Source organism: Benincasa hispida, chromosome 7 (genome assembly GCF_027475165.1).
Source record: "Benincasa hispida cultivar pf3 chromosome 7, pf3_genome.v1.1, whole genome shotgun sequence".
NCBI classification, from domain to species: domain Eukaryota; kingdom Viridiplantae; phylum Streptophyta; class Magnoliopsida; order Cucurbitales; family Cucurbitaceae; genus Benincasa; species Benincasa hispida.
In genome coordinates this window covers 32,246,658-32,318,746 of record NC_143484.1, presented here as the reverse complement: position 1 = coordinate 32,318,746, position 72,089 = coordinate 32,246,658, and the positions used below count along the sequence as shown (strand labels likewise).

At 33.4% G+C, this 72,089-nt stretch overlaps 3 protein-coding genes across 3 annotated transcripts; 2 read left to right on the top strand and 1 right to left on the bottom strand.

The window, feature by feature from the left end:
- Positions 1 to 23,785: 23,785 nt before the first annotated feature.
- Positions 23,786 to 29,183, top strand: EPC1 (Nucleotide-diphospho-sugar transferases superfamily protein). The gene is made up of 5 exons (XM_039037259.2): positions 23,786 to 24,321; positions 26,013 to 26,409; positions 27,274 to 27,437; positions 27,540 to 27,610; positions 28,476 to 29,183. The coding sequence occupies exons 1-5, from the start codon at positions 24,131 to 24,133 to the stop codon at positions 28,637 to 28,639; spliced, it is 987 nt and encodes a 328-aa protein (XP_038893187.1). The 5' UTR covers positions 23,786 to 24,130; the 3' UTR covers positions 28,640 to 29,183.
- A 547-nt stretch (positions 29,184 to 29,730) lies between these two features.
- LOC120081665 (Ribosomal protein L10 family protein) lies at positions 29,731 to 32,506 on the bottom strand. The gene is made up of 5 exons (XM_039036715.2): positions 31,904 to 32,506; positions 31,699 to 31,767; positions 30,660 to 30,758; positions 30,191 to 30,583; positions 29,731 to 30,065 (listed from the first exon to the last, which is right to left on the bottom strand). Exons 1-5 carry the CDS (start codon positions 32,159 to 32,161, stop codon positions 29,919 to 29,921), a joined length of 966 nt encoding a protein of 321 aa, XP_038892643.1. The 5' UTR covers positions 32,162 to 32,506; the 3' UTR covers positions 29,731 to 29,918.
- Positions 32,507 to 44,348: 11,842 nt separating this feature from the next.
- On the top strand, positions 44,349 to 47,526 carry SYP31 (syntaxin of plants 31). Its single transcript, XM_039035491.2, has 6 exons — positions 44,349 to 44,775; positions 45,551 to 45,801; positions 45,905 to 46,044; positions 46,150 to 46,188; positions 46,750 to 46,953; positions 47,170 to 47,526. The coding sequence occupies exons 1-6, from the start codon at positions 44,550 to 44,552 to the stop codon at positions 47,324 to 47,326; spliced, it is 1,017 nt and encodes a 338-aa protein (XP_038891419.1). The 5' UTR covers positions 44,349 to 44,549; the 3' UTR covers positions 47,327 to 47,526.
- The last annotated feature ends 24,563 nt before the right edge of the window (positions 47,527 to 72,089 follow it).

The window sequence follows — 72,089 nt, the reverse complement described above, 5'->3', positions numbered from 1 at the left end:
ACCATTCATGTATTAGACATGCGAGCGAGGATGCTCTATATAAAGAAGTTTGTATAAGACCAGACCACGAAATGTTTGGTCTCGTTATATAACCCCGTTCATGACAGAAACTTTCATTTCACTAAGATGACCAGCATGACCTTAATCCTGAGTGAGTTGGGAACTCCTGCCTATGAGGGCGGTCCTTTGATTTGCATGGGTGCGAATGGCCAGATGGCCGACTCAAACCTACCACTTTAGGATTCGTCTGATTGGGGAGCTGGGAACTCAGCTACACAAGACGAAATTCACTCTTTCTCCAATGTCGAAGTAAGTAGATATAATTAATATAATGTATTTGATACATTATTTTATAAAGTTTATTCGAGAGGATATAAATATTTGAATATGATTCAAATATTCATTATGTGAATTAGATTCATATAATTAATTTTAATATAAATGGGATTTATATTAAATGTCATGTATTTGTTGGGGTTGATGCCTTAAATCTCGTAGAATCCTGTAGTTTGTAAACATCTGTATGAACAAACAGTTTTGTGATTTATAATATGAGATGTTTTATTCACTTCAGTCTATGAAATATGAGATATTTTAGTTGCATTAACCACAAACCAATAAACTAAGATCACTGGTTATCATTGTAACTTAAGCATGTTTGTGGAGACATACAAGTGGAACGTGCTTTAAGTGATAACCTAAATGGTGTATAGTATATGGATAAAGGAGGAAAACCTTATCCTGGTGACGCTACGAGTGTGGCCCGTTTTGTAGGTGTTACAAGTGTTGTAAAATGCTACAAATAGTCTGTTCCTGACCATTCATGTATTAGACATGCGAGCGAGGATGCTCTATATAAAGAAGTTTGTATAAGACCAGACCACGAAATGTTTGGTCTCGTTATATAACCCCGTTCATGACAGAAACTTTCATTTCACTAAGATGACCAGCATGACCTTAATCCTGAGTGAGTTGGGAACTCCTGCCTATGAGGGCGGTCCTTTGATTTGCATGGGTGCGAATGGCCAGATGGCCGACTCAAACCTACCACTTTAGGATTCGTCTGATTGGGGAGCTGGGAACTCAGCTACACAAGACGAAATTCACTCTTTCTCCAATGTCGAAGTAAGTAGATATAATTAATATAATGTATTTGATACATTATTTTATAAAGTTTATTCGAGAGGATATAAATATTTGAATATGATTCAAATATTCATTATGTGAATTAGATTCATATAATTAATTTTAATATAAATGGGATTTATATTAAATGTCATGTATTTGTTGGGGTTGATGCCTTAAATCTCGTAGAATCCTGTAGTTTGTAAACATCTGTATGAACAAACAGTTTTGTGATTTATAATATGAGATGTTTTATTCACTTCAGTCTATGAAATATGAGATATTTTAGTTGCATTAACCACAAACCAATAAACTAAGATCACTGGTTATCATTGTAACTTAAGCATGTTTGTGGAGACATACAAGTGGAACGTGCTTTAAGTGATAACCTAAATGGTGTATAGTATATGGATAAAGGAGGAAAACCTTATCCTGGTGACGCTACGAGTGTGGCCCGTTTTGTAGGTGTTACAAGTGTTGTAAAATGCTACAAATAGTCTGTTCCTGACCATTCATGTATTAGACATGCGAGCGAGGATGCTCTATATAAAGGAGTTTGTATAAGACCAGACCACGAAATGTTTGGTCTCGTTATATAACCCCGTTCATGACAGAAACTTTCATTTCACTAAGATGACCAGCATGACCTTAATCCTGAGTGAGTTGGGAACTCCTGCCTATGAGGGCGGTCCTTTGATTTGCATGGGTGCGAATGGCCAGATGGCCGACTCAAACCTACCACTTTAGGATTCGTCTGATTGGGGAGCTGGGAACTCAGCTACACAAGACGAAATTCACTCTTTCTCCAATGTCAAAGTAAGTAGATATAATTAATATAATGTATTTGATACATTATTTTATAAAGTTTATTCGAGAGGATATAAATATTTGAATATGATTCAAATATTCATTATGTGAATTAGATTCATATAATTAATTTTAATATAAATGATTTATATTAAATGTCATGTATTTGTTGGGGTTGATGCCTTAAATCTCGTAGTCCTGTAGTTTGTAAACATCTGTATGAACAAACATGTTTTATTCACTTCAGTCTATGAAATATGAGATATTTTAGTTGCATTAACCACAAACCAATAAACTAAGATCACTGGTTATCATTGTAACTTAAGCATGTTTGTGGAGACATACAAGTGGAACGTGCTTTAAGTGATAACCTAAATGGTGTATAGTATATGGATAAAGGAGGAAAACCTTATCCTGGTGACGCTACGAGTGTGGCCCGTTTTGTAGGTGTTACAAGTGTTGTAAAATGCTACAAATAGTCTGTTCCTGACCATTCATGTATTAGACATGCGAGCGAGGATGCTCTATATAAAGGAGTTTGTATAAGACCAGACCACGAAATGTTTGGTCTCGTTATATAACCCCGTTCATGACAGAAACTTTCATTTCACTAAGATGACCAGCATGACCTTAATCCTGAGTGAGTTGGGAACTCCTGCCTATGAGGGCGGTCCTTTGATTTGCATGGGTGCGAATGGCCAGATGGCCGACTCAAACCTACCACTTTAGGATTCGTCTGATTGGGGAGCTGGGAACTCAGCTACACAAGACGAAATTCACTCTTTCTCCAATGTCGAAGTAAGTAGATATAATTAATATAATGTATTTGATACATTATTTTATAAAGTTTATTCGAGAGGATATAAATATTTGAATATGATTCAAATATTCATTATGTGAATTAGATTCATATAATTAATTTTAATATAAATGGGATTTATATTAAATGTCATGTATTTGTTGGGGTTGATGCCTTAAATCTCGTAGAATCCTGTAGTTTGTAAACATCTGTATGAACAAACAGTTTTGTGATTTATAATATGAGATGTTTTATTCACTTCAGTCTATGAAATATGAGATATTTTAGTTGCATTAACCACAAACCAATAAACTAAGATCACTGGTTATCATTGTAACTTAAGCATGTTTGTGGAGACATACAAGTGGAACGTGCTTTAAGTGATAACCTAAATGGTGTATAGTATATGGATAAAGGAGGAAAACCTTATCCTGGTGACGCTACGAGTGTGGCCCGTTTTGTAGGTGTTACAAGTGTTGTAAAATGCTACAAATAGTCTGTTCCTGACCATTCATGTATTAGACATGCGAGCGAGGATGCTCTATATAAAGGAGTTTGTATAAGACCAGACCACGAAATGTTTGGTCTCGTTATATAACCCCGTTCATGACAGAAACTTTCATTTCACTAAGATGACCAGCATGACCTTAATCCTGAGTGAGTTGGGAACTCCTGCCTATGAGGGCGGTCCTTTGATTTGCATGGGTGTGAATGGCCAGATGGCCGACTCAAACCTACCACTTTAGGATTCGTCTGATTGGGGAGCTGGGAACTCAGCTACACAAGACGAAATTCACTCTTTCTCCAATGTCGAAGTAAGTAGATATAATTAATATAATGTATTTGATACATTATTTTATAAAGTTTATTCGAGAGGATATAAATATTTGAATATGATTCAAATATTCATTATGTGAATTAGATTCATATAATTAATTTTAATATAAATGGGATTTATATTAAATGTCATGTATTTGTTGGGGTTGATGCCTTAAATCTCGTAGAATCCTGTAGTTTGTAAACATCTGTATGAACAAACAGTTTTGTGATTTATAATATGAGATGTTTTATTCACTTCAGTCTATGAAATATGAGATATTTTAGTTGCATTAACCACAAACCAATAAACTAAGATCACTGGTTATCATTGTAACTTAAGCATGTTTGTTCCAAGTAGTTTGTAACACTATTGGATGCGGCCTGCTCTGTAGTTGTTCCAAGGATTTGCAAAGTGCTACAAACGAAGTGATCCTAATTTGTTCATGTTGGACATGAGGAGTGGGGGTGTCCTTGTGCAAAAGAGTTTGTACAAGATCAGACCACGAAATGAGTCGCTCTTACTTTATAACGTTGTTTACTGTTTAAGACTGACTCTTTCAAAGCGATGACCTAGGTAACTTGACCTTAATCCTGAGCTAACTATGAACTCCTATTTATTCAGGATTGCCCTTAGATTTGCATAGGTGAGGGTTGGCTCAACAGTGTCGGCTCAATAAGACTCTCATTTCAGAGGTAAGACTGGATAGATAGCTGGAGACATAGGGTGCAAGAGGGAATTCACTCCTACCCGCTTTAGGGATAGTAGAGAGGTTGTTCCCTTAAGTGCTGCTTCTAGGTCTTGGACAAAGGGCCCCGTCCTCACATTGGCTCGAGAGGGACTCGGTTTTGTTGATTGGATCTCAAAACAATTTTTCATTAGGGGATCAGTGGGGACTTAAGAAACAAGAGATAATTTGGGGGGTAAAACAGAGATTTGATCCAACTGTTATTATGAAGGGTTGACTTACTAATCATGGTTATATCGATTGGACATAATATATCTACAGTGAGGGGAGTTCAACTATGGACTTTAGTGGAGTGACCCATTTGTTAACGAATGGGGGTTAGATCGGTCTAATGAGTTTAGTCGATTAATCTCGGATCATTGGAGCCCATGATCTATAGGTCCATGAGGTCCACCTACTAGCTCGAAAATGGATTAGCTCTAGAGTAGCGTGATAAGTTAATTTGAAATGTTCAAATTAGAATCAAACGAAATTGGAGAAAATATATTTAAATATGATTTAAATATTGAAGATAAATTTGTATAAAAATTAATTTAATATTAGATATTAAATTTATTAGAATTGTTTAAATTGTTTAAATAATTATTTATTAATTTTATTAGAAAATTAATTTATGAAATTAATTTTAAAATTAATAAATTTTGATTTTATAAATAAAATATGATTTTAAAATCAAAATAGCTTTTGGAAATAGAATATTACACAAAATTGAAAATTGAGTTTTTAAAGTTCATCTTCAACTAGCTCACAATGAAACCCACCTCTTCCTTCATTAAACTTCAAGCATAAGCTGCATCTTATGCAGCAACTCTTTGTATGATAGTCTGCAATATATTGAAGAGGTTGGAGTGGTGGGAATGTGATACAACCGAATGAATTTTTCTGAAAAATTCGGATGAAGAAGATGTTATTCATTTTGGGTTGTTGCAGTGAGCTATCTCCATATTCCCTTTGATTCTAGTTTATTTTGAGTCCCACAACTCAATCTAGAACACCAAGAGAATAGTAGAGAAGATCTTGTGATGGTTTGCACAAGGATTTGGAGGATTTTATAGCTGGAAATCAAGATTTCAACAGTTCGGCCAAGGTATGTTCTTGAGACCCATTAAACTCTGCTTTAGCATGTTTCTTTTTAGCCAAAATAAATGAAATAAAGTGCTTATGGATCCTATTCTCTTCTACTGCATATTGCTATCGATCCAACAATTGATATCAGAGCATCAAATAAGCATTCAATTCGGATTAATTTTGGTTTGATAGGTGTTTTATATGAAAATATGAAACTACTGTATTGATTTGGTTTTCTGGGTTTTATCTTTTAATTTCTTTTGTTTGATGAGCTTTTATGTCTTCCCAAGAGTCTGTAATTTATTTGGAGTCATTAGAGTTGAAATTAAGTTGTAATTCGAAGAAACAAGCGAAGAGGTTGAGTTGCAGATTCCAGACGATCAACCTCTGTTCATATTGTCGTTGAGCTTCAGTAGTTAAGCGATCGTTTAGCTTCATTCGTTAGAAAATGTGAAGAAAAAGCTAAAGATCGTGTAGCTTCAGCCATTGATCGTTTAGGTGTTGTGCACTCGAATACCGTCTACCTCGAGAGCTAAGCGATGCATTGTATTGCTATACGATAGCACTACACAATCGTGTAGCTTCGAGCGTGAGCTAAGCGATGAGGCGAAGAGCTATGCGATAGCACTAAGTGATCGCTTAAACGATAATTCACCTTTGATCGGGAGATAAGCGATGCGTTGAGTTGCTATACGATAGCACTAAGCGGTCGTTTACCTCTATGCAGTATCTAAACAATGCGTTGAAATGTTAAGCGATAGCCTTAAGCGATCGTTTACTTATGCGCGGCAGCTAAGTGATCCGTTGAAATGCTAAGTGATAGCATTAAGTGATCGTTTACCTAAGAGCGACAACTGGGCGATGCGTCGAGAGTTATGCGATAGCCCTAGGCGATCGCTTACCTCGAGCACGTGCTAAACAATCGTATAGCAAATTGTCCGTGTTAAACGATGGAGCTATGCAATAGTGTTTGACACTAAGCAATCATGTAGTGTTCTTCGGCACTAAACGATTATACTATACGATAGAAGGAAAACTCTAACAATCGTGTAGCTTTACTAAGTGATATACGTTGGTTGCTAAACGATCAAGCAAACGCATGATCATTGTTGTCGATGCTAAATGATCAGACTTAACGAAATGTTGGGCGAGAGCAAGAGAAGTCGGTTTGGCCGGTTCTCTTGAGGTCTGGTCTGGTTCAGCCTCAAATGGGTTTTGGCTGGTTCGATTCAGACTATGTTGGTCCAGTTTAGATGGTTCGAGTCCGGTTCAAGCGGTTTCGGAGCTGTTCGAGCGGTGTTAAAGCTGTTTTTGTAATAGTTAGGCTTTTGTTTGCTTGTTTTTACCAAAACTAAAACCATATCAGTTCGTGTTTAATTATTTATGCATTAGATGTACGTTATAATTAAATAAATCTTGTATGTACATATAGTATGCCATTTAGATTTAAAATCCCACCGTAGGAAACATGCAACATGCATTGAAAGTATGTTACAATTTGTTGTAATATATAGTATGCATGTTAGGGTTTCTTGTATTTAATATAAGTGTTATATTAGATATTGAATACAAGTATGTTGTGGATGTTTAGCATGTCTAAAGTTTTATAAGTTGTTATAAAATTGGATTAGACATTTAAAATCCATAACGAAGAACAAATGCATGCTCACGTAGGCTAACAACTTGTTTTAATAGTTAAAATAGGTCATTAAACTTATAAAACTAAGGTTACAAACTCAACTGGTATATAATCCTGTCGAAGGCTGGGGGTATTTAAGTTGATGGTCTACAAAACACCTCCTACCTGGGGATTATGGCCGAATAATTGAGCGTTGGTAACCAATTTTATGAGTATTTGTGAGCAATGTGAGGTAATAAAAGGGTTTATCACCTAGACATCGTAGGTTTAAGTCCAATTTTGAATAAAACGCATAGACTTAGGGTTGTTTTTATTTAGCTGGAAAAGAACCTAAGTATAAGTTTATCCAAAAATTAGAACACTTCAATGGTAGTGAATAACCTCTATATGATAGAGTTATTAGAAAACTTCAGCGATAGATTAATAACCTATATGGTATGTTATTCTTAGCTCTCGCATCCCTAAAAGTTCACAATCTGGATTTAAGCAATACCTCATGTCACCCTGGTAGTGACCTCCCTACGGAGAGTATTTTTTAGCTTAAATTTAGACTCTGGTGAATAAGAGGAAGTTGTTCGAACAGAAATCAAGTCAAGTGTATGATTTCAACTGCCACGTCTCCATATAGTTCACACCGTGAGATTCATATGACACTTCCTGTCACCTTGAAAGTGACCTCCCTATGGAGAGTGGATGTATGAGTCAATATCAAGGTTAATGGTTGAAGTAGTTCATAGTAAGTGGATGAAGGAAATGTGTCAACATATCCTATGGTCTCCTCCATTAGTCTGAACCATGAGATTTCTATGTTGCGCTTGTTGGTTAGCTTTAAGCGGCCCTTTGCTAGTCTTTAATGATGGCTATCCCTACGTAGGGTTGTAACATAGGATTCGAAATAACCCAGACTTCAATAAAATGAATAGGGTTTTATAGTTCCGTCTTGGGTATTGTCTTCTATTCGGAGGCATACTCATATCGTTCTATAAAATCCGAAAATGGCAAGTCTACACTTACAGAATTATTAAGTGTTAATAATGTCTGATCGAAAGCAATACCTAAATGACTATTGGAATATGAGTTATTCTGGAGATAGTATTTAGACAAGAATGTCTTGTTGTAGTATCATTGCAAAAGAATAATCTTGGGTACATTTTTAAAATTGCTAAAACATGATTGGATATATAAATTCAGAATGACAAGTTCAATAATACAAGTGTTGGCATCGGATAAACTTATCAAGAATAATGATGTGAATTTGAAATCAAATTTGAACACGATACTTGTGATAGACGATTTGCAGTTCGTCTTAACTGAGGATAGTCCTCCCATTCCTAGCTCTAATACAAACCGAAATGTTCGAGATATGTATGACACATGGGTCAGGGCTAATGATTAAGCTCGTGCTTATATCCTTGCCAGCTTATCTAATGTATTGACAAAGAAATATGAGGATATGAGTACTACCAAAGAGATTATAGAATCTCTGCAAGGGATGGTTGGATAACTGTCTTCCACCCTGAGGTATGATACCATCAAATACATTTACAACAGTCACATGAAAGTTGGGACCAATGTTCGTGAACATGTCCTGGACATGATGATCCACTTTAATGTGGCAGAAGTAAACAATGTCGTCATGGATGAGAGAAGTCAAGTTGGTTTTATTCTAGAATCTCTTCCGAAGAGTTTTCTGAAATTCTGAATGCATTAATGAATAAAATTGAATACAACTGGACTACTCTGCTGAATGAGCTACAGGCTTACCAGACAATGTTGAGAACAAAGAATTTGGTGTCAGAAGTAAATGTTACTAACTTTCGAGAAGAGGGGAATGTCCTCCAAGCCTGATGTTGCCTCCTCTTCAAAGAGTAAAAGTATTCTTGTGAAGAAAGGCAAAGGGAAAGGGAAGAAGATACCTAATGGAAAGAAAAGAAAAGATATCGTTGCAAAGGAAAATGTTTCCACTGCAATGAAGAAGGGCACTGGAGGAGACATTGCCCTCAGTATCTTGCCGAAAAGAGAGCCGAGAAAGGTAGCCATACTAACTTGTCCCTGAGACTCTCAGCAAATCCAGTGGGAGAAGTTGCTACTTGTTTTTAACTGTTAAATCTTGTAAAGAACAAATTGTATATATTTTTATAATAAATGAAGTGTTCATTTTCAAAAATTATGTTTGTTCAAGCAACCTCTGCTAAGAATCAAATTGTCAAAAGCCATTTGCAAATATTCAAATATTTAATGGCTAGATCAAAGTATAGATAGTTTAAAGATTTCTAGATCTGACTGTTAACAAAGAGTTGTTGAGACAGGTCAGATGCATCTTGCTCAAAGAGTTGAGAGTACCTCAATGTAGTGGGAGGAAAGTGTGCTTCCTGGAAATTAATTGAGAATAAGATGCATCCCCATATAGTTTTATTTAAAAGCCTATTGTATACTAACAATGTTTACAATGATTCTCTCGGCTAAAGTGTTTGAGAATTACCTAGTCGGACTCGAATACTAGATAACCAAGGGCAAATGGGAGAAATATAGGGTATAGAGATACCGAATGATAAAAGTGTTGGGATTGGTGTCCTAATTCTCCCAGAGTCTCGTTGTTTGTAAAGATACACATTTTTTAATAAATAAAATAATTGTTATTTAATTCCAGCATTTACTCATATCCAATAAACAAAGCTTCATGGTTATTTTATGTGAACTTAAGCATGTATATGTGATATACAAGTGGATCATACCTTAAGTGATAACCTAAATAGGTCGTAGTATAAGGATTAAGGTGGGATACCTGATCCTGGCGACACTACGGATACGACCCACTTTGTAGAGGTTTGCAAGTGTTGTAAACTACTATAGATGGTAGATTTTGACCATTCATGTGGAGACATGCGAGTAGGGGTGTCCTATACAAAAAGTTTGTATAAGACCCGAACCACGAGATGATTAGACTCTGTATATAACGGCGTTGATACTAAAGACTTGCATCTACCCTAAACGACCATAGGTGACACGACTTCAATCCTGAGTGTTTTGGGAACTCCTGTCTTTGAGGGCGGTTCTTTGATTAGTATGGGTGAGAATGGCCAGATTGTCAACTCAAAATGTCTACCTTTTTGGGGACTTGTCTAATTTGAAAGCTGGGAACACAATCCACAAGATGGAATTCACTCTTTTCCTGACACAGGGATAAGTAGAGAGATTGCTCCCTTAAAGGCTGATTCTGGGGCTTGAACATAGTGGCCACAGCTTCTCTTTGGAAGAGATGACTCAATAATAGTAGGACTATGACTTATGTTCATTAGAGTGCAGCTGTTGGTCTTTAGTGGAGTGCCTGGCAGTTAACGGATGGTTGATCCCATGACTAAAGAGTTTAGTCAGTAATTCACGTACCGTTGAAGCTTCGAGCTACAAGTCCATAAGGTCCCCTTGGTAGCTCAATGGATTCAGTTGAGGAACAATTCTTGGTGTTGATTTGAAATGTTCAAATTGACAAGAGGTAATTTGATTATATATGATATGATCGGTATGATGTATGAGATACATCTAGCGGAGGATTAATGTAAATGAAATTTACATTAAGTTACATGGAATAGAAAAAGAACTATGGTTTATATGTTTCATGAGATGAAATATTAAAATTATATGTTATAAATATAGTATGATAAGTTGGTTATCATTTATATTTATAATAATATTAATTATTGGATAATTAAATCTTTTTCTCTAACAACCAATTGAGTGGGAGGTTATTGGTGGTTCATGGTAACCGTGAGATAAAAAGAAAATTATTTTCCTAATTTTAGAAGGTTTTTTGTCAAAATTTATTTTGGAGATTTTTCTCAATCGGAATCTCACGGAAAGGAAGTTGTCAAGTAAATAAGATTTACTAAGCGACAACTTGTTTTAGTAAACGATCGTGTAGTGTTTTGTAAGCGCTAGACACGCAGCTAAATGATGAGTTAAATGATCGCTTAGCTTTTGCTAAATGATTGGGCATCGACCTATACGATAGGTTTCAGCCATCTCCCACTTGCCCAATCGTGTACACAATTGTTGTTTCCTCCTTATTCTGCCTCAACCAAGTCCAAACAGACCCACCCTCTGGATCCTCACACCGAGAATACCAAGGTTGCCTTCTTTATGGTGTCATACTCAATTCAACACCGTCAAGGTTCTGTGGAGGCCGTTCATGCTGTTGAGGTGTTCGTGATCAAGGCAATCGCTGAGGACGAGTGCGCAGTGTTCGTGCTGTGGAGCGGTCGGGTTGTTCGAGCATTCGAGGTTACTGTGTCAAGCGTTCGTGAGCAAAGAGCGTGGAGACGAGTCGACATATGTTCGTAGCATTTCTCCTTGTTCATTTGTACTTTCATGGTGTAATTTATGTATTGATTGCATAATCGTTTTTTTTCTGTGTACGACTATAATTTATAATGTTCATATATGATTGTAATTTGGAATGATCTATTCCGCTGCTCATGAAAATCCTCGTGATCGATTTCCTTCAATTGGTATCAGAACCAGGTTGTTCTGATATTTCAAATTACAACTCTGTTTTGAACTTCATTTGATAGTTGCGGTGGGTTTCTGCATTTGTATTTAATCATTAAGTGCATTTGTGGATGAGTTGATGAATGTTTCGGGTTTAATTGCCTTTTGTTAAAGCTTTCTGTAATTACAAAATGTTAATTTGTAAAGGCCCCTGTGTTTTTTGGTGTAATTAACCTTGCAATCGAGTCTGTAATTCATAGAGTTTGAGTTCGTCGAATCGCTCGTAATGAAGTTTCAAAGCATGGAGATGCGGTTCTCAACGAAGAAGAAGACCAATCGTTGCTCGTATCATGTAGCCTAAGGTAAACGATCGTTTAGTTTTTTCTAAATGATCATGTTGTATTTACTAAATGATCGTTTAGCTAATGCTAAGCGAATGGGTAAATCATTTACTCTATCGCATAGCGTTATTTACCCGATCGCGTAGGCACTGGAGGTAGACGATCATAGTGGGAGCATATGATATTCATCGTTTAGTAAAAGGCGGCAACTACACGATCATGTAGTTAGCAAGCCTCATTGCTTAGTTACTACCTACACGATCGCGCGTATACGATACGGAGACGCTAGCTAAACGATCGCTTCGGTGATGGTGCTTCACGGCATCATAATCGTTTAGACGATCGCGAAAGGTGAGCGTTGTGCGGAGCGCACTAAGCGATCATGTAGCTCTGGGAGCGTTGGTAAGCGATAGAGCAAAGCATTTGTTTTATCATGTAGATGATCGCAGGGAGTTTTATACACGATGGTTGGAGACGCAATGCTTTTCCCAAGCGGTTCAAGACCCGGTTCACCTGTTTGAGTTGATTAATCTTGGATCGTTGCAGCCCATAATCTGTAGGTCTATAAGGTCCCCCTACTAGCTCAAAAATGGATTAACTCTAGAGTAACATGATAAGTTAATTTGAAACGTTTAAATTAGAATCAAACGGAATTGGAGAAAATATATTTAAATATGATTTAAATATATGAAGATGAATTTGTGTAAAAATTAATTTAATATTGGATATTAAATTAATTAGAATTGTTTAAATAATTATTTATTAATTTTATTAGAAAATTAATTTATGAAATTAATTTTTAAAATTAATAAATTTTGATTTAGAAATAAAATATGATTCTAAAATCAAGATAGATTTTGAAAATAGAATATTACACAAAATTGAAAATTGAGTTTTTCAAGTTCATCTTCAACTAGCTCACAATGAAACCCACCTCTTCTTTCATTAAACTCCAAGCATGAGTTGCATCTCATGTAGCACATCTCTTTGCATGATAGTCTGCAATATATTGAAGAGATTGGAGTAGAGTGAATGTGATGCAACCGAATGAATTTTTCTAAAAAAATCGGATGAAGAAGATGTTCTTCATTTTGGGTTGTTACAGTGAGCTATCTCCATATTCCTTTTGATTCCAGCTTATTTTGAGTCTCACAATGCACCAAGAGAATAGTAAAGAAGATCTTATGGTGGTCTACTCAAGGATTTGGAGAATTTTGCAGCTGGAAATCAAGATTGCAATGGTTCAGCCAAGGTATGCTCTTGAAACCCATTAAACTCTGTTTTAGCATGTTTTTTCTGCCAAAATTAATGAATTAGAGTTTTTATGGATCCTGTTCTCTTCTACTACGTTCTGCTACTGATCAAACATACCCATAGTGGGACTATGACATATTGTTCATTAGAGGAATCAGTGGTACTTAAGGAGTTAGATGTAATTACAGGGGCAAAACAGTAAATTGGCCCAGTTGTACTTACGAACGTTTTTTGTAAAGGGTCATCATACTATTGATTGGTTATATCTGATGGACATAGAAATATATCTATAGTGTGAAGAAGGCAGTTACCGGTCTTTAGTAGAGTGCCCAACGGTTAACGGATGGTGGATTTCATGATTAAAGAGTTTAGTCAGTTATTCACGTATCGTTGGAGCTTCAAGCTATAGGTTCATAAGGTCCCCTTGGTAGCTCAATGATTCATGTTGAGAATCAGTTTTTGGTTTAGTTTGAAGTGTTTAAATTAACAAGAGGGAATTTGATTATATATGATATAATTAAATTGATTCAATTATATGTGATATAATTTATTGTATTTATTAGATACATTAATCGGAGGAATTAATATAAATATGATTTATATTAAATGAAATAAAGGAGAAAAAGAACTATGGTTTATATATTACATATGATGTAATATTAAAACTATAGGTTATAAATATAATATGATAAATTAGTTATTATATTTATTTATAAAAAAATTAATTATAAAATAATTGGTTATCTTTTTCTCCAATAACGGACTTAGTGGGAAGTTTTAATCAGTTTTTGATAACTGGTGAATAAAAATGAAAATCGTTTTCATTTTTTCATAATCCAACGCGCAAAAAGAAAAAGTTACACATAGCTTTGAGAGAGTACACGATCAATCGAGTAATTTGTACGTTAGTCACTCACTACTAAACGATCGAGTACCCAAGTCTATATGATAGACTTCCTCATTCTTCCACTTACTCGATCGTCTACTCGATTATTAAGATCCTCCTTCCCTCTACCAAATCCATACAGAGCCCACACCTCCTGGATTCTCACACCGAGAATACCAAGGTAGCCTCGTGGTAGTGTCGAGTTTGAATTCTAGGGTTAAGTATCGAGTTTAACTCGATTTTGATCGAGGATCTTATAGTTTGTGATGTTCACTGTTTTGCTTTCATTGTGTTCATGCTGTTGAACGATTTGTTGATTTCGATCGAGGAAACATAGTTCTTGAAGCATGCTTTAATTTAGACTTGATGCATAATTGTTTTGTGTTAGATTATAAATGTTGATGTTCTTTCATGATGCATTTGGAACGATCTGCTTCCACTCATTAGTTCTCTATGTTTAGAGTTCCTTTAATTGGTATCAGAGTCAGGTTCTTCTGATACTCCAAATTCCATTGATGTATTGAATCACATTTGCAGTCTTGGTGGGTTTTATGTTTCTACAATGTGTTTAAGTGTTAGATGTAGTTGTGCATGTGAATTGATGGATGTTACGGGATGATTGTCTCTAGTTTTAAAGCTTTCTTTACATTTCAAAGTTAATTTGTAAGGGTACCTGCATTTTTTGGGCATAATTAATTTGCTATCAAGTCTGTATTCAAAGTGTTTTGGTCTGTAAGAGTCGTTCGTGATGAAGCTTCAACATATGAGATGTTGTTCACTTCGAAGAAGGAGACCAAGGGTTGGTCGCATCATGTAGCCCAGGCTAAACGATCGTTTAGATTTGGCTACACAATCGTGTAGAAAAGTTCTACTCGATCGTGTAATATTTACCAAACGATTCATGGTTAATGCTACGCGATCGAGTAAAGAGTTTACTTGATCGTGTTGCATTGGCTACTCGATCGCATAAACGCTGAGGAAAATAATCGTCGAGTATATGATACTCGATACATGGTAGGCGCACGCACTAAACGATCGAGTAGGCCAACATGCCCATCGCATATTCACTGGCTACTCGATCACTCGGTATAGATATTCGACGCTTGCTCCTTGATCGTTTAGACGATCATGCTTCATCGCATAGTTATCGTCTACTCGATCGTTTAGGAACGCGTTACATGATGTGCGTTGCACAATCGCATGGCCTTCATGCTTCATCCCATAGTCAAAGGCACTCGATCCCTGCTACACAATCGTTTATACTCGTTCAGCGTTACTCGATGAACACAAACATCTGCTACATGATCAAGGAACGAGGCTTTGCCCGAGCGGTTCAAGACCCAGTTCGCCTATTTGAACCAGTTGACTCGGTAGGTTTTGTAATAGATAGTTTTATTTCCCCTTTTTTAGGCTAATTATCCTGGTTCATTAATTTTTTATGAATGTACATGTGATGTATGTTTAATTATATGTCATAAAGTATGCAATATAGTTTTAAAACCTACCATAGGTTATGTATTTATTCATGCATCATCTTTATATTATAAGAGTTATAATATAATGGTTTGCATGATTAAATTACTTTAAAGGATGCTCATGCATCATATAATATAAGAGTTATAATATATGCATGCATCATCTTTATATTATAAGTGTTACAGTATAAGTGTGAATGAAAGCATGTATGCTTGGTTCATTACAAGTTATATAAGAGTTATATATAGTAATGAATGAACATTGCATGAAGCATGTCACTTAGATTAATTTATAAAAGTTATAAATACCTAGTCTAGCTTGACAATGTAGATGTTTTTAGTTGTTTTATTTTTTATAAGAGTTATAATTAATGAAATTATAACTAAAAACAATAAGAAAGACATGTATGCACACTTAGGCTTTAATCATATTTTAAAAGAGTTTTAAAATTAGATTGAGATAGACCCAAGATCACGGTTCTAATGAGATTAGAAATCTAAGTTTAATCTTTTAATTCGATTTAATAGGATAAAATTAACTAATAAAAATTAAAAATGTACCAAATCTATCTATAAGAGACCTTTTGTCTAAGGTGGGTTCTGTCTAGGCTGGGGTATTTAAGCTGACGGAAACGGAACACCCCTACTTGGGAACCTACCTAGAAAGGTGAATTAGATAGATTTGTTGCATGCATGCAAATTTTATGACATTTTGTTAAAGTGTTTAGTATGACTTGAATCAAACTTGTTTAATTATCAAAAGCAAAAGTTGTTTTCTAGAAAATTAAATAGATAAAATCAGTAGTCGGGTTGTCTAAGTTAATGAATCCTTAGGTAAAACATTCAGTGGGAGGTACTTGGGGTATATGATACTTCATTTAAACCTCTACATGTTTCTCCCTAAAAGTTCACATCGTGAGATCTATCATCGACCTCATGGCACCATTGGAGTGTCCTCCCTAAAGGATGGTATTTGGGTAGGTCAATAACAAGGTGATGGAGAGAATGTTCATAGTAAGTGGGAGTGGGACATGTGATAACATATCCCACGGTCTCTCTCATTAGGTTGGATAACATTTTTGTGCATCCTCTCGAGGCACCCTGGGAGTGTTCCCCTAAAGGATGGTTGTATTTGCACACCTCTTTATCTAATCTCCTAAAAAGGATAAGGTTGCTTTAGTCTCTTTTCCTAATCTACTTTTTCCCAACGGTGGGTGCATTAGGGCGGGACTCTAAGGGCCTAAAATGAGGGGCTACACTTACGCGGAATTGTTAAGGTTGTTAACAAATTCTGGACCGAACAATGGTGACTGTTAAAGTCAGTTACAATAGTTGTTTATGTCTAATGGTTGAGAATGTTCCATCCCAGTGAAGGGACACTTGATCACCCCAACAGTGACTTTTGTCCTTCCTTGCTGGGGCATCATTGCAAAATAGATGTCATTTCACTTATGGTACAATAGAACTATTTTGCTAAAACCTAAAATTGGTGTTAAAAGTGGTAATGCAAATAGACTTATTAAGTTTGTTCTTGTTTTCAGAAACTTTTAATTCATGGCAACTGCTACTTTAGCTCTTTAGCCGCCAACAAACTGACTAACGATAACTATGCTAGTTGGAAGAAAACGATAAACACAATACTTATCATTGATGACCTTCGGTTCGTCCTTATGGAGAAGTTTCCTCCTATTCCAACTCATACGTTACTTGAAATGTTCAAGAGGCCTATGAGAAATGGACATGAGCGAACGAGAAGGCCCGAGCTTACATCTTGACCAGCCTGAATGGTTCAAATCAATTGCATATTAATTAGATTACTATACTATGATTAATTATAGATGTGATCTATAATTAAGAGAGAGAAATATTTGAATAATATTCAAATATTAAAGAGATGTATACATATAAATATGTGATAATTATATGTTAATTAATTCTATATTAAATATATTTAATATAATCATTTAATTGATTAATTAATGGTTAATTAATTAATTAATTTTTTAGAAGTAGAGATAAATAAACATGTGATGTTTATTTAATAATTAATTAATTATATATATTAAATTAGATTTAATATATAGGGTTATCGGACTAATTAATTAAATAAAAGTTATTTAATTAAATTAGAACTAGAATAGGAAAAGGAAAGTACTAGGAGAAGGGGATCACCCTCCTCTCTATAAATAGGTCTTTGTGGCCCATGTTTGTGACATAATTGAATTGAGAATTTTGAATCCTAGTCTCCTACTACTTCTCTCAAAATATCTCTTCTTTTCTCTTCTACTTCTTCTTTCTCTTCCAAGTCTTGGAGACTACACATCCAATTATTGAGACCCTAGAGAATAACAAGGTTTCACATACAGCGATGTCCCTTGATCATTAAAGAGACGTTCCGGAGAAACCGTGGAGGGAATCGTGAAGAATTTGGGAATCTACAAAGGTAAGGTTTACCTATTCCCCCTTTTCTTCTCTTAAATGCATGCTAATATTGATTGTTTATCCATTATGTTATAATTTTTCTATCGTAATTTGTTTATATAAAATTGAAAATAAAATTGCAAGGCAATCACACGCTTCCACTTGGGATTTGATCCCTTTAGGTCTTCCCTCCTACTTCTTGCTTGCAGACGACAGAGAACTTTAACTACTGGTTTCTTATGAAAATTTGAACTGTCTAAGCTCAAATTGTCTCTCCCGATTCTACCGATGGCTTCCCCTTTTATAGGCAATCTCTCAACAACTTGGTGATTTGACTGCATTAATTTCCATATCCTCGCCTGCCACTACTGGATTGCTCAAACGCCATCAGTCAAGTGTCCATACTTGCAAGTGGTGATTTGACATGAAATGTATGAGCCAACTATATCCTTCATGCGCCGAACAATCTGGGATGCATATCTCTTGCGTTGGCCTTCACTACAGCACTTAGTAAATTTCTCTGATTCCTACATTGAAACGCGTTAGTGAAGCAGCTTTTTACTAGAAATGATACTTTTATATGAGTTTACTACATATATAGAATTTCATGTGTTTTCCTTTATATTGAGTGTGTTTACATCACTAACGATCCTAATTACTCTAACTTTGAGGGAACAATAATTTGTATTTCTACAAAGTATCATTAATCTTCAACAGTTATCTTTCCTTTCGGTAGCCTGTTGAAGTGTACCTCTGGGATCCGAAAATCAGAGGGTTACACTTACGAGATGAATTAAGCTAGTTAATGAATCCTCGACCGAAATAACGATAGCTAAAAACTATAGGAATAAAGTTATTATGGTATTAGTGATTGGCAGAGATTGTCTCAATTTAGGGGACGATTAGTTGATCACCCTTCGGTGACTGTTGCTCTAAACATCTGAAGTATCGTTGCAAAAACTAAAATCAATAGTCTAATTAAGGTTCTATGATTACATGCGTTTTTGCTGAATTAATTGGATAATTATGTAATGAGTTAAGACAAATATAATTGATACAGTTAATTGGTTGTTATTTGTTTCAGCATGTCTTCCACAATCATTTCCTTACTTTCATTCAATTTTTTTATCAACACCTAATGGCTTCAATTGAATTTGGTTTTCACCTTATCCCTCTATTTTTAAACTCTTCATCTTTTCCAAAATTAGAATAACAAGTACATATTATTTTAAATTCTCCATAATTCATTAAGCCTCCATTGTTGCTCTCTCCAAACTTCAATTTTCTTCTTCTTCATTTTATACTTAAGAGAGAATTATGTATGGTGAGGATTGATTTATTGTGAGCACAAAATTTGTAAATTCACTTCAACCTGGATAATTGATTCGGGTGTCACTAATCATGTTTGTTCTTCTTTTCAAGGGATTAGATCATGGCGACAGCTGGAGGCTGGTGAGATGATGATGCAAGTAGACACTGGGCAAGTCATCTCAGTTGTGGCAGTGGGAGGACTCCAGTTAGCTTTACAGAATAGGTTTCTTATTTTAAATGATGTATATATTGTTCCTGAACTAAAAAGGAACCTTATTTCTGTAAAGTGTTTATTGCAATGTAAATATATTGTCTCTTTTGATATGAATAAAACGTTTATTCATAAAGATGGTATTTTTATTTGCACAACAAATCTGGAATCGAATTTATATATACTAAGACCATTAGCCATAATTCCCTACATAATACTGAATTGCTCAGAACTTTCGTAACTCAATCAAAACGTCGACGAATTTCTCCAAAAGAAAATGCCCAACTTTGGCATCTATGTTTAGGCACATCAATCTCAATAGGATTGAGAGATTGGTGAAGAATGGACTTCTAAGTAAGTTAGAAGAAAATTCTTTACCAGTATGCGAATCTTGCCTTGAGGGTAAGATGACTAAACGATCTTTTACTGGAAAAGGTTATAGAGTCAAGGAGCTTCTTGAGTTAGTACATTCTAACCTTTGTGGTCCTATGAATGTGCGAGCTCGAGGTGGCTATAAGTATTTTATCAGTTTTACTGATGATTACTCCAACTACGGGTATGTTATCTTATGCAACGGAAGTCTAATCCTTTGAAAAGTTCAAAGAGTTCAAGGCTGAAGTTGAAAACGCATTAGATAGACGGATTAAAACACTTCGATTGGATCGAAGTGGAGAGTTTTTGGACTCGACATTCTAGGACTATTTGATAGAACATAGAATCATTTCCCAACTCTCAGCGCCGGGTACACCTCAGCAGAATGGTGTAGCAGAGAGGAGAAATAGGATCTTGTTAGACATGGTTCTCTCGATGATGAGTTACGCTTCCTTACCGGACTCGTTTTGGGGGTTTCGTAGTGGAGACTGCGGTGCACATACTCAATTGTGTTCCCTCCAAGAGTGTTGCCAGAACACCTCTGGAGTTGTGGAACAGGCGTAAAGCTAGTTTATGTCACTTCCGCATTTGGGGTTACCCTGCACATATGCTTGAGGCTAATCCCAAGAAGTGTGTCTTTAATTTTTCCAAATATTTTATAAGGATTACTCTTGATCCATAAAAAGAATGGTTGTAACATTTGATCCTAATCCATGGAAAGGATTGAGTTTGCTCTTGGACTCACAAAAAGAGCGGTGTAGCGGTTGGGCTCAATCCATGGAAAGAGTCGATGAGATCTTTATTCAAAATCCCAAGAGGCACTCAGAAAAGTGGATGTAGATCTCTATCCCTATACTACTATAATTTTGTCATTAATGTGTCATTGTAGGTTATTACATGAAATTAATTGTAATATTTGTTCTTGAAGTTAATTGCTCATATTTGTTTACTTTGATTGATAGTTATTTAATCTGCATTTTTTTACCAATCTTATTATTGAAATTAAATTGGGTCCTTGAAATTATTAAAGTTAATTTATTAATCATTTTAATGTGAATATATATGTATAAAATTATTGTTTAAATTACTTATTAACAAAAGTGTATTAATTTGGTTAATTGGACTCACATTTAGGAAAAAGTTTTCATTAGTTTAATAAACCCTATTCACCCCCTCCCCCCTCCCCCCTCTAGAGTTGTCATATCGACCCTACACAAAGAAGCAATTAAGGCTGGAGCAATATTCCTAAGTTCACACCAACACACAATTAGCAAGTAGTCGGTCCTCAAGAGACCAAACTTACGGGTGGGAACTAATGTTGAGGAGTGGATTTTTCCTAACAGAATAAAGTTAAAAATCAAGATAATATGAGATTTGATCCTAGCTAGGGATTAGGATACTCATATCATAACCATAGTATGATTAAGATAAAATCCTAGATCAAATCCCTAATAAATAGATCATCATGGCTCTATATGGGGTAACTTGGACTTTTGACTTATTCTCTATTATCTAGTTATGGTATCAGAGCTATTTTTCTTTATTTTGTAGGTCCCTTCTTCCATGAATTATAAAGGGCTAGTTGCATAAATAGAATTCAAGCCCAAAATAATAGAATATGTAGTATAGGGATAAAATAATTTCATATATAGATCAAAAAATGATAAAAAAAAACTAAAAAAACTCATGCCTAGCCACAATTTTATTCACTTCTTCCCGGTTTTCTCAAATAAAAATTATCACTGATAGTAGCTATCAGTGATACCACTGATAACTGCTATCAGCTGCTATTGCTGATAGCTTCTATCAATTGCTATCGATGATAGTTGCTATCAGCGATAGCTTTCAATTTGAGAAAAATTAATACAATCTTGAAATATTAGTTTTTAATTTACTATCAATTATTAGTAGAATATTACTACTTAAGGCTATCAGTGGCTATCAATGATAGATTTATAAATAGTGATCAACTTTGAAAGAAGACCAACAATTTTGATTACCATAGTAGTTATCACTAAAAATCTTTTATCATGGCTATCATTGATAACAGCTATCAGTGATTATCACTAATAGACTTTCATCAATTAGAATCAACCTTGAAATATTAACACTTAAGGCTATCAATGATAGACTTTTATAACTGGTTATCACCTTTGAAAGAAACTTGATATATAGATATCACCTAAGTTTTATCATTAATATCACTCATATTGTGGTTATCAATGATAGTTTCTTTCACTGATAACATCACTAATAAGATGCTATCAGTGATAATTCTCTATCACCGATAACATGCTATCAGTAGTAGCTTCTATCACCGATAACGTGCTATTGGGTAGCTTTTATCATCGATAACATGCTATTAGTATTAGCTTCTATCACTAGTAACATGTTATCAGTAATAGCTTCTATCAATCATAACCATTAAACACCTTTTTTCCCCTTTCTTGTCCTTCCCAAACATTTATAAGTCCCTTTTCTTTTCGATGATAGCTTCTATCACTGATAAACATGCTATTAGTGATAACTTCTAGGCATTCCACTTACATTTTAGTTCGAGATTCAACTTTATTAATTAAATTGACTAAGTTGGCTATCAATGATAGATTTCTATAAGTGGCTATTAACTATGAAAATATAATCAATGCTAGAAAATATTAGTGGTTATCACTAATAGACTTTTATTTGCTATTTTTATTTATTATTTGTTATAATAATCAAACTTGATGATTGGCTTGTTGGTGTTAAATCACTTACGAATTGAGTACTTTCAAGTTCTGCGTACGGAACTTAGCTTCATAATTCTTGTGGAAAAAAAAGGAAGAAGAAAAAATTCAAATAAAGGAAATAAAAATTTTAAAAATATGAGAAGGAGAAGAAGCAAAAACTGATAAAATAAAAGAAAATTAAATAGAAAATAAGGAAGCAAAAACCGGACAAATGAAAGAAAAACTAAAATAAGAAAAAGAATGGGAAGAAGCAAAAAATTGGAGAAATAAAAGAAAATAAAATTAAAAAAAATAAGGGAAGAAGCAAAAATCGAAGAAAGGGAAGAAAATAAAAATAAAAAGGGATAAGCAAGAACCGAAGAAAAAAAAAAGGAATAAGCAAATACCGAAGAAAGAAAAGAAATTAAAAAAAAGAAAAAAAGAAGGAAAGGAAAGAAAATAAAAAATAAAATAAAGAAGCAAAAATTAGATAAAAGAAATAATAAAATTTAAAAAAAAAAAAAGAGAGAGAGAGGGAGAAGAAGCAAAAATTGAGAAATAAAATAAAATAAAAAATGAAAAAATGGAGGGAAGAAGTAAAAATTGAAGAAGAGAAAGAAAATAAAAAGACTAAAAAAATGTGTACAACAAAATAAAATAAGGGAGAGCGAAATTGGAATTTTAAAAAAAATCAAAAATTGATTAGTCAACTCATCCGTATTTATAAATATTTTAAAGATGTAACATATTTTTAAATTTTTTTTCTCTTATTCTACTATATAGTACAAATATTTAATTATAAATTCAATTGTAGGTGTCATGTAGGATAGGTGCATTACTCCTATCTCAAATTTTATAACAACACAATAGGCTAAAAAGAATCCTTCTGGAGATTATTCCGTCTTCCCAGCCTCCTCTTTAGAAAAAGGTTCACTATACTAATTAAGTTTTAAAAAATAACTTTTAGAAAATAATTAATTTTGAACTTAAAAATAAAAAAGAATGAAAGAACCATACCAATTAAGTTTTCACTATATATGTATCTTTTCCCTTAAAAAACATTAACTATTTTATCATCACCATTAATTAACTCATAGGCAAAATGTCAATGACTGTCTGGTGAGAGTATTAATAATAAAAAAAAAAATCGAGATTAAAGATATAAATTTAGAAATTTTTAACTGAATAGATTCAAAACATAATAACTAACCGTGTAACAATTAAAAACTTAACTAAGGATCAAAAATATCATTGTTAAAAGAAATTAAAAGGTATTTTTTTTGTAACATTTTGTACTTCCACCCAAAGTTAGATTAAATTCTCCCACATCCAAAAAAAATTCAATTAATTAATTAAAGAAATGAAATGAAAAATATATAATTATTACAATAAATGTTATGTTAATCTTCCTTATCAGTTATGAGTAACCATTTTAACCTAAATTATAACATACCCAAATTACAATTACAGTTCTTCATCCCAACATGTCTACTTTTTCCCTTCCGCCATGGAATTCCACGTCAACACCCGCCGTCTAAATTCCGCAACCGCCACTCTTCTTTCACTTTTTCCTGATCGGATTATCTATCCAGATCGGCCGACGCTGGCCGCGTCGCCGGAATGATTCATCGGGAATGAGTTCTGTGTGACTTTCGCCGCCGGAATGAGAGGGAGGTCTTTACGACGTCCGGTGATGATTCAACGGCTTTGGCAAGTCGCCGTCACGATCAAGATCAAGCTTCTTCTGTGTTGTTGCATTGGACTCGCCGTCATCCTCTTCACCGCCCGCGCCTCCGATCTCATGGGATGGACGTCTGACGACGGCGCTTCGGCGCTCCGATACTCTACGCCGCGGTTTGAATTCGAACCCCTTCTTTTTTCGTTCATGAATTTTGTGCTTTTCTTTGGTATGTGATCTTCACGTGAATTGGTTATGATTTCTGGATCTTTGCGTGTTTGTCTCTCATTGGATGAAAATCTAGAAATTATTTAGAATCCAATTTCGTAACCATTTTGTTGGTTGTTTTTTGTTTTTTAAAATTAAATCTATGAATACTATTTCTACCTCTAAATGATTTCTTTTGTTATCCACTTTTAATCCATGGTTTAAAAATTAAGCTAAATTTTGGGAACTAAAAAGAATTGTGGATAAAATAGACTTAATTTTCGAAAACTACCAAATGGAGCCTTAGTTCCCTTTTCTATGATAATAGTTTAAGCCCATTCGACAACCATTTTAGTCTCGTTTGGTAACATTTTTTAGTTCTTTTTTTAGTTTTAAAACGATTTTTTACCATGGTTTATATCTTTAGGAGTTTAATTTTTAATCAAAATTACAAAAAGAAAAAATTTAATTTTTAAAAATTACTTTTTTTTTTTTCAAAATTTGACTTGATTTTTTAAAATATTGGTAAAGTATAGATATCAAAGTTAGAAATTTAGTGGTAAAAAAAGTATTTATAGGCTTGATTTTCAAAAACGAAATAACTACACAGCCTGCATTTGTTGGTTTTAAGTACAAAACTTGAATTATTATCCAAATTACAAAAACGAAAAATAAATTTAGAAGATACTTGTTTTGCTTTTCAAATTTTGACTTGATTTTTAAATATATTAGTAAAAAGTAGATAACAAAACAAGAACTTTAGAGATGAAAGTGGTGTTTATAGATATAGTTTCCAAAAACTAAAAAGGTCAAACTGGAACTTGATTTTTTGTTTTTCTTTTTTTTTTTTTAAAAAAAAGTTATCTTGTTTCTCATAATCTTTTTTACAATAATTTTCATCTATCAAACCTCTGACAATTTCTATACATGGTTTAATGAGGAGTTTATAAGTAAGAATAGTGTTTATAAACTATCACGATATCTTATTATGACTATTGTACCATATAGTTCTAAAAAGATGGTCTAAACTTGTACTTATTTCTAAATAATTAGATTCACGTTTGTCACGTTTAAAACCACTTTAAACATACTTTTAGTTATTCAAAATCAATGTTGTTGTATGTAACTATCGTTTAAATGTGTAAGGATGTGTTTAAGAGTAATTATTAAAATTATTGTAAAAAAACACTCCAAAACATATCCTAAAAATTTGATAAAATCATATTTATCATGTCGAAATTATTTATTTTTTTAAAAAAAAATAAGCCTATTTCATCCACATTTCTTATAATAATTTGCATCTTTTTTAAATACAATAGTTGAATTCTTAGCCAAATTCTAAAACAAAGACAACAATTTGAAAGCTATTTTTTTTAGTTCTCAAAATTTGACTTTTTTTTAAAACTATTGGTGAAAAGTAGATAACAAAAGAAGAAATTTGAAGGTAGAAGTAAAAGTAGAGGGTCTATAAGCATAATTTTAAAAACAAAATGGTTACCAAACGGAACTTTAATGTTTGATTTTACATTTAATGTGATTTTTACATCACCGAAAATAATTTGAAATGATTAAAAGTACATTCAAAAACAAGTTTTTTTGAACAATTTGTAGGCATAGTTTATTGATGAGTTCTTTGTATTATATGAACATGGACTCATAGGAAACGTTATGCAATTCTAATGAACACATGGAAGCGTTATGATCTTTTAAAGAAGTCAATTTCTCACTACACAACATGTTTGGGAGTTGAGTCCATACATATTGTATGGAGTGAACCAGCTCCTCCTCCTGTTTCTTTGGTAAGTTTTCTGCAAGGGACGGCGAAGGCGAATTCCCGAGACGGTCGAGAAGCCGAGCTGAGATTTGAAATGAATGAAGAAGATAGTTTGAACAATAGGTTCAAGGAAATAAAGGGATTGAAAACAGAAGCCATATTTTCAGTAGATGATGATGTTATATTTGGTTGTTCTACTTTGGAGTTTGCTTTTAGTGTTTGGCAAAGTGCCCCTCAGACTATGGTTGGCTTTGTTCCTCGCATGCATTGGATTGATCGCTCGGTATGTTCTTGTCCTATCTCTCCATTCTTTTCTTTTGCATCACCTTCATCATGTTGTTTTGAGTTCAATTATAAATTTACCTTCCCTTTGATAATCATTTAGATTTTAAAGTAAATTTTAAGAAACTATTTTTTTAATTTTAAAAACTTTGTTTCGCTTTTTAAAAACAAATCTAACCAAGAAAATAGATGGAAATAGTATTTATAAGATTAGTTTTCAAAGACCAAAAACAAGATGGTTATCAAACAAGATCTTTAGGATCGTGACTTGGAAGTTTGTGTTAGTTTAGATCTTGAACCTTTTATAGCGTTTATAATCTTAATTTTCAAGAACAAAAAATCAAAATAAAAAACCATATGGTTATGAAACAAGGACTTGACTTTAAATTTTGTGTAAAATAGATCTATGACACGAATTTTGATATCAAATAGGTCAAAACATATTACATATGAAATTTAAAGTTTAAGGAAGTATTAGATCATTAGTAAAATTCAAAGGACTTACACTTTTTAATTTGAGTTTAAAGACCAAGTAAACACAAAGATACATAAAAGTTTGTTTTTATATATTTTTTGTAAAAGCTTTTTTCTAGACATTATTGTCAAAATAAAATAAAAAATAAAAAACCTTAAAACTTTGAAGTTTCTATTCTCCTCTGAAAATCAAATAATATATACTTAATTAAGTACTTGTGACATAAACAATATATACAAATCAATAGGGTGGCATGCATATAAAATACTTGTTAATTAAACCTATAGTGTAATAGAAAATTTCAAATATTAAAGTATGGAAATAAGGGTATATGTATATAAAAGTTGAAATATTTGGTTGATGATTGATGATTGATTATTAGTAATGCAGAAGGGAGAAATGGGGAGATTTAGATATGGAGGATGGTGGTCAGTTTGGTGGACTGGTACTTACAGCATGGTGCTTTCAAAAGCTGCATTTTTCCACTCTAAATATTTGAGTATTTACACTAACCATATGCCTTCTTCCATCAGAGATTATATTACCAAAAACAGGTTTTGTTTTATTAATTTTCATTTTGCAGCTTGCTTTTCCATTAATCTCTTTTATGTCACTTGGTAACTTTGTTGAGATGGTTTGGGATTTGAATTCTTTAGGAACTGTGAAGACATTGCAATGTCTTTTCTTGTTGCTAATGTTAGTGGTGCTCCACCCGTCTGGGTCCAAGGTATGAATTTATCACATTTTGAATAGAGCAATACTTGAATGAATTCTATGCTACATAATTTTTTTAAAATATGTTTCCCGGTTCCTCCTCCATTTCTTGCCTATTCGGAGAATCCTTGTGGGGAATGGGGAATTCTAGTTATGTGGAAAATTTGTGGTTAGATGACCCACTAAGTAAGGTTGCAAACGTAACCCATAATGTAGGCAAAAATATTTTTCTCGGATAAATTACACTTTTAATCTTCAAGTTTGGGATTTATGTATTAGAATAATACTTAAAAGTGCAACTTGGGATGCATCTAAGTACCATGGTCTCCCTTTCTCTACGCAACAAATTGAATTGTCGCGTGACCATTTTTAATTGGATACAGATCGGGCTGCACAATAGATGGGTTCGCTGGGCTGGGCCGCATCCAAGTTTTTTTTTTCTATAAAATATCATTCTCTTCCTCCACCTTCCCTTCGTTGGTGTAGCGTTTTCCCAGTTTCATCATCGATGGCCTTTTTTTTTTTTTTTTTTGGTCCTTTTTACCTTTTATTACTCTTCCATTTTCTTTTATTCTTTTTCTTTGTCATCTTGTTTTTTCTTTTCCATCTCCTTAACCATTTAACAGATTATGTTAGTAAAAGGACCGATAAAAAATCAAGCATTTTTCAAAAGTTGAATTCTTGATTGTTCAATTTTGAAACTTAGAGACTAATTTGACGAAAAACTAAAATTTTAGAAACCCGAAATTACAATTTTACCCATTATTCTTTTTCATGATATGCTTACAAACTATGATGGAAGTAGGTGGTTTAATTTTGTTGATTTGGTGATTGATATATATATAGTTTCATGAATGTAATTTTGTGTGGAAATGCAGGTAAGATATATGAAATAGGGTCGAGTGGAATTAGTAGCTTAGGAGGTCACAGTGAAAGAAGGAGCCAATGTTTGAATATATTTGTTGAAGAATATGGTGGAATTATGCCTTTGCTACCTTCAACTCTCAAGGCTGTTGATAGTCGTCAATTTTGGTCTTGGTAAAAAATCATCCATCCCAATTTTCATTACTAACTTTTACTTTTTACTTCTCTTTTTCTCTTTTCAATCAAGGAAGAACATTATCATTTAGTTTTTACTCTCACTTGGATGTACATTTTTCTTATTCACGGTTTTGTAGCTTTTTCCCTTTTCTGTTTTTTGGTAGTTTTTAATTTTTTATTCATCTTGTCTTCAAATTTTGAGTTTAGATATCATGCATTTAGGACTTGAATGTCATCTTTGTCCTTAGACTGTCGAAATACATATGATTAGATATTCATCATTGGCCTTAGAAGGTCTAAAATTGATCATATAAATATGATTCAAAAATTTTAAAGAGAGACTACATTTGATAAGAAATTATCAAATATAGTACCCGAAAGATTTCATCTTTCAAAACCAGCACCTTCTATCAAGATTTGAATAAAAAGTTGACTTTTTCATCTTATCGATTCTTTTTTGGACTTTCTTGATGAAATCTCACCCCAAATGAACATCGAGATTCTCCTAATTTTACCAAATACATAATCTTTCCAAATTTTATATCAAATAACATCTTTTCCAATTTTCTTCAAATTTATCTTTACCAAATCTTATATTAAAATTTCTATATGTTTCACACAATCTCCCTTTCAATTATGAATTTGCAAAATTTCAAATGAATTTTGAGAAATCAGCTTGTACGAAAATATTCAAAAAGATCTTGCTCAATTTACACCAATTTTCAAATTGATTTACAATTATCTTTTCAATGAAGGCGAGAAAAACTGCCAAGCCGAAAAAACTATTTTAAGAAATTTTTGAAAGGGTGCTCGTTTTAAAAGATTACGAATGTTATTTTTTGGCGATTTTCCAATTCAGTATAGGTAAGTTTTATGATCATAGTTGGTCTTTAGAAAAATTAAGCTTATTTCTTCCAGTTATAAACCATGTTGAAAACTGAGAAATATTTATTATTGTTTTTAGAATTTAACTAATTTCATCAATTAATATAAAAAAAAAATTGACGATTTGGGCAAAAGAAAACAAATCTGGAGTATTAAATCTATTCAAGGTTTTGTTGCATTCAGTTGCACTACTACACTGCTTAAAGATTGGAACAAAAATCTCAAAAAAATTTCAAAAATTAAATAAAGCATTGGTCCTTAACAAAAACCTAAATAACACGTCATTGTAACATTCAGCTGAAATAACTCCAAAAAAAAACATGATGAAAAAACACCCATTGTGAGTCTAAGAGATGCAAAACACAAAAGGTCCTATTATATCTCTAACATACAGATTAATCAAACAAGCTGAAACCCATGTCATCATCAGACTCCTCAGCTGGCTCTTCCTTCTTCTCCTCAACAGCTGCAGCAGCTGCTGGGGCAGCACCAGAATCAGCAGCAGCAGACACAGCCACAGCCACAGCAAATTTGCTGGGATCCTGTGCACGTAAAAGAGAGAAGCAATTGGTAATTTGTCAGCCCCAACAGCCAAAGCAAACTTAATAGATCCCTGTAACAACAATAGCAGCCAATCAATAGAACTCTACAAAATGGAGCAACGTACCTCAAGATACTCTTTAACTTTCTCAGCCTGAGGGAAGGAGTAGTCAGTAGCAACTGCAACAGCAAGAAGATTTTTGTACGCATTGATGAGCATGTGTGGTGCAGCAGCCAGAGTTGGGTATGAAATGGCCAATGAAAGGGATGTAACCATGGAAACACCCAAAGCAAACTTCTCAAGGAGATCATCCTCAGTCAGGTCAAGCACCTCAGGGCTAAAGACTGATCCATTGTCATAAACAGAGAGCACAACAAGACCATATGAGAATGGCCTAATTCCTAGCTTGGCAAGGAGAGCAGCCTCAGAAGATCCAACCTTATCACCCTTCTTAATGAGCTCCACAGGAGTGATAATTTCGACGGTACCCTTGTTAATCTTGGTTGGAATGTTAAGAACCTGTAAGGACAAGAATTCAAAAAGTCAGATTCCATTAATGGAGAAGGGTTACTGCTTTATAATCAAATTTACAAACCTGGAAGAAAGAGGTCTGAGATGGATCAAGCCCTGTGTTGCCTGGTGGGACAATGACATCAATGGGAGCAACCAAACCAACACGAGCAGGAGCTCCGACCTACAAAGTTCAAAAAACATAAGAATAAAGGGGGGGAGGGAACCTAAGCTTCTACGTAATGTCATAAAACAAACATCTCCTCTAGGAAGAAAATTCACCATTCCTAACTCATCGAAGATAAAGAACAATTGATAAAATGCAAAGATAAGATAATTGATTCTATGAAATGCTACTACCAACCCAAAACACTAATGTCACAAGAATGCTTATTCTAAAACAAGAACTTACGCTGCTACATTCACCTAAAAAACTACAAGAGTAAAACCAATACAACAAATAATAACGTGGTTGCAACTCTATGTCCGTAACTCCAATATCTACATGTGTTAAATTGATACAACAAATAATAACAGCCTCAAGACAAATAAGCATGAATACACATACAAGATACAGATACATACTGAAATGTTACGTCATTTCTACAAGAACAAATTCATTAAAATATACATTTTTCAAAATAAATAGCAGTTTTATACAATATCAAAAATTAAAGTCAATAGGTTTATGAATTAATGTGTTTAAAATATTGTGTTTAATGTATTTCATGATCGAAATTATTTATTCCTATCATAAAGTTGTGTCTATTTAATAGGCTTAACAATATGAATACATGACTAACTCATTGAACTCTGATTGACCATATACAACAAGTAGGCATATCTATTGTGTTACATTGTGAACAATTGTGAATTTGTTCATGTGAACTGACAGCAATAACATTTAAGTTTGAAGGAAATTCATGACAAAGAAACGATTACTGACAAGCTCTGATGTGAGAAATTCATCAGAGAGAGAATCATTCAACACTTAGCAAAATGATGCTTAAAATCTAAACATTAATGGGGTGAAACCAATAACGTATTATCTATATGGAAAATTAAGCCAGAGAGAAGCCAATATTATAAACACCAAAAGGAACAGCATAACATAAACTGAATACCTTGTATTTGGCCACCTCTTCACTGACTTCCTTCAAATCACCCTTGGTGAAGATCAAACCAACATTGCCCTATTACAGCCAAACACAGAAACTAAGTCAAAAGCTCCATTTGTGAAGAGAATTAAGAGGCAGGAACTAAAACAAAACGACGATCACATAGAAATGGAAATTTAAACCAAAGTATAAGACCCAAAACTTCACTTACCACAAGAAGGGGAAGAAGGTTGAGGTAAGCCTTGTTTCCAGTTTGCTCAGAGTGTATCCTCACAGAGCGCTTCATCATGGTGTTTTTCCCCATGAGCACAACGGAGTCACCACGGAGACCCTTCCTAATGTTCTGAAGCTGGTTGGATCCAACATTGTCGGCGGCCACAACCAAGACCTGGCTGTACTCATCGAGAAGCTGGCAGAGCTTGGAGTCGTAAGCGACCTTCTTTTCAGCCTTGGTGGGTTTCACAGCCATTGAAATGGGTTTCTGAAGAAAGTTCTAAGATACAAAAAAAAGGGGGGGTTATGGAAGAAAGAAAAAAGCAAAACCGAGGGCCAAGACGAAGCTGAGTGCTCTGCCAAGGCGGACAGCGAAGCTATGCCGTCTCTTTAACCTCTCTGTAATGCTAAGGAGCTTTTTTTAGGGTTTTGGACAACTCCTGGGGAGCTTAGCAGGCTGGTAGAAGATGAAAATGGCCGCCGGTTTGGTTTTTATAGGTAATTTGGGAGTTAGGGTTTCGATTTAACCTAGATCCGACGGTCAGTGTTTATTGTCTAGTGGGCCTTTTGAATTTGCTCGATAGCCCACTAAAACTGGCTTATAATCGAAAGCCTAAATATAAATGGGAATATTATAGATTTGATCCTTTTGGAAACTTATTTTTTGTCGTGTGAATACAAATATGAAAAATATAATATAATAATTAAAACATAAAATAATCAAAATCATGAAATTGGATAATATGAAAATTAGCAGAAGTAGAAATCTCACCAAGAACTTAATGGACATCAAGTATGAATAACTGCATAACACATGAACAACATGAATTGTGGCACATGGCCTTTGGGACACTAAGCAATGGGCACCTATTTTCATCTCAAATTCTTAAGATATTTTATTCCCTTTGAAAAACACACTGACATATTGGATTATTTTGATATCATTCTTTCAAGAAATATCCACTCAGGCGATTGTACCATATCCGTCCTGATTGTTTCAATCCATATAGTGGTCTCTCTAACTTTATTGAATACCATTCCCAGGAAGCTGCATGCAAAATAGCATGTCTACATACAGATGAAGGAAGCTTAGCTCTCATGAGTTAGGAAGCACAAATACTTCTAATTATACAGAGAATCGGTATCAGATACGGATACGTCCAGATACGTAGCAGATACGTGTCTGATACGTAATTTGGAGTATCTTTTTTTTTTTTTTTAATTTTAATTTTCAGATACACGGCTTCCAGATACGTGAAGAGGATAAGTGGATCAATTTTTTGTTTCAAATTTAAGCCCAACCCACAACCCGTTTTATTTTAGTGCACGTTTATGAGTGATTTTAAAATCATCAAAAATCAATTTCTTTTCATTTTTAAAATCACTCGAAACACAATTTTAATTACTCAAAATTAATTTAATTTTCAATTTTACACTTTTAAATGCAATTTTCATATATCAAAATTAGTTTTGAAGAATTAAATATGTTTCACGGTGATTTTGAAAATGACAAAAGTGATTTCAACAATTTTAAAATTACTTCCAAACATAAAAGTTCACTTAAATTGAGCAATCCAAAACAAAATAAATTAAAAATGATAAAACATTAAAAAAATCTTAAAAAAACTAGAAACGTAATTAAATCTTCATTCTTCCATTTTCTCTCACTATTTAAATCATGATTCACACTTTCTTCATCCTCAACTTCATTATTCAATCTTCATCTTCTACTTCTTTCCTACCGTCTACTCCAGCCACTCATCAATCAGTCGACGTTATTGGATTTTTTTTCAAGTTTTCACTCTCTTATTGAATCTATTATAATGTAACTTAAAATATGTATTATAGCAATTAATTAGACATTTTATATATGTGTGTGTGTGTGTGTATATGTATATATATAGATACATGTATATGTATATACATACATGTATCCGTATCATGTATCCATATCTGTATATGTGCTTCTTAGCTCATAAGTAATGGTCTTGCAATTAATTGCAAACATTTTATAAATGATTCTACTAAATCATTTTATGTATGAACATGAGCTACAAAACACTTATCTCAATTGACATACAATAATTATCAAAAGCTCAGGATGTAAATTCACCAGCATTATCAAAACGAATGGTTTTAATTGTATAATTGGGAAATTGTGCTCTTAACTTAATTATTTGAGCAAGTAATATTGCAAATGCAAGATTTCAACTGAATAATAAGCATACATGTGACATTCTGTTGGATGCAACTATTAATACCATAAAATATTTAAATGGTCCACGTGGTGGGTTAATGGGTCCACATATATCACCATGAATTCGTTCTAAAAATGCAAGTGATTCAGTCCCCCACTTTAAATGGTGATGGTATAATTATCAATTTTTCTTGAGAGCAAGCAGCACATGATAATTCATTAGATTGAAGAATCTTTTGGTTCTTCAATGGGTGTCCATTTGAACTTTCAATAACTCTCCTTATCATTATAGATCTCAGATGACCCGGTCATGCCAAATTGTAAATACGTCTGGATTCATAAACTTTAGGTTCATTGTTGCATGTGTTTCAATTACTCGTATATGAGTATAATACAATTCATAAGATAAAACAGGCAACTCTTCTAATATACATTTTTCATTTGAGATAGTGGATATGATATATGAATATTCCACATTATTCTTATCATCAGTCTCAATATGATAACAATTGTAACGTATATCTTTAAAACTTAGAAGATTTCTCTTTGATTGACTAGAGAACAATGCATTGTCAATTGTAAATCTTGTTCCTCTAAGCAAAATAATATTTTCTTTTCCAAAACCTTCGATCAAGTTTGCAGAACCTGATATTGTATTTACTTTTGCTTTCGGCATTGTCAATTTAGAAAATTATTTTTTATTTGTAAATATTTTATGTGTAGTTGCACTATCTGACATAAATCTTCTTTGTCATTTTTGAAACACCCAACATATGAAAATGATCCATTTTTTTCATTAAAAGAAAATAATCACAATAAGAAAAACAACACTTAAAATATACAAAAGTTACTAAAAAACATGAAGATAGATAAAAGAAAACAATATTAAGTCTAGATATTCTCAATGTCAAAATAAACATTTGATGTGCCACCAACTGTGCCAATTTTCTCTTCGAGAGATTCAAAAAAGTTCGTCACATCCAAATTTGTCATACAGGATGGGTCAAATATGTCATTATCTTGGTATGCAAAATTTTCTTCTACGTGTTTCTTTTTTTCCTTCAGAGAGGCTTGATAGAGGTTAATAAGTGTTCTGACGTATGACGATACGTGACCAATGCCTAGTCATTCTGCATTGGAAGCATTTGTTTTCAATACTCTTTGAACTTTTTGTGGAACTTTTCCTTTGTGATCATCATTTTGTGTGGTTCTTTTGTAATTTAAATGATTAAAACAACCACCACGAAAATAATAATTATTTTTTCCTCTGCCACAGTCACTGTGACCACAGTTATTATTAAAATTCACAGCATCCATTTCAAGGAATGGTGTTGTTCTGGTTGGTTGAGATTCATGATTCTTCATCAATAACTCGTTATTTTGTTCGGCCACGAGAAGACATGAAATTAATTCAGAATATTGTTTAAAACCTTTCTCTCGATTTTTCTCCTACAAGAGCATATTCGAGACATGAAATGTAGAAAGTGTCTAACATATCAGCATCAGTAATTTTCTGATGCATAACAACAATTTTGAACTGATTTTAAATAATGTGAAGTTGTAGTCACTTACCGATTTGAAATCTTGTAGCCTCAAGTGCATCCACTCGCAACGAGCTTTAGGCAGTATAACTATTTTTTTTATGATTATACCTCTCTTTTAAATTTTTTTCACAAGATATAAGGATCTTTTATTTTAAGATACTCCATTTTCAATCCTCGTTGATGTGATGATGAAGGAAAATCATAACTTTTTCTTTGTTCTGTCTGGATGTCATATTTCCTTCTTTAATAAGATTCATAGCATCCAGGTGGATTTCGGCATCAAGTATCCATGACAAATAATTATTGTTGTTAATATCAAGGGCGGCAAATTCTAATTTTGTGAGATTTTTCATGGCAACACTATCATAAAATATTGTACTTATATCAGAAATTTAATAGATATTGAATATGCAAAATAACATTAAATTTATTAATTATAACGAAGAGGGAAAACTGACATATCTTTAGGACCTACCTTTAGTGGGAAAAATGGCAGGAGCTCGTGTTGATAACGTGTTATGAAAATTGAGGAGCACAACGAGAATATAGATATGAAAAATATAATATAATAATATTTTTATATAATAATAATAAATAAATAAAAACTAAAATTAAAAAATAAAATAACCAAAATCATGAAATTAGATAATATGGAAATTGATGGAAGTGAAAATCTCACTAATATTTTTTGTGTTCTTAAGATCCACAAAATACCATTATTTATAGGCAAAGTGACAAGTAGGATGTGGACTTATGTGAACACCAAGCATCAATAACTACATGCCACATGGACAACATGAATAGTGACACATGACCTTAGAGACACTAAGCAATGAGTATCTATTTTCTATTATAATATTCATAATATTTTTATAATTGTCTAAATATTTGGATATTTTCATATATTATTTTCGAACAAAAATATCTCTTATGGTGGGTGATTGGAGAGAGAAAGTGCATTTATTATATAATTTTTCATATTTAGAAAGCTGGAGAGAGAAGATGCATTTATTATATTCTATTAATTGTTTGAGATTTCTTCCTATTTTCAATTAGAGAAAGAAAATGTATTTATGATTTTATTTTTTTATTTAACACAATTGACATATCCTAACGGATTCATGGTTATTTTAAATATATCCTAAACCCTTGTTTTAAATGTTTTACAAATGTTTTAACCAATATATGAAATATATCGCAATAAATAAATCAGAGATTGACTCAATGTTCAACATAAATCCCAGTATATATCGTAAATTTCTTTTATATTATAGTATATATAATCTCAATAAATCAAAATTTAACAACTCCCTATCAAAAATGTAGTTCAAACTTAATTTAACATTTTCAATATATCACGGTATACAAATCACTCAACGTTCAACATAAATTATAGTATATATCATAAATTATAGTTATATCACAATATATATCATAAATTCCATTTAATTAATAAAAATCCCGATAAATCTCATTTAAGCTTTAAATGTACTTATTATATATTCTTAATTAGTTGAGATTTGTTTCCATTTGAAATTAATGTGATTTTTTGTCCCTAAGTTTGACCAATATTTAACATAAATCCCAGTATATATCATAAATTTCTTTTAGTATATATAATCTCAGTAAATCAAAATTAACAACAAATTCCTAGTAGAAGTGTAATTCAAAATTAATTTAACAACTTCAATATACCACAGTATATCACAATATACCATAAATTTCATTTATATCACAATATATATCATACATTTCATATTTTCAAATAAACAAAGGTACATATGAATAAATATATCAAAGTATATATATATCCTTGTGTTTGAAGTCAATTTTTTGGGACTTTTTATTAATTAAATGAAATTTATGATATATATATATATATATATATATATTGTGATATAAATAGAATTTATGATATATAATATGATTTATGTTGAACGTTGAGTGATTTATATACTGTGATATATTGAAATTGTTAAAGAAATTTTCAATTACACCTCTATTAGGGGGATGTTATTGAATTTTGATTTGTTGGGATTATATATTGTTAGGTTGTATGTTTTAAAACTTGCAGTTTGTAGTGGTTAAACTTCTTCTATTGACAATAAAGTTGTTATTGAGATTTAGTTAATAAAGTAGTTATCGAACATGTAAACTGCATTCATAATAGTCTAAATCCAATAAACTAACGAACTTCTGGTTATAATATAAATACTTGAACTTTATGCAGAGACATAAAAGTGGATCAATTTTGAGTATATAGTCAAAATGGTCTATATGAATAAAGATACCTTGTCTTGGGGACACTATGGATGCGGCCTACTTTGTATATTACACAGACGACATGATCCAAAGTCGTTCATGTAGAGACATGTGAGTGGGGGCATCAAATACAAAAGATGTTTGCATAAGACCAAACCATGAAATAGTCACTTTTCTTTATAACATCGTTTACTGTTAAAACTGACTATTTCAATTCAATAACCAAAGATAACTCGATTAATCCTAAGCTAACTATGAACTCATGTTTATTCGGGATTATCCTTTAATCTACAATGGTGAGAGTGGCTCAACAACGTCGACTCAATAAGTCTCTCATTTTAGGGATAAGACTAGTAGATAGTTGGAGACATAGTCGTGCAAGATGGAATTCGCTCCTACCCGATTTTAAGATTAGTAGATAAGTTGATCCCTAAGTACTCACCTCACTCCTAGCCTTGAACAAGGGGTCCACCCTCTCTATGGCTGAGAGGAACCCAGTTTAGTGGTAAGACCACAAACATGAACCAGTGGAGACTTAAGAAGCAAAATGCATTACAGGGGATAAAATGGTAATTTTGACCTAGTTATAAATACGAACAACCTGTGAAGGATTGACTATCATGGTTAAATCAAGTGGACAAAAATATATCTATAATGAGGAGAGTGCAGCTATAGCTTTAGTGGAGTGGCCCGATAGTTAATGAATGTTGGCTAATTCAAATAAAAGATTTAGTCGATTAATCTCGGATAGTTGGAGCTCATGATTTGTAGGTCCATTAGGTCCCCTACTAGCTCATAAATAGACTAAACCTTAGAATAGTATGATGAGAAAATTTAGAACTTTCAAATTTGTCATTAAGGAAATTATTAATTATAAATGATATAATTGAATTTTTAATTATCAAATAAACAAAATTATAGAGATAAATAATATTTAAATTTGTTAAATATTTTACACATGAATAAGGATTCATGTTCGAGATTGGTATTATTTATTAATTTAATATTTGATATTAAACTAAAATTAATTAAATAAATTATTTAATTAATTTAGAATTAATTTTATTTAAAATTAATGAATTTTATTTAATACTAATTATTAGATTAATATTATTTGAAATTAGAAAATCATTTTGAAATTTGAAATTTGAAATAAATTGAATTTTGTGAAAATTCTATTGAAAATGATTTTTAGTTTAGAAAACGGGGTTTTCCCACTTCTTCCCCCTACAATTCGACTTCCATAGTGCATGTTTTGTGTCAAAATGAAGTGCAATCTAGTTGCATGTTTATTTTCTTCAAAAGAGGTTGAAATCACAGTCGAACAAGTTGATGCAATCTAAGATTTGAAGAGAGAAATATTCTCTCTCATGTTCTTGACTCCAAAACTATTTTTCTCTTTAAAAATCCCTATTTACTCTCATTTTGGATTTTACAATCCAATCTAAGGCCAGAGGATAGTAGAGAAGACTCTTGTGGTGGAGTACAAGGTGTTGAAGAGGAGAATTCAAAAGATTGGAGCCATCGAGGAATTCTACAAAGGTTGTACTCAAAATCCTAATTTCTAAAAAATATGAACATGCAAGCTAAATCACCAAAATTAGTGTAATTAGAATTTTTCTCATCAAATTGCTTCCGCTTTCATGTTCGTAACTCCATCATACATACTATAATATAAAATATAAATAACTCTTACAACACCAACCTAAATATAAAGTGTTAACTTCTTGATGAAATTGCGTCTAGCATGTGTTGAGCAAAATGAAGTTGAAGTAAAATGTCAACAATCAAAGCGCCAAAATACTGAACGGTCAAAATCTTGAATGCAAAATGACTTTTCAGTTCTTCCATAGAAAATGGATGTACCACATAATTTAAATTTGAAATCCTAGATATTTTAGCGTGACTAACTTATTTGGCACCCTAAACATCTGAAAATACAACTCATCTAATCATTTTGTGTAAGATGTAAGAGTTAACAAAATCTTAATAGCAACCACCAAAATAAGTACTTTTTAGGAGTTTAAAGACCATAATAGACGTTTTTAAAAGTTTAAAGACCAAACTAGAATAAAATTCTAAGTTCAGAGACCACCAACTTGGGAGCAAAACGAGGCAGCTTGGTGAATTCTCATTCGTACTCTGCCACAAACAAGACCGCTTGCTTCAAATTCATGAACTCTGCCTGCTTATTATACCTCGTGTCGATAGAAAAGTACTGCTTGTAGAATTGCTCCTTAAACTGGTTTCAGGTGACCGACCATTTGCTGGTGTCAATAAAATTCTCGGCCGATTTCCACCAAATCTTAGCATCATCCATGAACATAAATACTGCACACCGAAGCTTCTGGTTCTCCAGGCATTTCATATAGCAGAAAATAGTTTCAATGAAGAACATCCACATCTCTGCCTTTGTAGGGTCCGTCAGTGACCCATCAAAGGTACGAGGGCTGTACTTCCTGAAATCCCTCAAGTGTTTAGCTTCAAGGGACAAATTCTACACGTTTTGATTTTGTGGCTAGGTTGGTTGCACCTGTACTGGTGGTATCGGTTCTTGCTGGGTCTGATTTTGAGCTGCTTACTCCGCCACTGTGCTGCGGGTCAATTCTTGTATCCTCTCCATCAGGGATGATGTAACAGCTTCCCCAATTCGTGTTGCCATTGCCTTCTCATCAACTTGAGCCCCAAGTGGGTTTGGAGCTACCGGATCATTCTGACTTCCACTGACTCCATCCTTCTGTGCTCCTGACGCGGAAGGGTCTTAGACTTGTGGATCCTACACTTGGGGGTCCTAAACCCTTCCTTTAACCTTCCTTTTTACCTTGAGTTTAAATGTCATGACCTGACATGTACCCAAAATCAGCTCTCACTGGATCCCTTATCAAGAAAACATGTCTACTAAGGCATTTAATCAAACTATTCTCGTGCAATACATATTAAAAGCTTTTACTTGTAAAACATACCTGGCGATGACAAAGAATCCGTTAACGGGCCACAGGGACTATCTAGACCTACATAGTAAGTTAGTCTTCAAAACCTAAAACATGGGCTTTGATACCAACTGTAACGACCCGACTCTCTAGGACGCAAACTAGGCCGTTACTATAGACATGCATGCATACAATTCAAATTGATATCTTTTCATGACTTAGTAAAATCAAATAGATAACATAAAATAATTAACTTTATTAAAACTAAATAATTGAAATTCATTTAGCAGGGTACCTTTAAAACTGTAAAACAATCTAGAAAATTTTCTTTAAAAAATTAAAAGCAAAAACACTCAAAACTTCAAGTTCAAACATCAAGACTAAAAGTTTAAAACATAAAATCCTGTAAACATGAATGGAAGCATGTGATTGGTCCCAGTGGTTCGATCACGGATTCTGCTTGTCATTCACCGCCTGAAAAGTAGACATGAGAAAAAATGAGTGTAAATTACCCAGTAAGTAACCCCACTATCGGGGTTAGGCTAAGGATCTATGTCCTCTAGATGCCATTTTCTAGTGGGACATGCAAAAACCTTTACTTTCCATGGGGTGGCTAGTTAGTGGATAGTTGAATCCACTATATCGTAGATTAGGTGTACCCACATACCTCTGGTGAATCTCGAAGGAAACACAAACCTTTGGTGAATTCCAAAGGAAACACAAAACCTTTAATGAAATCCCGAAGGAGATCACCACCTCTGGTGAATCCCGAAGGAAACATAAACCTATGGTGAAATCCCGAGGGAGATCACCACCTTTGGTGGGTATCTAATTACGGGTAGACGTAATTACACTATTATAAACATAACGTTCATCATAAAACATAGTCCCACAAATATGCAAATACATATCATCATGCTCAACATTCATCTAGTAAATCATATAAACAAAATAATTTAATTCATGCTTGCACTCATAACATGCTTCAAACACAATCAAGTTCAGCTTATTTATCATCATGTATTTCGATGCAGACGGTCTTAAAATCCTTAAAATTAATCATAAATTTATCATCTGACACATAGGCGGTTCCAGTAGTAAGATTACTTACCTCAAATTTAGTAACAAATATTAATCCATGAAATTAATCTTCTTTAAAACCTTTGAAAAACTTGAGTCAATCCTATAACATAAATCATCATTTAATTTAGCAACCATGACCTATAATAATGAACCCAAAATTTTAATTTATCCTTTTGAGCCCAAACTTAATTAATCAAATTAGTCCAAATGTCTTTAATTCAACTTACCAGAATTGTGGCTTAGTTTAAAGTCAGTTCCAAAGTTTAATTTATTTGTCCAAATTTCTACGATTACTCTTAATTCAAAAGGCCCAAAAAAAAAAAAAAAAAAAAACCAAAATCTTGTCGAAAATACTTAACGAGGTTGGACAGCTTGCTTCCGATTCCAAAACTCTTTTAAAATTGAATCTAACAATCCAACGTAATGAATTTATATCAAATTAACCCAAAATTAAATAGTAACCAAGAATCTCAAGGAAATCAATAAAACCCACCCAAATCTCAATTGTGGCTTGGACAGCTTGCACCCATACCAGGGAGAGAGAGATTAATTTCTCTCTCTCTCTCTTTTCAACCTTACAAATATATATTATTTTAATTATAATATTCCAATTTTCTTCTCTACTTCAAATAAAATTCTAAATTTTCTAAATTAAATTAAAATTGAAGTCAAATATGAAATTCTCCTTAATTTAAAACTTAAACTCCAAATTCTTTCATTGAAGCAAAAATTTTAAATTGAATTATTTTTTTACTATAACTCAATTTAAGCTCATTCAAGATAATCATCAAAATATTACAAAATAACCAAATTTAAATTACACCAAAATTTGGGATGCCACATAAAATTCTATGATATTTTCACTTCGAAGGTTCTTTCTTTGTTATCTACTCTTCACTAATGATTTAAAAGATTAAGCCAAATTTTGAGAACTAAAAAAAGTAGCTTTCAAAAAGTTTGGAATTTGGCTAAGAATTCAACCATTGTAATTAAAAAAGATACAAATCACTGTAAAAAATATTGATAAAATATACCTAATTTTTAAAAAATAAAAACAAAAAAACCAAATAATTACTAAAAGAAGCTTTAAAAATTTTGGGAGACTAGAAACAAGATTCTGTATCAAGGTGGAGGTTTTAGTTTAATATAACAAATATGAAATATTTTGAAACTAAATATAACAAATATGAAATATTGTTATATTTAGTTTTAATTAATTTTATATGGACTATATATAATAATGAAATAATTATAGGATATTATATGTTATGATTTCATTGGAATGCTTGTATAAATGATGTTTCTTCTTCTAATGATATTACTTCTAAGTATTTATGGAAAGCTTTTGTGAGCCCTCTTAAAAGTCTGAAAATCTGTTGTTGAAATTTTTTTCATGATTTGCCCGAACACTCATATATATATATATATATATTATGATAAGACTAATATGGCTAAAAAAGGAATCATTATCAATTTTTAAGTTTTTTTTTTTTTTTTTAAGAAGTGAGGATACAACTAGTCATCTTCTTGGACAAGCGGTAATGATTGTTTGGCAAATTTGGGAGACTAGAAACAAGATTCTATATCAAGGTTGGATGTCAATTACGAGATCATATGTGCTTGTACTGTTAGACAACTAGATTATGTTGTTTTTTATCAATCAGGTGATTCTAACCATGGATATATTACATCAAATGGTTTTCATGGTCTTTTGACCCGTTCTAGATAGTTCCTTCCTCTCTAAATGTCTAATTTGGGTCACTGATTTTTGTCGGGTGCTCTAAGACCATCTTAGGCATTTCCCTTTTACCGGATTAAAGTTCATTCATAGATATGGTGAGATCAAGTTTCTCGAAGCGATAACTATTTACAAAGGATTGATATTTTCCATTGATTAACATGCTAATAGTCTTTGTGGAGTATGATGGTTGGGAAGTGGTCGGCCTTTTGAATAATATGACAATCAAATCAATATTGATGAGATAGCTTTTGTGTTAGAGATTCTAAAATAAGATTTCATGGTCTTGACGAGTAATTTACACTCCATCCATCATCACAATTTTCTAGTGCACTTTCTTGCGAGAAAAGACTTTAGAAGAGAAACCATTTTCTCCTTTCAAACTCCATATTCTAAGTGGTTTTTGTGATTGTTTTCTCTCAATGTAATTCTTTAAAAAAATATAAAATTTATTATTATTTTTAATATTCTTAATCATTTATCAACAAGAGCTCAACTTAATTGACATCTATATGTGCTAAAAATTAAGAAGTCCATGGTTCAAATCCTCCCACCCATTTGTACTAAAAAAATAATATTCTTAATCACTTGACTTAGGAAATTATTCGAATTATTTAAAATATTTTATTTTCATTTTCTTAAATAATTATCTATCTCGTATAAAATATGGGCCACACACTTAAGAGCCCAAGCAAAGAATAGCAGATTGACGGATCGGACCAAGCCCAGTACATTCACCCATTGTCGCCGTTGGCCAGCGGAGGTCCAAAGCAACACCGATCATGGTGTGTGATGTCAGATGTGTTGCTTGCGACAGCTACGTCTAACCAACGAACGATAATCAATTTCAATCCAATGCCTTGATTTTCCACTACCACCGCCATCGGCAAATGGCTTCCGTATATCGTGATCGGACGTCGGAATTTCGGTCACTGTCGGAGACGTTAAAGAAGTTCGGCGGAGCCACAGCAGCCGTCAATCCAGCTCAAAATGAACCATCGGCGTCTACGCCCTCCGGATCACCGGCCTTCGCACGATCAGAATTCAGCAAAAAGGCCTCCCGCATCGGATTGGGAATCCAAGAAACCTCTCAGAAGATCGTGAGACTTGCTCAGTGTATGCATTTTTCGTTACCCTTCTCAAAGCTATGATTCCATTTTACCCCCTTTTGCTGCGTGTATTAATTGGTTCAAGTATGGATGTTGTAATTTAGCAATCGGGTTTTGAGACTTTGTTTCCATATTTGATGATCTTCCTTTAGTGGCGGAATATTTTTGGTAAATTTGGTAATCTGCATACTGCTGTCTATTATGAACATTTAAACTCGATTACTTTGTATTGATCAAATTATTGTTTGCAATTTGATTTTTGTTTTCTGAGCAAGATACTGCAAGCGAAAGCCAGTTTCGTGAGACGCTTAGATACATGAAGTTAATCAATTATAGTTATCTATACATTGCAAAGGATGTACACGTCCTAATGTATTAAAAGCGTTACTTGATTTACAAATCAGGAGCACAAAGTTCTGAATCAGCAAATGTTCTGTATGTTGATTTTCTAATGGGAATACGATCTGATAACTTATTAATGTAATACTTCGTTTATTTATCGAAGAAAATGAAATTACACGCCAAAGTGAGCTTAGTTCAATGGAATTGACATGACCTTCTTTCCTAGAGGTCGAACATTGGATCCCCATCCCATAGTTGTTCTACTAAAAAAAGAAAAATGGAAATTACACTCCACAATTACACTGATTTTCACATATTTTGTGCCTCTTTCTTTTTTCTCTCATTAAGTTGTAGAGTACTGCTTGAAATAATAAGTGGTTACTTACCAGGAAGCACTCACGACTAATGAGGGCCATATTTTATCCTTCTGAACTTTGCAGTGGCGAAAAGATCATCAATGTTTGATGACCCAATCAGGGAAATACAGGAAATGACTGCTTTGATTAAAAACGATATTACATCCTTGAACGTAGCTATCACAGACTTGCAAACCATCCAAAACATGGAGACAACAGAGGGGAATTATTCAGAGGATAGAGTGATTCATTCAACAGCTGTCTGTGATGACCTGAAGAGCAGACTGATGGGAGCTACAAAACAGCTTCAAGATGTGCTAACTACAAGAACAGAGGTCTATCCTAAACATATCGATATAACATATCCCATGCTTACTCAGCTTTGGCTTCCTATATATTTAAAGCTTATTCTTCTAAATTACATGTTTTTCATAACAGAACATCAAGGCCAATGAGAGCCGGAGACAAATATTTTCTGCAAATGCAACAAGAGAACTTCCTTTTCAAAGTCAAGCCAAAACTGTAACTCAACCTCCACCTTGGTCAAGTAATACATCTGGAAATGCCCAATCATCCTTGTGAGTATCCATTGAAGTGACATGCAAATATTGCTTCTAATCCTAGAAACAGGATAATTTTTATTTTCTGATAACTTAGTTGCTTACGCGTAGTCTTCTTAACAGGTTGTCATCAAATGGAGCTCAAGTTGGGGGTCAATTGAGGTTTGTTTCATGCTACTAACCATGCCCCACGTTCTTGTTGTTCTTGAAGAGATGGAAAGTCATGTAGTTCTGAGAGAGAGAAATAGTGCTTAACATGCTCATGGTTTAAGCTGAGTCGGATCTTTTATCCGTTTGCTTTTACTCATACACTGTTGAAATTGGTATTTCACAGTCTTATGTCCATGTAGTTGGTGTTCTTTTTATATATACATGATGCATCCTGATGACTTTTAAGAAAGTTGCATGATTGCCTTCTTCACCAATGTACTGCAGGCGAGGATTTCATCATGTTATTGTATCCAGATATGCTTGCCATCTTAACCTACATGCCAATCATAGACATGATCTCCGAATGGTTATTGTTGCATGTTGTTGATGCCATTTTCATTAACCTCATTTTAACTTTTTGAAATTTGTTAATCCTGATGGTTCGTTGCCTTTTTGAAGACTGGATCTGGTTGCTTAGTTAATTTTTATAATCGAAATAGTACGGTAGGTGCAGTGCTGCAGTAGAGTATTCTGCTTGTCCATAACTATCTATATTGTGCCTTGTTAAGTCAGACGAAGGTTAGCTGTGGAGAACATGAACACCCCATCACAGCAAATGGAGATATCAATGTTACAGCAGGTGGTTCCTAGGCAGGAAAATTATTCACAAAGTCGTGCAGTTGCGCTCCATAATGTGGAGTCTACCATATCAGAACTCAGTGGTATTTTCACACATCTTGCCACAATGGTAGCACATCAAGGAGAACTTGCTATCAGGTATTTTGTCCTTGCTTAGCTGTCTCTTGTTAAGGGGAAAAAAAATATAGAAACATCTCTGGTTGCTTGGATTTCGATCCTTTGTACTGGACACCCTTTACCTTGTTCACATAATCAATTAGTTCTCGTTCTTAATGCTATTCTTTAATTGTGCTTGTGAAGGCTAACTGAAACTTCCATCCTCTGAATTAAGTTTGGTTATTGGTTCATCATCAGGATTGATGACAACATGGATGAATCATTGGCAAATGTAGATGGTGCTCGGAGTGCTCTTTTAAGGCATCTTAACCAGATATCATCGAATAGATGGCTTCTTATAAAAATATTTGCCATTTTAATAATTTTCTTGATGATCTTTATTTTCTTGGCATAAATTTCAGCTCCCAAACCTAACAAAATTTTTCCGATGATATTGTGTGGCTTCCATTATGGGGTTCTATTAAGTTTATCATGTACATGAATGCAACAAGTTGCTTATATTTTTACAGAAAGAAGCATCTATTGTATTGTGGGAATTTGGATCAAATTCCTGCTTGGGATTACAAATTCTATCTCAAATTCGTTAAAGTTGAATTCTCCTAGCTCTACTATGTTAGAACTGTGTTTGTTATCTTGAGAAACATAATCCTGGGGGGGGTGGTGGTGGGGTGGGGGAGGATAGATTTAGATAATAGATAGAAGCATAGGCTAAAACATTTTGGAGCTACAAAGATCATCAGGCTTTGGTAGAAAAAGGAAGATTAGAAAGCATGATTGGGATGTAAAGTCATTTGAGATTCTTCATTGTGTTTATAATGTTGCCATTTTAAATGGATAACTATTGTATAGTACAAGTTTGAGCAGAAATCTCAAATCTCTTGGATTTGCTGAAAGGATTTGAGTGATTTTGGGCTACTTTGGAGACAGATCTAATCTTATCTTTGCATTATAACGTTGTATTATTTGTTGTACGACGAGAGCACTACACTTCATTTCCAAGCTTTTTGAGACTAGCACCATGGATTTTCTAGAAAGGAGCAAAAAAAAAAAAAAAAAAAAAAAAAAAAAAAAAAGAAAAGTGGGCGTGATCTCTAAATGCCAGGTTTTGTTTCGTGTGATTGTGTTTTCTTTCATTCTTTTTAAAACTTACTTTTAATGTAGATATAAAAGTTAGAAATATTTGTCTTCCCCCTTCATTATCATTTTACAGACTTTTTTTTTCCTGTTTATATATATATAAAATTATTATAAATTTTATTTTATTTTTAATTTCCAAACATAGAAAAATAAATGAGGTTGTTTTCAAATATAGAAAAATGTGCTAACTTATTTACAAACATAACAAAATGTCACTGTCAATAGACAGGGATAGACGATAAATGTCTATCAGTATTTATCATAGATAAACAATGACATTTTTTTATATTTGAAAATATTTTTAGTAGTTTTGTCTTTAAAGCAATAATCTAGCTAAATATATATATATATATATATATATATTTTAATTCAAAAATCAAAAGAACAAAATAAGAAATGAAAACAATAAAGAAAATACCTTAAAAAGAACAAAACATTGTTCTTGTTTTATGGTATAAAACTTGGAAAGTTACATCTATTTGGAGGGGTTTGTTTTTTTTGTCTTTAGACAATTGAATCAATATCTATTTTTTTTTTTTTTAAAAAAACACGAAAGAAAGAAAGAAAATAGAAACAAATAATCATTATCTATTTGACATATTTGTTTTGTTAGAAAAGTCTTCTAAAAATTTGCAATTCAAAGGGAAATTTGTAATGATAGAAAAAATGTTAAATTATTTACAGAATAAAAAAAAAAAAAAACACTGATAGACATTGATAGACTTTTATCAACCTATCAGTGAGAGATGTCTATAAGTTTCTATCCCCGATAAACATAGATCGACTTCTATTAGTCTTTATCAACTTCTATCAAAGAAGATTAAAATTTTGCTATTTTGTGTATTTAGTTTCATTCTTTTTCTAATTTTAAAATCCCCCTAATTCAAACCAAGAAATTCTGACAACAATATACTGAAAATTTTATTTTTTTAAGTATTTCAAGATTTGAGAACTAAAATTTCAAATTGTAGAATTACACTGAAAAATAAATATACTATTTTAGAGTTTAAACAACTTGTCTTTATTCGTGTTAAGATGAGGATAAGTATAATATGATGGATTATAAATAATATAATATTGTGATAAAATAGAGAGGAGAGAAGAACAACCATAAAAACATAAAGAGAAACTGAGAGAAGAAAGTAGAGAACATGTGTATTATACTCAATTGAGGTATATCTTACAAAAGTACCATAAACTACTATTTATAGGACATGAAATGATGTATGTTACAACATAGAATTCAATGGAGGTTGCATGTTACAACATGAAATTCAATGAGAGGTTTATGTTATTTGATTACATATGTAGATTATGGATATCTATGCTAAATATTATATATATATATATATATATATTACATTTATAATACTTCCCTTAGGTATCCATATTATATAAAATAAATGTCTCGTTAAAACTTTACTAAGAAAAAAACCCAATGCGAAAACATCCTAATGAAGGGAAAAGAGTAAATTATTTTATATACTTCAATGATTTACTCATTAAAAAAAACCTTGTTAGGAATACCTAGTGGGACAAAACCATAGTCAAGGGAAAAAGAATGTAGACATTTACTCCCCTCATGAAAACATCACTTGATACTCTTGGTTGCCACTTACAAATGTTGTGTATTAACTTCTCAAATGTTATTGTAGGAAACATCTTCATCAATAAGTCTCCCAAATCGTCTTTTGAAGAAATTTGTTGAATAGCGATGCCGGTACTTTATGCTTTATCATCTTCATATAAGAATACTATTGGTAAACCTTGTACATCATCAAGATTTTAACATGATTAAAATAGTCGTTATGATCTGCTTTATAAATTGCCATAATACAAAATTCTTCTTTATGTACTGAGTAACCTATTTAAGATCTAGTCCTTATGGGTTAGATGAGTAACCTGCATCTTCACAATCTGATTAGTATGGGTGAAAGTGACTAGATTGCCAACTCAACATGCCTACCTTTTTGGGGACTTGTCTGATTTGGGAGCTGGGAACTCAGTTACATAAGATGAAATTCACTCCTTCCCCGAAACAGGGGTAAGTAGATAGATTGCTCCCTTTAAGGGCTGATTCCGGGGCTTGAACATAGTGACCACAACTTCTCTTTGGAAGAGAAGGCTCCGTCATAGTAGGACTATGACTTATGTTCATTAGAGGGATAAGTTCTACTTAAGAAGTTAGATGTAACTACAGGGGCATAACGGTTATTGGCCAAACTGTACTTACAAGCGATCTGTGAAGGGTTATCGCACTATTGATTGGTTGATATGGACACATAATATATCTGTAGTAAGGAGAGTGCAGTTGTCGGTCTTTAGTGGAGTGCCTGGCAGTTAACGGTTGGTAGATCCTGTGACTAAAGAGTTTAGTCAGTTATTCACGTACCTTTGGAGCTTCGAGCTATAGGTCCATAAGGTCCCCTTAGTAGCTCAATAGATTCAAGTCGAGGATCAGTTCTTGGTGTTGATTTGAAATGTTCAAACTGACAGGAGGTAATTCAATTATCTATGATATGATCGATATGATGTATGAGATACATCAAGTGGAGGATTAATGTAAATGAGATTTACATTAAGGTCCATGGAATAGAAAAAGAGCTGTGGTTTATATGTTTCATGAGATGAAATATTAAAACTATAGGTTATAAATATAGTATGTTAAGTTGATTATCATATATATTTATAATTATATTAATTATTGGATAATTATCTCTTTTTCTCTAATAATCAATTGAGTGGAAGATTATTGGTAGTTTCATGGTAACCGTGAAATAAAAGAAAAAATGTTTTCCTAAATTTAGTAGTTGATGTTTTTTTGAGAGTATCTATTCTCGGAAAGTTCTCACGGTGGCTGTCAAGTAAATGAGATTTACTAAACAATAGCTGAAGAGAGACTAGACGATCGTGGAGTGTTTCTATATGATAGTCATTCAGTTGGCCGATTAGCTAAACGATCGCATAGCTTCTATTAAACAATTGGACATCGTATATACAATAGACATTTGCCATCTCTCACTTGCTCAATCATTTACACGATTGTTTTTCCTTTAGTCTCGTCCTCTAACCAAGTCCATACAGAGCCCACACTTCTGGATTCTCACATCGAGAATACCAAGGTAGCCATTGTGGTGGTGTCGTACTCAACTCGACATAGTCGAGGTTTTTGGAGGTCGTTCGTTGAGATCGCTGTGTTCGTGGCTGCTATGATTGTGCCGTGTTGTAGTCAAAATGTTCGAGCGTTCGTGTGTTGTATTCTTGGAGTCTGTTCGAGCGTTTGTGATCAAGGGTGTTGGAGATGAGTCTTCAAAGGTATGTGAGTTTTGTCCCTTGATCTTATAGAAAAGCATTTTGTAAGTTCGTATGTTGCATAGCTTGTTTGTTTCCGTTTCTTGATTTTAATTGTTAATGTTCATATACGAGTGGAATTTGGAACGATCATTCCACTGCTCATGGAAATCCTCATATCCGATTTCCTTCAACAAAGGCACCATACACCACTATTTATAGGACATGAAAAATGGTGTATGTTCACAACATATAATTCAGTGAGGGTGAATGTTACAACATGAAATTCAATGAGAGGTTTATGATATTTGATAATATATGTAGGTTATGGATATCTACACTAAATATATTATAATATATATTACATTTATAATAAATATTATAAAATAATAATTATACAAAAAAACATAAAACATGTTTGTAAATTATTAATAATTATAGTTGAGATTCAACCAAATATTTAGTTGTAATGACTAAACAACTATTTTTACTATTTAGTAATATAATACCAAATGCATTAATACCCAGCTTTTTAAATTGATATTCAATCTCTAAATCCGCTATTAAATACATATTTGAAGGTCAAATATTAATTTATACTCTTAAACTTTTGAGATCGTATCAATTTAAATCTTAAACTAATCATTGCATCAATTTAAACCCTGAACTTTGAAATAGTATCAATTTAAACCGTGAACTTTCACAAGTATATCAATTTAAACCCTAAACTTTCATAAGTATATCAAAATAAAACATAATGGAGGATTTAAATTGATATATTTATGAAACTCCAAGGTTTTAGTATGAAAGTTCAATATTTAAATTGATATTTAGGGTTTAAATTGATACAATTATTAAAATTCAAGGTTTAGAGTGATACAATGATTAGTTTAGGGTTTAAATTGATACAACCCTCAAAGTTCAGGAATCAAGGGTGTAAATTGATATTTACCCTATTTGAAAATACCGAAAACATGAACTATAACTTTATTTTTTTAATGAATAACATTGTTTTATCACTAAACACACAAGTATTTAGTCTTTTAATTTTAATATTTATGTGCCCCATTGATTGTATTATTTAAGAATTATATGATGCGTTGTGGTTTCAAACACTTTAATGTTTGATAGGTAAACATTAAATTAAACAAAGTTAGATTAGAACATTAGAAAATATACCCTACTTAATTCCTTTTTGCATCAAATTCATAATATATAAAATTTAACCTAATTTTGGGAGTAAAGAATGCTCCCGAAGTGGGATCTTTAGGGAGAGTAATATTTGAGTGAAGAAAGGCATATGAATGGCCGACATGGATTCAAAATTTCAAGTCTTGAAGACCATGATTGAACAAGAAAAGAAGTGGAAGATGACCAGTAAATGAAAAGACTGCTACTAATAATAATATTAATATTAATGGATATCCATTATATTATCATGAAATTTTGTCACACTAACTCACTCATTCATGATTCCCACTATATATCTTAAATTTCAATCACTCTTCCAACCCAAATCCTTCACTCATTTAGTCATATTTGCAATTCAAAAGGAAGATAATTTGTTTGCTTCTTACTTTGTATCGTAGCTCAATTGTTGTCAATTTTTCTTTGTTTCTCTCGTGGATTTAAAAACATTTCTTTTTCATAAAAAAAAAAAGGGTTGTTTTCATGTCCTTTTTTAATGATAATCTCCTTAGATTTTCATAATCTCATCAGATCAATAGGTTAGTTTATGTATAATTGACCACATTTCTACATAAAATGTTAAGGGCCTATAATCAAGATCACACACTCTTATTGTGGCAAAAGATATTTTGAGAGGAAATGTAGGAGTTTGTCCCATGTTGGAAGATTTTGTATTGCAAGATGGGGGTATACATATAGAGGTTGGCAAGTGGACTTTCCACATTCATGTGCCTGCTGACAAATGAACGGGTTTGGGTAAAAAAAAAAATAACTGTTTACTATTTTTCTCTTTATTTTTTTTATCAAAAAGTTTTACTGTTTTATTACCGTTTTCAAAATCAACTTATAAAAATGTATTATGATTCAGTGAATCCAAATAATTAAATTTCAGATCTAAAACGTTTTTTCTTCTTCATATAGCCTTAGTCATTTTCATTTTGAAAACATAGAATACACGAAATTTAATTTCATCTTCTTAATCTTCTGTTGTCGTTTCTGAACTATTTTTTGTTTGATTCTAATCTGTTCTTCGATGAGTATATATCGAAAATTTGGTGTTGGGTAGACATTGGAAAGCAATCAACTTCTTTCAATTAATTAGCAATCAAAGTTGCGTCGTTCTTGCTTTCGAGACAGTAAATTCTCCAAGACACTTTGCATTTGGTTCATCACCTATTACATCTTTCAACATTACCACCCTAACTTCTAACTCTGCATGACATACATGTAAGCTATAAAGCACAATCACTCGGTTTGATTATAACAAAGTGCTATTTGTGGCATAGTATAGCACACAAACTCAAATTTGATGAAACAATGTACCTTCTATTTATAATGGATATTTGAGGTGGAGATTGATGACTTTCTTTCTCTCTTTCTCAAAAGTCATTCAACATTTCGTTGCAAAAATAAATTTCCATTTGACAATGAGACTCAAATTCATTTTTTTCTATGCTATATTGATTTTTAGCACCAGCTTGCACGTTATTATCCACTTTAAAATTCTACATCTTGTCATAATTTGGCCTATTTTGTTCTTTTGTGGATTTATAAGCTAGTCCATCCAATTTTTTCGTGGCTAAAATTGTCATCACATCGATTTATTTATTTAAGAACAAGTGAAAAGTAAACGTTATGGTCCAAGATTCAAAATTCGAATTTAATGTCTTAATGTCTGATGAACTTGAAAATAAAGTGTACCCAACATGAAATTGTTTCAAGCCAAGCATGTTTAACTTTGGATTCAAGAAAAAAAATGAAGAGTAAAGATTTTGGGTCTAAGATTTAAAATTTGGATTTGACATCGGATGGCTCTCGAAAAGGAATTTACACTAAACATAAAATTGGTCTAAATTATGCATGCCTAACTTTGAAGTTTCTATAATTGAGCCACAAAAGAAGAAAGTGCATTTTGTTGGTATAGGTAATAGCTATCAAATTTTTAGGATAATTATAATGGACAGCGCTTTTAGAGTTAATAATCAACTTTATATCAACATTTTAAAAAATTATAGATATAGCACAATCTATATGTGACAAACTGTATCGCTGATAGACTTTTATTATCGATATATTCTATAGACTGAGAATTATATTAAAGTGAGTATAACTTAATCATAGTGAATATGGTATAAAGAGATTTATTGACCTCCCTCCAATAATAATTATATGGAAGAGAAACCACAAAAATATTTTGTGATTTAAAATAGAAGTTGTGTTGAAGAAGAAATTAAAAATTTAATTAATAATTTATACCCATTAAAAAAGTCATTAAAAGGAGAAGAATAAGATAAATAGAATAATTACTTTTCCTTTTATGGCTGCATGAAATGTTGGATCTTTCTTTAATAAGGATATGATTAACGGTAAAGCTGTCCTCTGAACCATTGCTTAGAAAAATATAAGCAAAACCCTTTCCAGCTAGCGTGCTTGACTAGCTATTATATTTATAAACTAATGTAATTTTTATTACAAAAATTGGTAATCAAAAGGACAAAAAAAAAAAAAAAAAAAAAAAAAAAAAAAAAAAAAAAAGAAAAAAAGAAGGCATTTTCGTTATTATTATTAGTATATTTTAAAGAAAAGAGAGCCATCTTTGATGGACTTGCAATTTCGTGATTCATCTAATAATGAATATAAAATAGAGAAATTAAAGAGTGGCAATTTGAGAATATGATAGGTAAAACGTGTCAAACTTTTTTTCTATTTTATAGATATGACAACTTTTCATCTTCACAACAGATTCCTTTTCAGCCTTCTCTCTCTCACGTTTCATCTCTTTCTCTCTTACTTTCACGTTCTATCTCCAAGCCATCCGACCAATTACCACTACTTGCTTTGCTGTATTTCTGCTCACCGATTTCCATTTTTGTTCCGTTAAACTCCCTTTGCAAGCTCAGATAAGGGAGGTTAACGAGACGATTGTGGGCGAAGGCGGCGATGGTGAGGAGGTGGTGAAGGTGATCGACAACGAGACAGAATTGGTAGGGGAAAACGTCGTCGTACGTGTGGTGCGTTAGGGCAAGGCAATGGACGATTCTCTCCTCTCTCTCCCTCTCTCTCTTCTCTTTGCTGCAACCCCTCCTCTTTCCAACATAAAGTGTTCCTAATTAAAAAAATCTATTTAATTACAAAATTGCCATAAATCTATATTTACATAAATGCCCTTCAATTTAAGACACTTAAAATAACTAGTCATTTTAAACCGTAAATCAATAGTATATCAAGTATATCAAGTGTATATCAACAATGTATCAAGTGCATCAGATGTATACTAGTAGTTCAAGTGTATCAAGTGTACCAAGGGTATCAAGTGTATATCAGTAGTGTATTAAGTGTATATTAGTAGTGTGTTAAGTGTATCAAGGGTATCAATTGTATCACGTGGGTTGGATTTGTTTTTTGTGATTTTTGCAAAAGTAATAAGTTTTGGTTATGGACCTAACTCTTAAAATTTATTTTACCAAATCTGCAAGAATCCCTATAAAATAATACTCAACAAGTAACCACCAACACGAGTACATTCGTCAACTGACATCAAATATGTAGTCTCAATTAAGAGGACAGAGTCCACTCGTATATTGTTAAACTAAAAAATCTACCCATTAATTCCTTAAAACAGATCTGTTTGGCCTATGTATATATATATAAGTCTCTCACTTGTATGTTGTTGAACTAAAAAAACTATCCGTTAACTTCTTAAGACAAATTTGTTTGGCCTATTATATGTATACACACGATCGTAATTCATATTTAGACAAATCAAATTTTAATATCTTAGGTAACATGAGTACCATTTTTGAAATACACGAGAGTTGATATCAATATTAATTAATTCAAGAGAAAAAAAATATATTATAAGTATATTGAAAATCACTTTTGATACATGAACTTTTATTAGAGTAACAATTTAGTTCCTGAACTTTAGTTTGCATTGACTTAGTTCTTATATTTCTAAATTTGTAACAATTTTTAGTCTTTTGTACTTCTAGATTTGCAATAACTTAGTACCTAAACTTTAATAAAGTATAAATCAAGTCTTTATACATTACAAATTGCAACGATTTAGTTCATATCGTTAAAAAATACTAGTAAGATTCAATAAATTTTTTTTACACATATTGATTAATATACTAAATAGGAGTCAAGTTTGTTTATAAACCATAAAAATTGAGTCATTACATAACTAAAATTGATTAATAAATTTGATTGTATTTTTCATGATATGGACTATTGTTACAAATTTTGAAAGTATATAGATTTAATTGTTAAAAGTGGTGAAAGTATAGGGATTAAGTTGTTTATTATGCTAAAATGAGCATAGCTCAACTAACATAATATTTATGCTATCAAACTCAAAGTTAGAGGTTCGATTATTCCCCCACCGTTATAAAAAAAAGACTAAGTTATTATCAAATTGAAAATATAGGGACTAATTAAGTTGTTATATTGTTAATATTCAAGGATTGAATTATTATAAATTTGAAAGTGCAAAGTTTCAATGATGATTGTTAAGTTTTGGATTAAATTTCATTGAAATCCTAAGACCCAGTTTGATAATGATTTTGCTTTTTAGTTTTCTCTGTTTTTAAAATTTATACATATATTTTTTTGTGTAATGGATATAGAGGAAACACACATGTCAAGATATAGTATAGTAAAATGGTTTTGAAGGATCGAGCATCATCCTTAGGAATCAAACGTTATAGATTTTTGTCTAGCTATTTTAGAATCATGTCAATTTTATTTAAGGAATGGAAACTAAATGATTGATTGAATTTTTAAAATCAAATTAAAGTAAGAAAAATAAGGATTGAACTTCAGATAATAAAACTGTCCTAGAGTGTCGATTTGACTATTTACTTCATTCAATCATGTAAAGATTCTATAGAATCTTGTGACATTGAGAATGTTTAAATCTAGAATCTACATTCTTGGTTGGGTGGATTTCTTCGCCTAAATTCGGACCAAATAATTTAAATCGTTTTCACTAAATATGTAGTAGTGGTAGCAACTGGTCGAACATAGAGAACCTTTGAATTTCTCTATCAAACAGTTTACAGCTCGAAGTAATCGTGAGGGGAGGGGTTGAAGTTGATTGATTGCAAGAAAAATTAAAGTGCATAAAATTAAAGCAAGTAAAGTTGAGACAAAATATGAAGAAAGCCTAGCTTGGGTTATTACGTGTTTCTCTATTCAATGTACTCATTCATTGATTTCTCATTACTTGAATTGAGTGTTTGCTCACACCTAACCAAACTAATTGAAAAAGCTAATTAGTTCGTCCTAGTCAACTAACTAGTCCAAATTGAATTGATGAAAAGCATGAAAAACTAAATTTGTCTAAGTTACATTAAGATCTAGGGAAACCTTAGGTGGAATACTCAACAAAAAAAATCATGATTAAATATTCATTAGATTGAATTCTAGATTGGTTAGAACAATACGATTTGCAAGCTAATCTAACCTATCAATTCTTAGTGATCGACATAAGATTATATGTCATGTATCAAATGTTAATCAAAAGCATTAATCATAAAATCACAAGCGTATAATAATATAATCATAATCTTATAAGAACAGAACTGAATCAAGCAAATACATCAATCTTCGGTTTAAAAGCTCACAAGTTCATGAAACTAGAGAAAAATCATAAAACCCAAGTTAGAACAGATAGGGACAACTACACTCAAACTATCTCCATAATAGTATGATATTGTCCATTTTGGGCATAAACCCTCATGACTTTATTTTTGGTTTTACCCAAAAAGGCCTCATACCAATGAAGATAGTCATCCTCACTTATATACTCATGATCCTCCCCTTATCTAACCAATGTGGGACTTTGGTCGCATTACCAACAATCCTCCCCTCGAACAAAGGACCACTGAGCCTCCCATCAAATAGTCATCCATCCGTCTAACTCATATCTTGGCTAACTCCTTTTCACTCGAGCATACTACCTATCCAATAGAGTTCAACCACGGATCACACCATGACTACTTCCAAGGCTCCACTATACATCTTTGTTCAGCACTCAAGGATTCTACCGAGCATGGTTAAGTCAAGGGCATGGCTCTGATACCACTTGATAGGGACAACGACACTCAAACTATCTCCACAATAATGTGATATTGTCTAGTTTGGACATAAACCCTCATGGCTTTGTTTTTTGTTTCACCCCAAAAGGCCTCTACCAATAAAGTTAGTCATCCTCACTTATATACTCATGATCCTCCCTTATCTAACCAATGTGGGACTTTGGTCACATTACCAACAATGGACATCCAAGAGTTGTTTAGGGATATAAAATTCCCCTTGTGGATTTTATAAGATTGAAACAAGCATCTAAATCTTGGAATATGAGATTTGGCACTGCGATCAAATTTTATGGCTTTGAACAAAACGTTGACATACCTTGTATTTACAAGAAGATTGTCAACAAAACTGTAGCATTCTTAATATTATACGTTGATGATATCCTACTTATTGGGAATGATGTAGGATTTCTAGCTAACATTAAGAGATAGTTAGCAACATAATTCCAAATAAAAGATTTGAGATAACCACAATATGTTCTTGAAATCCAAATTTTTTGAAATCACAAGAATAGAACGCTAGCCTTATCCTAGGCTTCTTATATAAACAAGATATCGTCTAGATATAAAATGCAAAATTCTAAGAGGTGTTTCCTGCCTTCCAAACATGGAATTCATCTGTCTAAGGAACAATGTCCTAAGACATCTCAAGAAGTTGAGGATATGAAATGTATTCCGTGTCACACCCCGTCCCAGATTACCCTCTTAACCTGGAAGGAGATGTGATGATAGTTGTTACCAGCCTAGCGCTGACACTTACTGCCTAACTTAACCTTCTGAATACATACAATCTCAACATACTGAACAGATTACTCGAAACTTAACACATTTACATTACAGGGTTTTAAACATTGTTCATACACACACTTATGTATATTACAACTTAGTGAGCCCAACATACAACACTAGTCCCCATATGACCGACACATGTGTACTAACAACTACAGAGTCATCAATTTCTACAACTTGTATCTTTGAGTGACAGAGCAGAAACAGAGACGTCCTCTGGGAATTAAGCGCTACCTGGGGGAAAAACATTTGAAACATGAGCTAGAAGCCCAGTGAGTGACTAACTTTTAAAACATAAGCATCATACATAAAACTGATAGTAAAAATGAAAGCTTTAACTAAAAATATAAACTTAAGCAACCATCATTTATGTAATTATTAACCTAATAAATCACATCTGTACATAGCCGGACTATTTCTTACTTTGAGAATGGCCCTCTTGCTCAACTCTCAATACTTGGCCTCTTTCTTGAGAGTGAACCCTCTTGTCCAACTCTCTACCTTACTTAACTGCTTAGCTGGGAGAAGGAACCCTTTTGTTCAACTCTCCAAGCTACTCTAGGTTGAGGTGTGTCGCCTTTGTCCACTACCTTTCATCTAGCTTTCTTCATACTAACGCAGATTAAGGTATGTCACCTTTGTCCATCACCTTACCCCATATTAACCTAGGTTAAGGTATATCACCTTTGTCCATCATTTTACCTAGTCTTTCTCATGCTATATCAGGTTAAGGTATGTCTCCTTTGTCCATCACCTTACCTCGTATTTTCTTAGGATAAGGTATGTCACCTTTGTCCATCACTTTTCTCCTAGTCTTAGTTGTCTTACGTGCACGTAGACTAGATCTTATCGTTAGACTCATGTCTAGGACTTAGTTCTAGTACCTTCACATCTAGTCATTCAATACTGAGCTACTCATATGTTCTAAGGCACATTCTTATCTCTATGTGACTTGGTTGACCAAGGCATTAAGTACTAACGCATACTCACGATCATTAAATTACATAACATGACATTAAAGAGAGATGTTGGGATTCTCGGAGTCTTGTAGTTTGTTATCTGTACACATTGTTATTAATAAAATAAGAGTTATTTTATTTGGCATTTACACATATCCAATAAATAAAGGCCCATGATTATTGTATGTAAACTTAAGCATGTATATGAGATATACAAGTGGATCATGCCTTAAGTGATAACCTAAAAAGGTCTGTAGTATAAGGATTAAGAAGGGATACCTGATCCTTGTGACATTACGTATCCGACCCGCATTGTAGAGGTTTGCAAGTATTGTGAACTACTACAGATGATAGATCCTGACCATTCATGTGGAGACATGCGAGCGAGGGTGTCCTATACAAAGAGTTTGTATAAGACCGAACCACGAGGTGACTAGTCTCTGTATATAACGTCGTTGATGTTGGAAATGTCCTAGAACTCGCAGTTCGTGTTAAAAATTCTATTTATCAATAATAATGACTTGTTGATTTTGCATCTTATTATGAAAATCTAATAAACGCATCATTGGCTATCTGGTTACTGTAACTTTATGTAGTGACATAAACAGGATCAAGTTGAAAGTATAGCCTAAATGATCTAATATGTATATGGATGAAATTGGGTATCTCATCCTGGTAATACTATTGGATGCATCACACTCTGTAGTTGTTACAAGAAGTTGTAAGGTGCTACAAACGATGTGATCTACAAATTGTTCATGTTGAGACATGTGAGTGGGGGCATCCTATGCAATGAGTTTGCATATAGACTGGACCACGAAAATAGTCACTTTTCTTTATAACGACCGTTTATTGTTAAAATTGACTATTTCATTTATCATATAACCTATGTTAACTCGATCTTAATCCTGAGCTAGCTATGAACTTCTGTTTATTCGCGATTATCCTTTGATCTGTAAACGATGAGAGTAGTCCAACAACACTGCTCAATAAGCTTACCATTTTGGGGATAAGACAGAATGAATAGCTAGGGACATAGCCTTGCAAGATGGAATTCACTCCTACCCTATTTAGGGTTAGTAAATAGGTTATTCTCTTAAGTACTGATTCCAGGTCTTGAACAATCGGGGCCCCGCCTTCTCATGATAGAGAAATGATTTGATTCATAGAGACTATGAATCAATATTGTTCTTTAGAGGGTCAGTAGAAACTTAAGGAACAAGATGTATTCACAGGGGTAAAACGATATTTTTGACCTAGCTGTGATTACGAACAATGTGTGAAGGATCGACTTACTGATTATGGTTATTAAGTGGACATAATATATCTATAGTGAGGGGAGTTCAACTATGGGCTATAGTGGAGTGTCTCATTAGTTAACAAATAGGGTTTAGATCGAACTAATGTGTTTAGCTGATTAATCTTGAATTGTTGGAGCCCATGATCTGTAGGTCCACGAGGTCCCCCTACTAGCTTGTAAATGGTTAAGCTTTAGAGTAGCTTGAGAAATTAATTTGAAACGTTCAAATTAAACGAAACAGGAGAATATATATTTGGTTAAGCTTTAGAGTAGCTTGAGAAATTAATTTGAAACGTTCAAATTAAACGAAACAGGAGAATATATATTTAAATATAATTTAAATATATGAAGATGATTATTGTGCAAAAATTAATTTAATATTTGATATTAAATTAACTAATATTTTAAATTAATTTTAGAAATTCATTTTTCAGTTTTTATAAATAAAAATGATTTTAAAATCAAATTTTGATTTTTAAAAGAAAATTGGAAATTTTTTTTTGCATGCCTTCAAAATGGAAAATGTTGTTTTTTCATTATCATCTTCTTCATGTTCACATAAAGTTCATTTCCTTCTCTTCATTAATACTCCAAGCATGAGCTGAATGCCATGCAATTCACTTCTTTACATATTCATATGCAATAAATAAAGAAGTTTGAAGTGTTTTGAAGGGAAGCTAATATAGAAATTTTGAGAGAAAATTTTAGAGAGAAGAAAGTGTTCTTCAAAGTGAGCTGCTGTGAGTTATTCACTGTTCTTCATTGATTCAAGCTGTTCTTGAGTTCAAAACTCTGTCTAAAGCTCCAAGAGGATAGTGGGGAAGATCCTAAAGTGGTTCACAGTGATATTTGGTGAAGACTGCTGCTGTACAATCAAGTTCTTGGAAAGTTCTTCAAAGGTATGATCTAAAAGCCCTCTTTTAAGAAAAATATGCTTTAGTTTCTGCCAAAATTAGTGAATTTGAAGTTTATGGATCCTTGATACTTCCGCTGCATATTATTTAACTCTTACAGTTGATACTTGAGACTTACATCTCACCTAAACGACCATAGGCGACATGATCTCATTCCTGAGTGTTTTGGGAGCTCCTGCCTTTGAGGGTAGTCCTTTGATTAGTATGGGTAAGAGTGGCCAGATTGCCAACTCAACATACCTATCTTTTTGGGGATTTGTCTGATTTGGGAGCTGGAAACTCAGTTACATAAGATGGAATTCACTCATTCCCTAAAGCAGAGGTAAGTAGATAGATTGCTCTCTTAAGGGCTGATTCCGGGTCTTGAACATAGTGACCACAACTTCTCTTTGGAAGAGAGAATGCAGACATAGTAGGACTATGACTTATGTTCATTAGAGGAATCAGTGGTACTTAAGGAGTTAGATGTAACTATAGGGGCATAACGGTTATTGGCCTAGCTGTACTTACGAGCGATCTGTGAAGGGTTATCACACTATTGATTGGTTGATATGGACACATAATATATCTGTAGTAAGGAGAGTGCAACTGTCGGTCTTTAGTGGAGTGCATGACAGTTAACGATTGGTGGATCCTGTGATTAAAGAGTTTAGCCAGTTATTCACGTACCGTTGGAGCTTCGAGCTACAGGTCCATAAGGTCCCCTTGGTAGCTCAATGGATTCAAGTTGAGAATCAGTTCTTTGTGTTGATTTGAAATGTTCAAATTGACAAGAGGAAATTCGATTATATAAGATATGATTGGTATGATGTATGAGATACATCAAGTGGAAGATTAATGTAAATGAGATTTACATTAAATACCATGAATTAGAAAAAGAACTATGGTTTATATGTTTCATGAGATGAAATATTAAAACTATAGGCTATAAATATAATATGATAAGTTGGTTATCATATATATTTATAATAATATTAATTATTGGATAATTATATATATTTTTCTAATAACTAATTGAGTGGGAGGTTATTGGTGGTTTTATGGTAACCGAGGGATAAAAGGAAAAATGTTTTTCTAAATTTAGTAGAGTTGTGAGAGTTGCTATTCTCGAAAAGACTCACGATTTGTTGTCAAGTGAATAGGATTCACTAAACGATAGTTGAAGAGAGACTAAACGATCGTGGAGTGACACTATACGATAGTTCACTCAACTGGTCATCTTCTAAACGAACACGGGGCTTTTGCTATACGATAGCTTGCCTTTGCTAAACGATTGGGTATTCGTTTATACGATAAACACATATCATCTCCCACTTGCTCAATCGTTTACAGATTATTATTCCTCCGGTCTCTTCCTCTAAATAAGTCCACACAGAGCCCACACTTTTGGATTCTCACACCGAGAATATCAAAGTAGCCATTGTGGTGGTGTTTTACTCAACTCGATTGAAGTCGAGGTGTTGGAGGCCATTTGTTGGGTTCATGATCTTGGAGATTGTTTTATTCGTGGTTGCTGTTGATCGTGCAGTGTTGTGGTCACTGTGTTCGAGCGTTCGTGTGTTGCAGTCTTGGAGATTGAACGAGCATTCGTGATCGAGGGAGTTTGAAGATGAGTCTTCAAAGGTATGTTTAATCTTTCCCTTGATTATCATGTAAAGCATGTTGTAATTTCGTTTTGTGCATGACCGGTTAGTTTTCGTTTCTTGACTGAATTGTTAGGGTTCAATTTCGAATGTAATTTGGAACGATTACTCCGTTACCTTGGAGCTATTTGAAATAGTTATCATAAATAGCTTTCAGTAAACATGAATAGCTAAAACATTCGTAAAGCATTTACAATTCATTTAAATCATTTAAAGTCACTCACTGTCTTTGGCAATCCTCTCCTTTTGATGTCAAACCTTTCAATGCTAAGCTCACTATGCGTTAAACACTTAGCCAAATTCTTAGGCTTTAACTTGATTAGGCAGTAACTTCTTCACCATGTGTCCATCACATGCGTCCATTGCTTGTGTTTATACCTTGCCTTAGGCGTTCTAGCCTCCTATGTATTCAAGTTTCTAGCCCACGCCTTTAGCCCATCGCATAACAACCTTTACACCAATCGTACTGCCTATGCACCCATCTTATGGCACATCAACGCATGCCCCATGCGTTCGTCCAGTCGCGCGCTTCATGCTCAAGCGTATCATTGTGCCTAACACCTTGCACGTCTGTCTGCACAGTCCAACGTTCACACAGCACTCGCGCTTACGGATTCAACATACGTTGTATGGTCCAACGCATCACAGCGCGTCCTTGTGCCAACTCATCTCTTGCACGCAGCTTGACCATCAATGCGCGTGTTCAACATCATTGTCTGGCCCTTCAAGCTGCTTGCTTGTTCAACCCAAGCAGCTTCCTGCTTGTTCAAGATTCCAGATTCAATTTACAATTTTAATAACTAATTTTTCATGCCTTTTCTCAAGAAATGTCCTTCTACAAACTTGCTCTAAAATGTCTTAGAAAGTTTACCTTAAAGTTTCAGCTTATAATTCCTAGTGATTTGGCTGAAATCCTCAAATCATCAAGACTAGTCCAAGCTTACTCGAGAGCTCGACCTTTAGCCAGATTCTTCATTCTCCAGCTCGATTCCTCTGGAATTTCCTTCCGGAAATTCAACCTCAGCAACTAAACACACTGAGGGTTTGAATGGCTATGGAATCACTCCTTTTGCATGAGTAAATTACTCAAACCCTCTCTTCAAAGCCAAGCTTCCTTTTTATACTAGCAGCTACATGTTAACCTTTCCTTGATAAACTGCCACCTCATCCTTAAAAAGATAATAACAAACTTGAGTATGACAGCTGGCTTAGCTGATCAATCACTAGGTTGATCCTTTCCTCTTGCTCATCAACACAAAGGTCAGCTCTCAAGCCAATGCTTGCAACCACATGGCCGCATGCCTCTCCTCCTTCACACAATGCATCACCCAACTTGGACAACGTATAGTTCACCTTGAGGCTATCATGTCCATTCTATGATCGCATACTTTAAGCCAACGCATGTCCTAGCCCATGCATAGCTTAGTCTTAACATATCATCAACCAAGCGTTAAGCTTTCCTTAATGCTCAACCACCGTGTATCGCATAGCTCTAGTGTGCATCGAGTACTCAGTGCATGGCGCTCATCGCTGCACACTGGTCAGCGTGAACGCCCAGCTTTAACGCTCAGCGCCTTGCGCTCATTGTCTAGCCCTACGCACATCGCATACCTTATCGTCTAGCAATCAATGCCTATCGTCTAGTGCCTATCTCAAGAGCCTATCATCTAGCGCTTATCATGCAGCTTCGCATGCCCTATGCGATTACCCTCGCGCAACGCCTCAATGCCTAGCGCCTTGCTTGCGCGCAACCGAGCGCTTCTTCGCTTGCCCTGGCCTACTCGTTGCGTGATGGCTCTTCCTTGCTGCACGATCACACAAGCCTTAGTGTATCCCTTGTACGCATGTGCTATGTTCAGCACCTGGCCTTGCATCGACCCCCATCCTACCTTGCCTACAAGCTCGCTAACCTCGCAAGCCCCTTTGGCTGCCGCATGCTTTGTCAACGCATCAAGAAAAATCCTTCAACCCATGCGTTCATCTTAGCTCCAACGCATAGTTTGTCCTTAGCATCAACACTTAGCCTCACACAACCTTTACAAGCCTTGGTTGCTACACACATTGCCTCATGTGTCAATACTTCTCAATACCAACGCATGCCTACTCTTGGTTTCCATACTTAACCAATTTTCCACTTGTTAAACTATCTAAAACTCACCCAAGACTAGGTGTTTCCAATAATTGGAATTTTCTTCCTCCACCTTTCTACTTTCTTTACTTCCTTTCACAACTTTACTTTAATAGGCCCATTACTCACTTATATAGGAAAAATAGAGTACGAAGTTTACATTCCTTATGCATTAGTAGTAGGTAGTCTGATGTATGCCATGTTGTGTACATGGCTTGACATATGCTATGCAGTAGGAATCGTTAGCAGATTTCAGTCCAATCCAGAATATAATCATTGGACTACAGTTAAAAATACTCTCAAGTATCTTCAGAGAACAAGGGACTATATGCTACTGTATGGCGATAAGGATCTGATCCAAACGAATCCAAACGAGGAAAATTTTTTCGTGGGGAACTCGATCCTCGTGAATTCCCCGTGGGGAGTTTCACGTGGATGAAATGAAATGTGTAGTGGGGACGGGGTCCGGGGAAGCCATCCCTACCCCTATTCTGCCCCGTGGACATCTCTAGTCCTGCACACGTGCTAGTGACAAATCCTAAGAAGTTAGAACCTCGTTAGAGGTTATGTCAATTTGTTGGTTACCCTAAAGAAACGAGATGTGGTCTATTTTACTATCCTCAAGAAAATAAAGTGTTTGTATCAACAAATGTTACATTCTTGGAGGAAGACCACATAAGAGATCATAAACCATGGAGAAAATTAGTATTAAATGGAGCTACTGAAGAATCAACAAGGGTTGTTAATGTAGCTGGTCCTTCATCAAGAGTTAATGAAAAATCCAACACTTTAGGTCATTCTCGTCCTTCTTAATCGTTAAGAATGCCTTGAGGCAATGGGAGGGTTGTATCACAAACTGACCATTACTTAGGTTTAACTGAAACTCAGGTTGTCATACCAGATGATGGAATTGAGGATCCATTGTCCTATAAATAGATAATGAATGACATAGACAAAGACCAATGGGTCAAAGTCATGGACCTTGAAATGAAGTCTATGTACTCCAATTCAGTATGAGAACTTATAGATCTACCTGTAGGGATTAAACCCATAGGGTGTAATGGATCTATAAAAGAAAGAGAGACGCTGCTGGGAAGGTACAGACCTTCAAAGCTAGACTTTTAGCAAAGGGCTATACCCAGAGGGAAAGGGTTGACTATGAGAAAACTTTTTCCCTTGTTGCTCTGCTTAAGTCTATAAGAATTTTCTTATCCATAGCTACATATTATGACTATTAGATATGACAAATGGATGTCAAGACTGCTTTTCTGAATGGCAATCTTGAAGAGAATATCTTTATGTCTCAACCCAAGGGATTTGTAGCCCAAGGTCAGGAGTAAAACGTTTGCAAGCTGAATCGATCTATTTATGGGTTGAAGCAGACATCTAGATATTAGAATATTAGATTTGATACTGTGATCAAATCTTTTGGTTTTGATCAAAACATTGATGAACCTTGTGTCTATAAGAAAATCATCAACGACAAAGTAGCTTTCTTAATACTTTATGTGGACAATATCCTACTCATTAGAAATGATGTAGGTGAAGGAAATCAGACATGAAGATTTCCATGAGCAGCGGAATGATCATTCAAAATTCCATTCGATATTAAACATACACAATTACAGTACAAGAAATGGAAACTGACAGGTCATGTACAATACGAAATTACAACATGCTTAAAGATTAGACCAAGGGATAAAAAATACATACCTTTGAAGACTCATTCTTCAAACTCCCTCAATCACGAACACTCGTTCAGTCTCCAAGACAACAACACACAAACGCTCGAACACTGCGACCGCAACACAGCACGATCAACAACAACCACCACACAAACAACGCGAACACACAACGAATGGCCTCCAAAACCTCGAACTCAGTCGAGTTGAGTGAGAACACCACCACAATGGTTACCTTGGTATTCTCGGTGTGAGAATTCAGAAGTGTGGGCTCTGTGTGGACTTGGTTAGAGGAAGAGACCGGAGGAATAACAATATTGTAGACGATTGAGTAAGTGGGAGATGAGAAGTGTCTATCGTATAGACGAATGCTCAATCGTGTAGAAGAAGGTAGTCTATCGTATAGAAAATGCCTTGCGATCGTTTAGCTACGACCAGTTGAGTGAACTATCGTATAGTAACACTCCACGATCGTTTAGTCTCTCTAGTAGCTATCGTTTAGTGAAACCATTTCACTTGACAACAATCAGTGAGTTCTTTCCGAAAATAGCAACTCTTCTAAATGTAGGAAAATATTTTTCCTTTTATCTCACGGTTACCATGAAACCACCAATAACCTCCCACTAAATTAGTTACTAGAGAAAAACATATAATTATCCAATAATTAATATTATTATAAATATATACGATAACCAACTTACCATATTATATTTATAGTCTATAGTTTTAATATTTCATCTTATGAAACATATAAACCATAGTTCTTTTTCTAATTCATGGTATTTAATGTAAATCTCATTGATATTAATCCTCCAGTTGATGTATCTTATACATCACACCGATCATATCATATATAATCGAATTTCTTCTTGTCAATTTGAACATTTCAAATCAACACCAAGAACTGAATCTTAACTTGAATCCATTGAGCTACCAATGGGACCTTATGGACCTGTAGCTTGAAGCTCCAACGGTACGTGAATAACTGACTAAACTCTTTATTCACAGGATCCACCAACCGTTAACTGCCAGGCACTCCACTAAAGACCGATAGTTGCACTCTTCTTACTACAGATATATTATGTGTCCATATCAACCAATCAACAGTATAATAACCCTTCACAGATCGCTCGTAAGTACAGCTGGGCCAATAACTGTTATGCTTCTGTAGTTACATCTAACTTCTTAAGTACCACTGATTCCTCTAATGAACATAAATCATAGTCCTATTATGTTTGAGTCCTCTCTTCCAAAGAGAAGCTGTGGTCATTGTGTTCAAGATCCGGAATCAGCCCTTAAGAGAGCAATCTTTCTACTTACCCCTGCTTCGGGGAAGGAGTGAATTTCATCTTGTGTAACTGAGTTCCTAGCTTCCAAATCAGACAAATCCCCAAAAAGGTAGGCATGTTGAGTTGGCAATTTGGCCAATCTCGCCCATACTAATCAAAGGACCGCCCTCAAAGGCAGAAGTTTCAAAACACTCAGGATTAAGGTCATGTCACCTATGGTCGTTTAGGTGAGATGTAAGTCTCAAGTATCAACACGTTATATAAAGAGACTAATCATCTCGTGGTTTGGCCTTATACAAACTCTTTATATAGGACACCCCCGCTCGCATGTCTACATATGAATGGTCAGGATCTACCATCTGTAGTAGTTCAAAACACCTATAAACCTCTACAAAGCGGACCGTATCCGTAGTGTCACAAGGATTAGGTATCTCTTCTTAATTCTTATACTACAGATCTTTTTAGGTTATCACTTAAGGCATGATCCACTTGTATATCTCATATACATGCTTAAGTTTACATATAATAACCATGAAGCTTTGTTTACTGGATATGAGTAAATGCAAAATAAAATAACTCTTATTTTATTCATAACAATGTGTACGGTTTACAAACTACGAGACTCTGGGAGAATTAGGACACCAATCCCAACAGTATGGTACCTCACTGATATTAAAAATTGGCCGGAAGCCCAATTCCAGCGTAGTATGTACTTGGGATCCAAATTATTATGGATCGCAACAATAGAACGCTGGTTTTTTCTCAAGCAAATTATATCGACAAAATGTTGACTCGATATTCGTTGTAGGATTCTAAGAAGGATTTATTACCTTTTAGGCACGGGGTTTACTTGTTTAAGGAACAGTGTCCTAAGACACCTCAAGAAGTTGAGGATATGAGATGTATTCCCTATGCCTCAGTTGTAAACAACTCAATATATGCTATGCTCTACACTAGGCCAGACATTTGTTATGCAGTGGGAATAGTCAATAGGTACTAGTCCAATCTAGGGTTAGACTATTGGACAACGATTAAGAATATCCTCAAGTATCTTAGGAGAATGAGGGACTACAAGCTAGGGTATGGGTCTAAGGATTTAATCCTTAGGGATACACTGACTTTGATTTCCAAACTGACAAGAATTCTAGGAAATCCATATCAGGATCAGTGTTTATCCTGAATGAGGGAGCTGTAGTATGGCGTGCCAAGCAAGGATGCATTGTCTAATTCTTACACCACTTTTCTCACAACAAAATATAAACCAAAACTTGATCAAATTAAACCACAAAATTCCACAAAATCTTAAAAAAAAAAAATCAAAATAAAAATCTCCCCTTAGAGCTTACCAAAATGATAAATAGCCAAATACAAAAAAGACGTATTTGGCTATTAACACTTACTCAACTACTAGCGTTCAACCTTGCTAAAACATTTAAGTCCTAAAGTCTCATTGATACTTCCATTATTCTCTTTTTGTCATAATCTATATACCTTAACTGAATGAGGTAATTATTATTTTTTTAATAAGATAAACAAATGTCAAATAGTTAATAAGAATGAGAGTAAGATGAGAGGAAAAAAAAAGGAGAATATAGAGAAGTGTTAGGTCATAGATTAAAGTATGGGAGAGAGAGGAAATAGAAGAAGGAGGTGATGGGACCGTAGATACAAGGTAAGAGCATTTTAACTTTATATTTATTTATTTTTAATTTCAAGGTCTATTTTGCAACGAAGTATTAATGGTTTCTGATAATATATTAATAGCAAAGGTATTTTTGAACCTTTCTTTAAGTTTAATGGTAGTTTTAAAAGTTTTAAAAAATTAAGTATATTTTTTAAATAAAACACTAACGGTTTTCATAAAAAAAAAATAATGATAAAAGTGTTTTTCTTAACATTTTTTTAAAAGTTTAAGAGTACTTTAAAACTTCTAAAAGTTCGAATTTTTTGGATAAAGTTTAAGGATATATATAGCCATTTGCGATGGCGTGATTAGAGTGGATTGCTAAATTTGAAAAAGTAGGAAGGTAGAGAAAAAGTGTGCACATATACAAACCATTTTTAAATTTAGGCAGGTATGCCTATGCCATACTCTATTACCAAGTCACACGCAAACATTATTTAATTTAATGAGGTTACAAAAAGGTTTTTCTTTTTCATTTTTTTAAAAAAAATAAAAAAATGAAAGTAAACTGTAAAATTATCTAGTTTAACGGTATTGACATACATTTTAATTCAAAAGGTTGGAAGTTCAAACTTAAATAACCATTAAATAATGTTAGAAGGTGATATAAAAAGTAGTTATATATTTAAGATTAGAAAGGAAACCGCTGTTCAATGGTGGAACTAAAAATTTTGTTAAGGAGGACTAACTTAAAATTTGATAATTTTTTTTAATAAGTAATCAATTCCAAAATTTATAAACGACTGAACGATTAATTGAGTACATCCTTCTTTCTAACTTTCCATCTAATAAGTTATTGAATTTAAAAAATATTTAATATGTCTTTAATCCATTACAACAGTTTTTTTAAAATTTATGACGAATTAGATATAAAATGAGAATGATAGAAACGTAAATATGTATAAGTAACTGAATATGAATGGTATTAAATGTATAAAAGTAATTGGAACATGAAAGCTAAATTTTAGAGAGGATGGTTAAGAAAAAAAATTACATTTTTAAAATTCAAACATAGAATGAGTAGGAGGGCTAAAGGCGCTGAACCACTAAAGCTC

Bases quoted from the DNA above. Each gene is read 5' to 3' on its own strand.
- EPC1 (XM_039037259.2), top strand. From the start codon at position 24,131: ATGAGAGGGAGGTCTTTACGACGTCCGGTGATGATTCAACGGCTTTGG. The intron at 26,410-27,273 runs GTATGTTCTTGT...TTAGTAATGCAG, and splicing joins TGCATTGGATTGATCGCTCG to AAGGGAGAAATGGGGAGATT. The intron at 27,438-27,539 runs GTTTTGTTTTAT...TGAATTCTTTAG, and splicing joins GATTATATTACCAAAAACAG to GAACTGTGAAGACATTGCAA.
- LOC120081665 (XM_039036715.2), bottom strand. From the start codon at position 32,161: ATGGCTGTGAAACCCACCAAGGCTGAAAAGAAGGTCGCTTACGACTCC. The intron at 30,584-30,659 runs GTTTGTAAATTT...TTGTCCTTACAG, and splicing joins CTCAGACCTCTTTCTTCCAG to GTTCTTAACATTCCAACCAA. The intron at 30,066-30,190 runs GTACGTTGCTCC...TTACGTGCACAG, and splicing joins AAGTTAAAGAGTATCTTGAG to GATCCCAGCAAATTTGCTGT.
- SYP31 (XM_039035491.2), top strand. From the start codon at position 44,550: ATGGCTTCCGTATATCGTGATCGGACGTCGGAATTTCGGTCACTGTCG. The intron at 46,045-46,149 runs GTGAGTATCCAT...TCTTCTTAACAG, and splicing joins GGAAATGCCCAATCATCCTT to GTTGTCATCAAATGGAGCTC. The intron at 46,954-47,169 runs GTATTTTGTCCT...GTTCATCATCAG, and splicing joins CAAGGAGAACTTGCTATCAG to GATTGATGACAACATGGATG.